The sequence below is a fragment of the Pollicipes pollicipes genome, unplaced genomic scaffold (assembly GCF_011947565.3).
Source record: "Pollicipes pollicipes isolate AB1234 unplaced genomic scaffold, Ppol_2.1 Scaffold_6029;HRSCAF=7151_pilon_pilon_pilon, whole genome shotgun sequence".
Taxonomy (NCBI): domain Eukaryota; kingdom Metazoa; phylum Arthropoda; class Thecostraca; order Pollicipedomorpha; family Pollicipedidae; genus Pollicipes; species Pollicipes pollicipes.
Window position 1 is genome coordinate 1 of NW_023596799.1, and position 51492 is coordinate 51492.

Below are 51492 nucleotides of genomic sequence, written 5' to 3' on the forward strand. Positions count from 1 at the left end.
TGGGTATCTTGCCTATTCGACTCGCCTATGTCATTCAGCAAATAAGGCTATCCAGCTTCCCAAGATTATTCGTCTGTTTCAACATTGTCTTTTCCGGGTAGGCAAAATTCTGCGAGCGGGTAGGCATTTTGGGTCATTGAGGAAGCATCTGTCTCTACAGGATAGATGTCAAAATACGGCATGGACATAGGCTGGTTAGAATTTTTAAAGTGAATCGATGGCTCACAGTGCGTCAGATTTTTCACGCGCCTTCATTTCGCCGATCGCTTTTCAAGAGATGAGACTTGTAGTATTTTAGGCGGAAACATATTTTGAAGCTCCAAATGCCGAAAGCAAGGTGAAAAGCCATAAAACAGGAAACTCTCCTTAAAAACCAAGCTACCGAATAAAGAACCCTCTGTCAGATATTCCTCATCTGGGTATGCCTCATCTCGGCCCTGCTCCCGTCCGCCCTCGGCGGCCAGTGCCCTCGTCCGGCTGTCTCGCGCATGACTGAGTGTGAACTGATCGTAAAGCTGCTTTGTTGCATATTTTTGGACCAGCACTACTAATTTGTGTTGTGTAAAACGTATTTTGGACACCCGCAACTTTTTCCGAATTATTTTCTCTTACACCATACCACCGGAGAAATAAAAAGCCTCCGGGAAGCTGCCTGACTTAGGTATGAAATGGCCCAAGGGACATTTAATTGTTCATCATTCAACGTAGACAACATGATCTGCTTTTTTGTTTAGGCAGGGACGCAACCAGAGCCTTACCAAGGGGGAATTCAAGGTTGATAAGAACCTCTCTTTTGGTGACTCTCCCAAAAAACCTCCGTATATAGCTTACTTTGTTAACAAGGGGAATAGTTTTCCTCGTTTTTTATTTTTTTCCTTGCAACCGAACAGAGGCCAGAAGCTACCGCCAGAATAATTTTGTTTGTATTTTGACGTCAATAAACTGCAGAAATCGGGCGTTGAACGTCCACATGGAATGTGTCGCCGGCGCCCTTAATACAATGGCTTAGTGGACTCCTCCTAGACTTAGAGAATTCAGAAGCTTTGTCTGAAATTTTATGTGGGTTCCACAGACATCAAGGATATCGCGAAGTTCGCTTGCAGATCTATATGTTTGATCGAAATTCGAATATGAAAATTTGCTTGTAGATCGAGTGGTCAACAATGTGTTTTAACATGGCCAAGCTATGTCTGTCTGAAAGTGCTCAACATTCAGTCAGAAACGACTGGTGAGGCCATTTAGGTAACGTGGTCTTTTAACATGCACGCCCGCAAAGCTTAGCAACAAAAACCTCGACACTAGGCGTTGCAGTCTCTATGGTCCGCTGAGCGTTAGCCCAGCGGCTAACTTTTAGCCGCCCCCCCCCCCCCCCCCCCCCCAGTGGCCAAAAATATTAACACTTCTGGATGAATTGCCTTTAAACACTTCAACCGATGAGTAATTCAAGTTATGTGACGTCATTGAGCGTGCGCACTCGCAAATCTTAGCAGCAAAAGCCTCAACGCCTGGCGTTGCAGCCTCCGTATGTCGCGGAGCGTCGGCCCAGCAGCGAATACTGAGCTGTGGCCAATGGGTGGACAAAAATGATGAAGCTTCTGAAAGAAGTATCTTTGAACGCTTGAGGCCATCAAATCTTACATTTGGAACGCAGCCTGGGCACATATTTCACGCGTGCGATTTTAAGCCTGATGATAACGGATTGGCCCTTCAAGTACCGCGAAGTGTTGCTGAAATCTGGTGCTGGAACTGGCAGAGTTAAAGTAGAATTTCTATTTTTTCGTGTTTTGTTAACTATCTATCTGTCCAGAAGACATGTTAACACGATGCCCGCCGTCTGGTGCCACTTGCAGTGGCCGACGCCGTTCGGTTTTACGGAAGCTGCAACCCAAGTCATCGCTGTCCTTGCTCTCGATGTTGCGGGCGGGTATGTTCAAACCTTTTGAGGTAATTTGTTTCACTTACCCATTCCGAAAAAATGAGCGTTCTCAGGTGACATGCGATGACCTTGTTCGTCTTTCTTTTTACTTATTTTAACCTTCTATTCAGCAAGAATCAGACCCCGCTCTGTTGAACTACATCAAGACCCATTTTTCCCCCCGGGCAAGGGGCCCTTTAAGAAGAACACCAGGAACACATTACCGTTTCCGGTCAAAGGCTAAAGGGCCACTCCGTCCCATCGTGAAGTATCTTCTGGCTGTCATTCTGGCGACACGGGGCGGGATCTCCTGGTCGATCCGGAGGTCATTAGGATATATCATATTACATTGTTCCCCTCCTTGACACGGGTGGCCTTCTGACCCACGCAGTTCGCGCCCGATCAGCACAGGAACCCTCAGTGACGCGACAACATCCCTGACCGTCACAGGTGTTCTAAAAATTGTCACATAAACTCCGGTTCGATGTTTTTTTCTGTGTACTTTAGAAATATTGAGGACTCCCTGAAGGTAAATTGTAGATGATCTGGGGTCCCAAATTTGTATTGACATGGCTAATCCATGTTCGTCTTGAAATGTTCAAGATTCAGTCAGAACTGATTAACGATAAAAACCATGCGATATGGTTTTGAACACGTGCGCTCGCAAGTCATAACAATAGCCTTGACGCGCGTTGCAGTCTCCGTAGGCCGCGCTGCGCTGACCCTGTGGCTGTGATACTAAGCGATGCCCAATGCGAGAATGAAGAAGATGATGGGTCTTGAGGTATGTGGTTGGTGAACTAGATGTAGGCATGTATGCTAAATGTAGCGCAAAAGTAAGCTGAACACAACGTTAATCCAAAAAGTGGGGGAGGTAGTTAACACTTCTCCCCCACCTTGAAAAGTGGGGGTCATGGCCCCCCTGCCACGTCCCTCGCCCTGTTCCTACATCCATGTACGCGAGGTAGTGGGAAGTCAGCATTATACAGCACAATGAGAGGATATACTCACACCACAAAGGCAGGGAAAATTGTCAGAATGTGAGGTGAGATAGAAATAAGTCTCAGATTGTAAAATATACCACAACCTGTCACGTAAGTCGCCCAAGTGCCACTAAATAAGCAGCTTAGCAGAACATGAGCTTTTTGACACTTGAGAAACCATCACCAATATGTTAATATTCATAACCAATGCATAGGCAAAGCGCCCCTAAACATGCACGCCTGTCGGTTCGGTGGAGTGAGCTCTGTTCATTTTCATCTAGGAGGTAACTTAGTCATTCTACAGCCAGGTCCATAATATTTCCAACACATGATATGAATGTGGTATTCATGCAATGCACCTCTGGCACGCTTCACAAAATAACAGTAATTTAAGGGGTTCCATGTCAACCACAAAATCAGCGCATTGGCTCTTCCTTGGTGTTCTTTCTTTTTCTCGTCTCCTCACAAATAGTACTTAGCTTAGATGAAACAGTTTCGGTAGAATTTGCGCTGCACAACAAAGTTGATGTCTTGCCTTTTGAATCAAATAAGTGAATGTCACATTGCTTATGTAATAAAACTCTAATAATATCTTAAAATAATTTGTATAGCTTTCCATCATATGTTTTTTATTAAAAAGCTTTTGTTAAATTCTTAAATTGTACCGAGTGCCATTTAGTTCTACCGGCTACTACAACACAACATCTCCAAGTTCTCCGCATTTCTCTCGTGCCCCTTGCACGGTTCAAGCCGGACGTAAAAATTCGTGAAATTTCTTTGGTGCAACAGCATTTTAGTTTGTTTTGTGTGCGTGGATAAGGCGTGCAACATGGCTTCCTGTAATTTAACGCTTGTCCGTCGGCTCAGCACTTCCCCAATTGCCCGGGCAATGGTCAAGACACCTATTCAGGTATCTATCATGCTGTTCGTACTCTTGCCACTTCCGTGTGTGCTTGATTTTTGGGATTTGAGTGCCGGGTGAGCTGTTTGTTTTTGTAGTCCCGCGCAGAATCAGCAGATATGATGAATATATCAGCGACCTCATTGACAGGTATCTGGGTGTAGCGATGGTTTGGCTACAAAATGTCTTAAACTTGAGAGGAAATTGTGTTGAAATTATTGACTGTCCTATGTCTGCAGAGCCATATGTACATATTTTGTTACAGTTATTGACCAACTGGTACAGCCATGAGCTTGAATTAAGTTGTCTTGCTCAGGCATGTAACTTAGAAATGTGCTTGACATGGTTAAACTACATACTATCAGTATATTGTATTCTCCATGCTGTCCTGCTCATCATGCAAACCCTTATTTCCTTAAATATTGCATAACTATGAGAGTGGAATGCACATGCAGCATTGGAGGGTGGCTATGCACCAGACTTTTATACCCTCCAAAACAGAGGGCTGGTAGGCATCAGGATGATGCATTCTCTAGAATGGAGCAAGACTGCACATTGGGCATATTGAGTGATGCATCCCCAAAAATCTCCAGATTGAACAATGTGCTTACAGAAATTATGAAACATTAGAGCTGTGAGTCAATGGAAACAGGTAATATTGGTATGAGATGGTCATTAAATTGTCTGTCCACTCAAAGCAATTTTCTGTATGTCTACAGTGTAGAAAATTGAATGGGGGGGGGGGGGTTACAGTGACCAGGTGGTTAGCTGATCTGGCTCTCATATGGTGAGCCTGGCTATTCCCAGTAGCCATAGGATCCCTGAACAGTGATGTGATTAATATGGGCATCCTTATCCCACAGAATTTCAATGATGACATAAGTAATGGTCATGTCACATCTGTGCAAAGAAAAAAGCTGAAGTCCGTAAAACTGGGCGGTGATGCAGTTTTCTATGTCCTCGAGGACCCCCCTCCTTATTAGTGCTCTTTCAAGAAGAAATGAGACCAAATTTGAGCAGAAACTTGCATGTTGCCATAGGTTTTGGGGGATGCTTTTGTTATTTTCACTTTTCTGCTTCTCCTCAAACTCAATTTCAAATTTCCCCCCTCAAGCATTGAGGTCCTCTATGTCACTTAGGCTCTGCCAATATCAAACAGTCTGCTCAGGGTCTGGTCTCATCTGGGTCTGGGAGCCCATTTCCCAAGCAGAGACAAGGCCAGGACCCATGAGTTACTTACATATGTTTGTGCACCCTGAGTCAATGAGGGGTCTCGATGTCCACCAGGGTGCACAACACCTAACAGGAAGTCCGATGTTGACAAGCACCCCTGAGTCAGTCATGGAGTGTTCATGTGTGCCTGAAGAGGGGCCATGTGCCTTTCAAGACTGGCTATCAACAGCCCAATGGGATGGCTGAATGGCTGTAATTGGAATGGAAGGCTGCAGGTCATCCTGACCCATATGACTATGACCCCAAATGTCAAGCAATATGCCTCTTTCACCAATTGTGGACCTCTGAGACAATATGGGCCCCTATTTCAGCCAGAGACCACTACACTGAATAGTTGACTCTGTGTTATTCTGAGCCCTGGGGCCCCCATTTGTTCTAGCGGTAATGAGGCCAAGGCCTGCAATTTGCATTGGTTGGAGTCCCTACAACAATGAGTGGCCTTTTGAGGGTCAGGCCCCCAGAGTACCCAACAGGTCATCCCATGACAGAAGGAGCCCCGACTTGGCCAGGGGTGATCCGGGGTCCTCGCGGGCCCTTCACCGATTTTCAGCCAGGGGCCCGTTGGCCAAATAAGGTTCTCTGTGCCAGTTATTGGAACACCTGCGGTTATCAGGGATCTTGTTGCCCCAATGAAGGCTCTTGCGCCTGTCCCGAGTTAAATGCTCCGGCCAGAGGCCGCCCGAGGGCCTTCCGTGCCAGGGAGGGCACCAATGTAGGATGTAATCTGTGAGGGCCTCCGGGCCAACCCACCATGCGAAGCCAACTGCCTGTTGACAGAATTGCAGCTGGTAGACACCCCGCGCTGGGACGGAATGATCTTCAAGTGATTGAACGGAGCGGTAGTGTGCATGTGGCTTTTCACTAGTTGATTATGACTTACAGCTTAGCATTACCAGATGAAACAGGTGTGCCTATGTTTATTCAGCTCGCTGGCCTCATTTAGACTTACGGGCAACGTTCACAGGATCTTAAGTATTTCTAGAGTGTGGACTCTTTCGCTTAGGCACAGGAAACTACGCTTCTGACCGATATGAAAAGCCCAGGTTAGAATTTACCGCGTTTAAGAGTGAAGCAAGGAAGTGTCATCATGCCGGTCCGATACACTATAAAGCCGCCCACTGGAGAGTGGCCGTCGTTGGGATTCGCACCCGGGTCTACAGCGTGTGAGACCGGTACACTAACCACCCATCCACCGTGGATCCAGATCCGGTGGACGATAATTTATGATCAGAGAAGAACTGGCTCAGAGTGGGTTGATGGGCTTCGCGATCGTCTCATGCATATAACGCATCGATCCGAGTTTTCGCACGAGGTTCTAAATGTTTGGCCCTGCTTTCCTTTAAGACTGGCAGTCTGCGTACGCTTGGCGCATGCTACCCCTGAAAGCTTTTTGGAGGATGTACTAGCCCAGTGCGTAACCACCCTCCGTTTTGGAGGGTGTATAAGCCCGATGCGTAACCGTCCTCCGTTTTGGAGGGTGTATAAGCCCGATGCGTAACCGTCCTCCGTTTTGGAGGGTGTATAAGCTCGATGCGTAACCGTCCTCTGTTTTGGAGGGTGTATAAGCCCGATGCGTAACCGTCCTCCGTTTTGGATGGTGTATAAGCGTGGTGCGTATCCATCTTCCGTTTTGGAGGGTGTATAAGTGTAGCCTTCTTTTAAGGCATGTAATGCAAGGCTCAAAAGCTGTTATTTTTGTTACAAAAGAGACGTGTTGCAGCTGAAGACTTGGCAAAGTCACAAATGTTCTCAATCTTATAACTTTGTGTATTTTTAAGGGCAGGTCTATTGTTGGTAAATGGATTGTTCTCATTAGACTCAGCTTCCTGAAGATATTAATATGACTAAAACATTACTTTATAGCAAATGTTTGTCAGGTTGTTTGATCTTTTGATTCATGTGGTGTGCAGGTTTTTGCCTGCAATTTGCATCATGTGGCACATGATTTATTTTGTGTGTTTTGTTTAACATGAACCCATTGTTCTGTGAGAAAGGAATACTTAACCATGCCCCAGCACTATGGCAGTGTGTTAGCCCCCACCATTATATGCATTTGGTACAAAAGTAGTAAGCTAGATTGCCAGCATTTGAGTGTTGTCACATTTCTTGGGTGCGACTCATAATTTGTGGCATCAAAAAATTAACCTTTGGTCAACTGAAATCAGGCTGAAAATGACTGCTAGGTGCCATTCCGCTAAAGAAGTACAAGTTACCCATGTTTCAAACAATTATTGCTGTCACTTATGTGATAGCCTTCAACCCCATGTGTCACCCTTCTATCGCATGCAGTTAGGCAGCCTTTACTTCTGCACAGTCAGCTTCACGCCATCATTTCTTGGCAGGTGTATGGCATCGAAGGGCGCTATGCCTCTGCTCTGTACTCGGCTGCCAGCAAGTCCAAGTCACTGGACAAGGTGGAAAAGGACCTGATTGAGGTGCAGGACCTCCTGAAGACCGACACCATGTTCCGCAACTTTGTGCTGAACCCCACCCTGCAGAAGGAAGCCAAGCGACAGGCCATGGAGATGGTGGCCACTAAGAAGAAGACAGCGGACTCAACCAAGAACTTATTGCTGCTGATGGCCGAGAATGGCCGTCTGAACAAGCTGGACAGTGTGGCCACCTCCTTCCGCACGCTGATGGCGGCGCACCGTGGTGAGGTGAGTCCATACCATGTCAGACCACTGAAACAGCACAGCAGCACAAGCACGAAACTAGAAGTGTAGCAGGCCAGAATCATGGACACTCTGTTGCGTTTGTAATGTTCGGTCAGTGGGAACTTTGTATGTTCTTGACTTAAACCGGTGGCCAAGGGATTTCCAGTAGCCGGAGTGACCAGTTCTGTGTTGATTTGGTGTGTAGTGGCTGGTAAAGTAAAGACATACACAAAGAAGTAAAGTAAAGATGTACACAACATGAGTGCTGCATGCCAGAATGTGTGCCTCAAAAACTTATACCTGTTATTTCATGGACTGCAAAATGTTGTGTATTCTTTACTTATACAGGGCATTACTTTTGGTGCAAAACTCATCCATTACATGGGTGCCACATGGCAAAACTTATGCTGCAAAAAACATGTACCTGTCCTTGCCTCTTCAGCAAAGCTTTATACAGTATTTTCTTATGTGCAACAGCAGTTTAACCCCAACATGTAAGTCAGTGCTACACGACTAAATTTGAAATCCAGCCATCAGCCTGCAGCCCTTAAGCCTCACCAAAGTCCCGGAGGTAACGAACACATGGGTGCACGGGGACGAATGAAATCAGATTACGGGTGCCCACTCCATGGTGTTGGCACGTCAACCCTGGTGTAATTATTGTGATGGACAGACCTACGACGGCAATGGCTCGACCTAACATTGCGTCTACTGACAAACGTACGCTGTTGTGCTGCAGTTTGGCAAAATGAGTTTGGGCTCAGCCTGGATGAAGGCCAAATCTGCTCCAAAATGTATGAAATAAGGTGTTTGTTCAGAATGTGACACACATTCCTGTCACACATGAGGGTGGGTGGGGTCCCCGACTGAGTTGGGGTTCCCTTCTGACCTGCGAGTTGTTCCCACACTCCTGCTAGGTGTCCACGCATTTTGCACGCTACAGAAAGTATGTTGGATGATCGGAGATATAGGAGGTGTTCATTATATGTCAAGAATGCACAAGTTCTTGCGGTAAAAGTAATGACAGACATGCAATTTGTAAGCACGAGTTTTGTCTTGTTGCACTCCTGTTGCATGTAAGTCCTTGCAGTGGAAGTAATGTACATAAGCAAGGACTGTACACGATATTGCAGAATATGTAATAATGGGTGTAAGTTTTTGAAGCATAGGCTTTGTGGCGAATTACCTATGTCGCGTATAAGTCTGCGCTGCATGAAATGTCGTGCGTGATGTCTGTAAGTCTGGTTTTATAGGTGTGTTGTGATGTCTGTATAGGTATGGGTTTTGTGGTGTGGTACCAGTGTCGCGTATAAGTCTGCAGTAGATGCAGTTTCGTGTGTAATATGTGCATAAGCTCTTGCAGTGTAAGTGGTGACAGGTATATATTTTTCCTGTTTAAGTTCTATGGTGTAGCACTAATGTCGTGCATAAGTATTGACAGCAGAAGCAATGTCGGAACATACTCCCGTCGGCAGGAGTTTTTGTTGCAGTACTTATCTTGTCGAACCACTGTAGGCCTCCCATAATCTACGTCCCTCGCCCTGCTTGCGGTGTCCACATGTCTTGCTTACCTCTTGCCTAGTGTCATTTCCTCGCCACGGTCCTGGAAGAGCATAGATCTTTGTGCATCCATCATAACGTTTTCCCCGAAGTCATCTGTCTGCTACGATCATGTGGAGTCATCGGCAAATAGCCAACCGCCAATCCTTTTCCGAGATCCGTGTGAGTACGACGCGCACGTCCGAGATCGTGTGCGAACGGCAACGCTGAAAGGCCGAGGCTGGGATGTCGTTCGTAAACGAAGGTTTCGTATGTGCGCAGCAGGTGGCGCCAGTGGCAGCTTCGTTCATCGCCTGCGCGCAGAAGTGTATTCATGAACCTGCGCCGGTCTCGCGCCGTGGCACCACGGTTTTCGGTGTGCCTAGGGTAGTGCGCAAGTGCATCGTTTAGGCACAATTCCTGGACGAGCGTTCGTGTCAGGTATTCTGCAGGGCTGTGGTGTGCTCTGAGCGACTGCATGCTGCGGTGCGGCCGCTGAGGTGCCCTGCCCCTGACCCTGACCGCTCCGCAGGTGGTGTGCTCTGAGGTGCCCCGTCCCTGACCACTGACCGCCCCGCAGGTGGTGTGCTCTGAGGTGCCCCGTCCCTGACCACTGACCGCCCCGCAGGTGGTGTGCTCTGAGGTGCCCCGTCCCTGACCACTGACCGCCCCGCAGGTGGTGTGCTCTGAGGTGCCCCACCCATGACCCTGATCGCTCCGCAGGTGATGTGCTCTGAGGTGCCCCGTCCCTGACCACTGACCGCCCCGCAGGTGGTGTGCTCTGAGGTGCCCCGTCCCTGACCACTGACCGCCCCGCAGGTGGTGTGCTCTGAGGTGCCCCGTCCCTGACCACTGACCGCTCCGCAGGTGGTGTGCTCTGAGGTGCCCCGTCCCTGACCACTGACCGCCCCGCAGGTGGTGTGCTCTGAGGTGCCCCGTCCCTGACCACTGACCGCTCCGCAGGTGGTGTGCTCTGAGGTGCCCCGTCCCTGACCACTGACCGCTCCGCAGGTGGTGTGCTCTGAGGTGCCCCGTCCCTGACCACAGACCGCTCCGCAGGTGGCCGCTGAGATGTCCCGTCCCTGACCTCTGACCGCTCCGCAGGTGGTGTGCGAGGTGACGACAGCCAAGCCGCTAGACGCCGCCGGCCAAAAGGAAGTGGAGGCCACGCTCAAGGCGTTCCTCAAGAAGGGCGAGGTGCTGAAGTACTCCACCAAGGTGGACCCTGCCATCGTGGGTGGCATGGTGGTCACCGTCGGCGACAAGTATGTGGACATGTCGATCGCCTCGAGGATCAAGAAGTACACGGAGGCCATCTCGACGGCCGTTTGAGCGGCTGCCGGCGGCGAGCTAGACGTTCGGGGTGTATGTGCTGGTTATGTGGAAGTGATATGGCCACTTGGTTTGGTGTGTGCCACAGTTCTAATACAGCTGTCAAAACGGACCGACCAAACTTGTGTTTTTTGTCAGGAAGATGTCGTTCTGACGGATAGAGTGAGCTTCAAAGAATGGAGGTTTGAAACAACATTATTAGATATATCGGTGAAAAGAGTGAATAGCTACATTGTTGTCGACGACAGAGCTGAGCAACTTGCCTTAGTGAGGCGCTGGCAGCGTGGGGTGATGTGGGTCATAGCAAACGGAAGTATGATATTCATGGAGATGATACCAGAACATAAGTAAGTGGAACCAGTCGTCTTTAGGGATCCATGCCAATAGATATGAGAATGCACTTGAGGATCCCTCACCGAGGGTACCGCTAGTGTATTTTGGTGCATCTGCGCGCCTGGGGACCAGAGGCACGGGGTTCAATTCCCGTGGCGCCGGCCTTGTGAGAGGCAGGCGATGCCATATAGTCTCATGATCAGAGTGCGTTGTAATGCCCGGATTACGTCACAATGACCCTCGTCAACGTGTGCACGTGAGTGTTTTTTGTTTTTGCTTCTTTTTTGCAAATCTTGTTATCGACGTCATTTGATTTGCCCCATTCGTATGTATCTAACGCTGTAAATCAGCAGACTGACACGGGGGCGTAATGGCCAGGTGGTAAGCACCTGGAACTCACACGAGGTAGCCCAGTTTCTAACCCCGGTTGCCCCGTGAGCCCTGAGCTTTGACATGACGAATACAGTCGCTGACGCTGTATAAAAGGAGCGTGACAACGTGCCTCGCGCTATTAAAAAAGCAGACCAACTTTGGTTGCTTTCCGGTCGATTACTTGCCCTACGGTTTTTGAGGTCCGGTAGTGATTTGTAGATGGTGTTTTCCCCTACTTTTGGTACTTTTTTGTCCGTGCTGTTGCTTAGCACCTCCATCTGATTTAGGCTTTGAGATACATATCAATACTTAAACAACGCCTAAAATTGGGCTTCTTGCTGCCGAAAACCGCCATAAGTTTGCGACCAGTGCCTACAGTGATATTATGTTCCAGAAAGTCACCGGTTTTACGCATTTAAAATAGATACATGAGAGCCTTGGTCAGTGTTGGGATGGGTGCAAGAGCGTTGTTATCAAAGTAAGCGCATCTCGGGCAGGGTGGATGCCTGTTTCTCTCCGTTTTCTCGGCTGCTGTATGTAAGCGACCTTATACCGCGCGTCATTCGTGCGTCTGTCCACCGTGTTCCACGAGCCAGTTGACTCCCGCCGCGGCCGACAGATGGCACGAGTGGAGCGCTCAGGATGTATCGTCGGTAGGGATAGCGGAAAAACATGGCAAACGCGGAGGTGATCTGCGGTGGGGATGCTATGTATTAGGTTTTTAATCTGTGGTTGTGTCCATTCCACAGCCAGTTTGCTGTCCTGTCATTGCTTCGGGTTTATTTCCTGACCACCGAAGGACGTTTTATTTCATGCCGTGAGGCCTTTACTAGTGGTAATATTTGTATCGACCTATGCAATTGTATCTGTGTCTGTTGGAGTTTTTCGGCTCCAGAAATCATGTTCGCGTACGCCAGACGCGAATACGCCAATGGTTGTTCTTGCCTTGGCCCTGGACGCCGCATGGCCAACAAGGTGGCAATGTTTGAAAGACGTGTCTGTAGCGCTATGCATGCTTTGGTGACCTTGAAGTAGTTCCGCAATTTCGTGAATGTCTAGTTCAGAATTCAGATGGTTTTAAGATTGTAATACGGGCAGGGCTGTGAACTGCACCGGAAGATCTTCAAATGGCTACCTCAGTTCGAAACCCAACACAAACATGGAGCACCCTATTTATTCAACGTAGCTAACGTCCAACGTTTGAACACCTGATGGAAGTTGATATAAGCAACGCAGGCTGTGAATTTAGTGTTTCGGTGTGATGAGTTCGGAGTTCTCATGATGAAAATAATCGACGTTCGGTATAGCAGGAGTAAGTGGTTAAACGGCGCTATCAAAAGAGCATTGGCTGTATTGACGAAACTCGCCGTCCCGAAGCTGCGCTATGTTGACGAAACTCGACGTCTCGAAACTGCGCTATATTGATGAAACTCGACGTTCGAAGCTGCGCTATCTTGACGAAACTCGACGTCTCGAAGCTGCGGTCATGGTCAGAGCTCTTCGCGAAGTCTGTCAACAGTGTTCCAATACCAATGTCCACAGCACCTCTTGGACACACCTCACAAAATGTTGATTCCATTCCTCGGCACCGTTTGAGGTACGAGGTGGAAGATACACCGCCGGGCCGCACTTTAAATCGTCCCGTCCCGCAGTTAACTTTAGTCCATCCCGACAGTTCAGCTGGTAAGAGTGCCTCGCCTTCCATTTCACAGACCTGCGGCGCGGTGGGTTCGACTGCCGGGTTCACTGTAGGTCACCGACTGGGACATCCCGCGGCCAGTGACGACGGCCGCTCTGACGGTCAGCTGGCGCCAGAGGGCAGGATGGACTGTGCCGGTCATGTCGGCGCGTTAAGCTTTCGCTGCCAAGTTTTGCCGTTGACTCGGAAGTTTACGATCAGGCCAGGGCTCACCAAACAAGAGCCGCTTAGCGTGGGCTCACATCACAGAAACATATCCTACCAAAAAGTACGAATTAAATGTTTGATTTCAAACCATGACCGCTCTAATTATACTGTATTACAAGTCCGCACACGCCATGGCTTCTAAGAAAGCAGTCCGTATATCACAAATCGGAGAATGGTATATATATATATATATATATATATATATATATATATATATATATACATATTCTAATCCCAAGTTGTGTGAACGTAGTCATGCAAAAGTATCCCTTCTTTTCTGTGAGAAGGACACATCAAGCACTGAGAGGTCTCCAGATTGTGCCGTCAGTTCTTGGTTTATCAATACATCAGGCTTGTAAAAAATCGTAGAAAGAAGAAGTCAGCAGACTGTTAATGGGAAGCTACCGAGCATGCAAGGTGGTCCTGATATGTCAACTCACGTGACAGTTCAGTCAACTCATATCCAGTCAACCCAGCCAGCTGGGTGACAATCAATTGAGTGATAACTTTGACTGTAATGTTAACAGTGACAAGTATATTTCTGCAAGAATGCGGTGACCCTCGAATAACCACTCGATGGCAAAGCGTGATAAATGTATGATTTGTGTCTCGCCCAACGTTGTGGTTTGGTGACGTTGCAACCCCGTGTTGTCATCTGGACCTAGTTGTGCCTATTGTTTTTCGGTGCTCCCGCATTAGGCTCTCATGTTCTGTCTGTGTCTGTCTGTCATTGGGGCTTTACGACGCACCCAGCTACTAAGGCTATATGGCGTCGCCTGCCTCTCACCCTGGAAGGAATGGCTCTCATGGCTCTCATGTTCGACGACCAGTTGGCATGACGTTGCGATGGTTTACAATGCCGTAAGAAACCGGTGCTTGATTTAGCACCGAAAATATTACAGCATAACCGCATAGTGACGCGATCAATGGATCCAAAGATCCGCAAACTCGCTGGTATCAATGCCAATCCGAAGACTGGATCTATGACAGACCCGCAAGGTGGGACCTGGCATCCGCCATATCACATCAGTTTCCTCCTTTTGGAAAATATCAAGCATGTTGATTCGGTGTTGGGAGGAAGCGATAGCACACGATACGCCAGACCGTGGATGCTTCTGTATTTGAAAAACAAAACAAAAAGGAAAACAATCACTTCGCGCGCGGCTTAATCAGCTGTGCGGTTGACATGGCCCCAGTGGACATAGCAGGCGTTAATGTGTGGTCACTGAGTCGTCAACGACGCTTCCGCTCGGCGCACAAGTGGAGCGGGATCGGTGTCTTGGCCGACTACGACACGGGGGCGACTGTCAGCTGTTTGAAAACAAAGCTTTAAAGAAAGTCACCGCTGAGTAAAACCGCAGGGAATCGTGGCAGGGCATAATCTGTAATCCACCAACTACGCTCCTATATATGCTAACAACATGACATGATCATGAAAATGCATTTGAAGACACCGTAACTAATACGTAATACGACAAGGTCGGTAAGACAAATCAAGACCTTTCACATTTAACAAGATGCAACCCATCTCTAGTAACTGCATGACTTACAGCGCCAGACACTGCGAACGGGCGATCCGCTGGTGGCAGCGCATGGGCGGCTATCCTGTGTCCGGCAAATTCAGTGCACATGTATCGCCTTGACGCTACCAACTATCGTTATTGTAGCGTTGACGTTAATCCGGCCAACGACACGAGGTTTTCAAAGCAAACCATTTGCTCGTGTCATGGCGGTGTGGTCCGATGACGCTGACCTCTCACGCGCCGGCTCGCTGTCAACGGCGCCTTTCCATCCACTCACGAGTGTCAGCTGGCACGTGTCACAGGGCTGTTGACGCGGTCCTCCGCACACAAACACGCGCGCGCGCGTTGTCACCACGGGACGGCGCCGACAAGAGATGGTGACACTAGCGGCGCTGTCTCAAAGGAGACCTCCGGGCGACAGAGGGCAGCGGCCACCTCCAGGGCACGCACCGGCGTCGGACCGTGCTTGCCGACTCAGACTCCGACTCCGACTCCAGCTGTGGTCAGTGCGACGTTGTGGTATGGTGGCTCTGACTCTAGCTGTCGTCGGCATGGGCAGTGCGGTGTACGGACCCTGCCTTCTCCAAAGTCATTCAGGTATCGGCGGTCTGTGGCCTTGGTGCGAGCCGTTTCCGCAACAGAGCTGGCGACAAGCTGCCTGATGACTCACTGCGTGGACAGCGGCGTCTGCGGAGCTCTGTCGTCGGCGGGGAACGCTGCCGGTCGGCTGGGGAGTTCTGCCGGTCGGCTAGTGAGTTCTGCCGGTCGGCGGGGAGTTTCACCGATATGCTGCAGGGTTCTGCCGGTCGGCTGGGGAGTTCTACCGGTCAGCTGCGGAGCTCTGCCGATCGGCTGCGAAGCTCTGCCGGTCGGCTGGGGAGTTCTGCCGGTTGGCTGGGGAGTTATGCCGGTCGGCGGGAGCTTCACCGATATGCTGCAGGGTCCTGCCGGTCGGCTGGGGAGTTCTACCGGTCGGCTGGGGAATTCTGTCGGTCGGCTGGGGAGTTCTGCCGGTCGGCTGGGGAGTTTTGCCGGTCAACTGGGGAGTTCTGCCGGTCGGCTGGGGAGCTCTGCTGGTCAACTGCAGAGCTCTGCCGGCAAGCTGGGGAGTTCTGCCGGTCGGCTTGGGAATCCTGCCTGTCGGCTGGGGAGCTCTGCCGGTCGGTTGGAGAGCTCGGGCGCCGTCTCAGACGCCATTGTGGCGCTGCTTCAGTGGCGCGTACGTTCCGTTCAGCATGGCGCCTGTCGAACAGTAGTCAGTGTGAACACCACTCTGGCGCTTAGTACAGGCAATGGACAAGTGACTGAATGACATCCTTGGAGTGAAACATTTTAAAAAGGACGTACTTCATCGTAAGAAGCAGCAGCGACAAGGTAACTCAGTGTCCAAGGAATACCTCCCTGGATTATGTCCATCCCCAAAATGTACACACTCACCACCCCTATGTTCCAGTGTGATGAGCTCCTGTTGCTGTGCTTGATGTGTAATACCAGTTTGAGAACTGGTGTGTGGTTGAAATGGCACATATGGCATGCATGCAAACCTCTTCACGTGAGCTGAGCAGTGATAACTCAAAGTATTTTTGCGGATTTCAGTTTTAATTTTTGGCGTTCCGACTCGGCAACAAGTCTTGCCCGCCGACCCAGAATTTCAGAATAGAAAAAAAAGTACTGTGCCAGTGTTGTAAGGCCCAAAAGGGGGTTGAAAAAGCACCGATCAGTAAGCGAATCAAACATCACATAAGGACGCCAGACCCAGACCCCACTCATAAGGTTTGACATCTTAAAAGTTGATCATGCTTAGCAAGCTGCGGAAAGAATTAGAGCTCCAAATCAAAGTGACCTTCAATGTTTTATACCGCTTTCCTCCCCTCGCCCTCCAACTTTTGGACCACTGACGCCTCGCTGTGCAGCCCCGGGAGCTCCCGCGTCTCCCGGATCGGGTCCAGGACCCGACGTGAGCATCAGGTGGGCTCGGCCGGCACGTGGCGCCACTCACCGCTACTGCTGTACATCTCCCGCTTGTGTCTTCCATAGCTGTGCCGGCGGGGCGGCAGCGTTCGGCAGCAGTAGTAGATGAGCATGTAGAGCACAGAGGAGGCGGCCGCCAGCACTGAGCCGGCGCAGAGCAGCAGGAACCCGGAGGTCAGCGGCAGCAGGTACCGCACCACGCCGGCCCCCAAACCGCGACCTGAGGTCACACGGGTCAGATCAGCGGGTGCTTCACCACGCCAGCCCCAGACCGCGACCAAGGTCACGCGGGTCGGATCAGCGAGTACTGCACCACGCCAGCACCAGACCGCGGCCTAAGGTCACACGGGTCAGATCAGCAGGTACCGTACCGCCCTGGCCCGGGACCGCAACTTGAAGTCACACGGGTCAGATCAGCAGGTACCGTACCGCCCCAGCCCCGGGACCGGACTTGAGGCCACACGAGCCGGGTGAGCACAGCGGGCATCACCCGTCCGCACACAATGCGGGGACCTGTGTTGAAAAGGTTCGGCCAGGTACCAGATCAACGACACCAGACCGGATGGTCTGGTCTGGTGGGTCAGGTCAGCGACGCCAGACCAGACGGCGCCAAGCGGTACCACACCGCGGACGAGCAGAAACCGGATCATCAGGATAATGCCGTTGGTGCGCCAGATGACGTGCCCAACTCGAGCCCACAGCAGTCAGGGTCGCCGCCGGTGATTGACACCCAGAGCAAAACACACAATCATGCACTCCGAGCTCGGCAGAGGGAATGTTTGTCGGAGTTGGGAAGTGGGCGGTTCGCGATCTCGGTAACAAGGATGTTTGGCGGACGTTTCACCACCACAGGCGCCCACACGACCGCGCAGTTGTTTTTATCATGCACCATAAAGATGAGTGCACTCACATCAAGGCACATGTTGACCTTTAGAGGGTTTCGTGCGCACCTCTGCACCCACGGTAAGAACAATGCGCGGGAATGATGGTGTACCTGTCACATGAAGTCATTAAAGAAGCACAAGTACGTGCCGTGCTAATTTTCTCGCATCCGACTTGATGCAAAATTATTCCCCAGCTCTTTTATGTTTCAAAACTAGGTGCGAGAAGCCGCTTCCCGTGAAGAAATCTTGCAAACCGTGTACATTTCCGCAGATGTCATGTGCATGCATGCACATGCTCAAATGATGTAGGCTATGTAAGAATAAACAGTATAACGTGTTTTTGCCACCTATGCCAAACATAACCGAACAATGTAACTCAGTTGTATGTGCGAGAAGGTGCATGATTTGCATCAGATATGTACTTGCAAAATGACGTATGCGAGTTTGTTGCATTGAAGTAATGGGAGGCATTACCAGCACGAAAACGAACCTACACCTATGCGATAATACGCTGGATACAGAGGATAAATATAGCACCAGTTTACTTGAGGATCCAGGTACACGTAGAAGTGATGTATGTCACACAAAAGAAGCGATCCCTTTAAAGCCTTGTGTCACAATAGGTAGAGGTAAGAAACCAGAGGGTATTTTACGGAACCGCAGGAAACGGCAGTCACGGCAACGGTGCAAATGTGCTATTGTTAATATACCGGCCAAGGCCTTGAGTTTGCATCAAGCGAGTAGCACCAGTCGCTTGTCGGGTTGCTATGGGGTCGTGTCCCATAGTGTTAAAAGGGTGTTCTATGTACATCTGTATGGGGGTTTTGACCTGAAATAGCCATCTTCAGTGTAGTTCTCAGCCCTGATCTTAAGACATGAACCCCCTTAGCATCTGAGCTACATCCCCACGAAGATGGGAAGACTATTTCGGGGGGAGTATTTTAGGCCACCGCGGCATACATAACATCATAATAACGTCATTCAAATTCTGCCAGTCCATAAGCCATGCGGCGATCAAGGCCAATAAAAATGCAATGATCGAGTCATTCATATCTGACGTTCGTGCATACGATTTCCAGATATAGCCGCCAATTGGCTCTTCTTCAATGTTGTCCAAGGTACGATGACGTAATCAAACAATTACGTTTCCAGGACCATATGTACTTAGCTATGCAGTTGCTTTGTCCAGAGCATTCTTTTTCGCTTAAAAGTACACCTAAAATTATAAGTGACCTTATTTCATCATGTGTGATGATTACTTTAATATCACCAAATTTGAAGCATTTTTTAAGACAGTTTTCATCTTTCTGAGCACAGGCGTCTGTTTATCTTGTGGTGTTCGCCTTCACTTGCACAGCACAGTTTTACCTGCGGTCATGGAGCTCTTTAATTTGTTAGGTTATTCGTAGGTTTTAAATTTCACTTATCGTAAACCTTCGCATCATTATTGTTAACTCAACCGCTGAGTATTATCGCCTAATAAAGCAGCTGAACCAGAAGAACATCAGGAGTAAACGTAAGTTTTTCACCTTCGATTGAGAGAGCGCTGCTACATATTTCGAGCTCATGGTCATCTCTTTCTAGCGTGATAGATTCTGGCGTAGGACGGTTGGCCCGACAACGATTACCCATGACGATTTCAGGAAATATGTACGTTCCGCAATTTCACAATTCGCGTGCTGTGGTCCTAACGTAGAACGCCAAAACAACAGCATGCACCGGTGAGCATACGCACTGGTACGCGCTGGTAACATAGCGTACGCATATTCATGCATGTGCACATAATGCACATGCGTTCCATCTTGCTGACTTAAAGAAGAAATGATCTCACAAGACGGAGCAATCACATTGGCTGAACAGCGAAGGACTGAGACATGACAGGCAGGCCAGCTGATCCAATGGCCTGACACCCTCCGGGGCGAAGGGCCGCCGTCTCGCGGACAGAGAGCGAACGGTCCGAGCCGTCCGGCCGGTGCCGACTGGCTTGCCGGATCTGCCCCGACCGAGTACCGTTATGGCCCTGCTTATGGCCGTGCTGGGTCGGCGGCCGCGATCAAGGCAGCTTCGGGAGCTGAGCTGCCCCGTAGCGACGAGCCCGCCACAGCAAAGCCGGGCGGCGCCACGTAACTGGGGGCAGAAACCTCGGCAGTTGTGGCGCAGCACGGTTGTGTGCTGCGCCTCACAGCCCAAATTTGGTAAAATGTAGGAAGTTATGCGTGGGGTTTGGGTAACATGTATACAGACAATGAGTCGATGTCATAAAGGCAAAAAATAGCTCAGATCGTTAAATTCTGTAGGCAGAGTTTGATAGGCGGTGATATGCATTAGAGTCTCTAGAGCCGTGCTATAATCCCGACAGACGGCGTCGATGTCTGTCTCATCTGTTTTGTGTCAAGGTGGAAAGAAAATATCCCCTCGAACGCTGATGCAATTCGAATCTATATCATCCGAATTGGTTGCAGATTATGACGAATCGGCTCAAATATAAACCACGGAGGGCAGCCTCGGCATTCCGACACCTTATGTGGAAAGCAAACAAAACGAAAATAATATGACTGCTGTATGTGGGCTGTTATGAGCTCACAGCTTCTGTTTCCCCACCACTGATCGCATATGGTCCCCAGCTGATGGATGTTGTGACCATGACCATGTAGCTGTTGTCGCCGTGAGGATGTCGCTCGAATAGATTTCAGAAATGAGCCTTCCATTTGGAAGACTTATTCCCGGAGTCATGTTGAGGCCAAAATCATATAAAGCCAGCGTTTGCCATACGGTCCACATGACGAATATGACGACAAGAATAAGATATTAGCAGTAAGTTGGCAACGCAAATCTACCATTACTTACCAATGAAAGGGACAAAAGCTATCGGCGTGCTCTAATGGTGGTCAGCACTCACTGGTCATCAAAGGCAGGCATGAATCCATGCACCATATGCGCACGCCCCATTAACATGCGCGTTCAGAAACTGGGGACCTCTTGGGTGGAGTTTGTGAAGTTCGACTTATCAACGGGACTAAAGTACGCGCGTATGCTAGTAACGGAGATATGAGCCTCCGTGGGCATTTTTGTTAGTGAAGCCGGTTCATATAGCTTTGACGCTGCATTCAACCGGTGTTCGACCTGCCCTCGTTGCGAGCAGGTCGGAACGGAGCCGCTTACCAGCAGGTCAAAGCGGAGCCGCTTACCAGCAGGTCAAAGCGGAGCCGCCTACCAGCAGGTCAAAGCGGAGCCGCTTACCAGCAGGTTGGAACGGAACTGCTTACCAGCAGGTCGGAACGGAGCCGTTTACCAGGAGGTTGGAGCGGAGCCGCTTATCAGCAGCCGGGTATCACCAGAGACCACTGCGACCACTCCGGCTTTTGGTTCCAGAGGCCAGAGGCTAAGGCGTCAGCCGGGACTCCATCCCGGGCCTCCAGCTTGGAAGCCGAGCCGGTCCCGACGGAGCTACTTCGCCACTGCATGGCTTTCCCCATCCACTGTCCCATGCCGCAGTGGCAGACGTTGGTTACCATCTGTGGCTGTCTTCTAGCGACATCCCCATTCACCGACCTATGCCTTAGTAGCAGATGGTTATGACCGTCTGTCGTCCTCCAGCGACATCCCTCGTTACTGACATATGCTGCAGCTGCAGACGTTGCTGACCGCCTGCCGTCCTCCAGGGACATCCCCCATCCACTGACCTATGCCGTAGTGGCAGACGGTGATGACGGCTTGTGTGGTGGCCTCGATGGCGGGCGAGCTCTGGCCGGAGGTGAAGAGGACGGCCGCCATCCAGGCCAGGTGCAGTGTGAACATCTCCAGCGACTCCGCCACCAGCGCCAGCCACGGCGCGATGATGTAGGCGTAGCCTGAAGCACGCACCCGCGTACCGTGTAAGGGTCGTCGCTCACGGCCGCCGGAGCCCTGCACGCACACTGACCTCCTGCTCACATTGGTCAGCTTACACTGATGTGTGAAATGCACACGATATGACAACCGGGACGCACGTTGGTACAGGTTCACATGCATGCTAGGGGTGCGATGGCTGTGCTAGGGCTGTGGTGCAACAGTTGGGACAAGCATGCAGCAGAAGATATATCACACCACTGTGACGGACGCAGTGTGCCGTATGTGGGACCACCGCCGGCGGCGCGATGACACGGTCACAGGACCGCGCCACGGTGCAGGCCAGCCAAGGTCAAGGTCACAGGACTGCGACGCAGGCCTGCGCCGCGGTGCAGTGCAAGCCAGCCAGGGTCAGCTCCAGCGCGGCTGCACGGTCGGTGCACGGTGCACACGTGATTCGACGTCCGCCTGGCGTGCACACGTGACTCGACGTTCGTCTACGGAGAGCCCCGAGAGATTGATTCCGTAACCAAACGGCCTCAGCTGCACAAGTCCGCCGTTGCTGGCAGCCAGCCAAGCAGCCTAAGCCTTCATGCACCAAACATGGTCTTCCGACTGCCGCCACGGGAGGTTCGAACACGATTCTTGCAATGGCAAGAGGGGAAAATGGTGTCCGCTGCTAGATACAGCTGTAAAGCAGCAACAAACCCTGGAGTGATATTCATTCCCCAAAAGGTATGTACCTCAAGGTTTGAAGTATATGTATTGCATGTGAATATTTCATGGTTCTTGGATGTCATTGGGGATTTGTGAATCACTCCGCAATTAAGGTCATGTGGCGTCGCCTACGCTGGTAGGAGGGCCGATATCGCAGGAAGTTGAGCCACGCACCTGCGATATGATAAAGTAATGACATAAAAAGACGTTCTAAGATAAAATATTTTTTCAGTTGGGTAATCAGATTACTTCACCAAGGCTATCTGCATTTGCTTGCGTAACGGGACTGTTTTGCAAACCCTTTTCTTTGTGCACACGATTTGCTATGCTGTGCCAGGCGCGATTCATGTGAAGTGCATATAGATATGTGGCATTTTAAAGATTCAGTAATGCAGCTGCCCGGCTCGCTGGGAGCGCTCGCTCCGTCATAAGTGTTCGTTCATTGCACAAACCCTTCGCCTCATTTCATTGCCTCGCCTTGTTTCCATCATTTGAAGTCATGATTCCATTATCCCACCTTTTTCGCTTTTTACTTATTGTTACATCAGACGCGTATGCTTTGATCAGTGATACAGGTTTTCTCGAAAACCGTCTAGATAGCCCATAGTGGCAATTTGAAGTTCCCGACCCTGCGGGAAAAATCTTTGTTGACTTCCTGCTCACTACAGTCCAAGCAACACATCCCATCCGCGTTACTTTTCCCAGTCTGTGTATTCAGTGATGTTTACAAAACACTCATGTGTCAAAGTGTTTGTGCAATAAATGCTACGAAAAAATGCATCCTTCTAAGACAAAAAGATATGCGAAGATGAGACTTTTACCCCCGCGAATTCAACGAAACATTATGCTACGACTTTAATCTCTGTGGCGCCCACCACAGCCGCTGTTTTCGATGCGCACTTCGGCTTCGGGAACGTAAGTATGACATATCCATGTCGCGCACTGGCTTAATCTGCAACCAACCAACTAATCGGTAACATGGTCTTACCCGCTGGGCCAATCAGAAAGTCTTTTATTCGCACCAGTGCTCACGGTGGCTGGCATGACGACAGCAGTTGCGACCGCAGGGAAGAAACGTAGCGCCGTTACAAGGCGTTGACAGTGTAATTTGGACTCATCAATCGTGAAAATTGATCGCCCTATTATGTCTCGACTGTCCTGCAGTGGCACTACCCAGCGCGATCATTAGGCGTGTCTTTATTGTTATAGCCGTAAGGTGTCATAATGCTTCACTAGGGTATGTTTTGAAACGTTCCTCTAAAGGTGAGACGCCCGCTAAAGTCGCAATCACATAATATTGACGGTGAATGCTTTTTTGAGCCTGTCATGCTCTGAGTTTGGTCATGGTCCTGACACCGAACGTACGGCGTGGTCACGGCAATGATGCTAGAACGGTCGTGAAATTACGGTCCGAGTGGCCGTGTCTTGTGAATCACTTCCCAAATTGACCGTAATATGTTATTCGCGTCCAAATTGGTCATCTCCGGTGGCACACATTCCGCTCGTCATTCGTTATTTCCACGCCTCCCGACCCCGATCCGTTTTTTTCTGCTTCAGCTGCATGTGGCACGTCCCTCTCTCGTTAGTAATCCTGGGCATGTGTTTGTGGTAGGGGTGACACTGGACAATGCTGCAGGACTCCGAGGTCTCGAGGCCTTCACCGACACGCGACACCCTCAGCCGCAGCCGAGCCGTGCCGTCCTACACCAGCATCAATCTTGTGTTGGCAAAAAGTCGCACTGTAACTCTATTAGGCCGTCCGGGGTCCTGGGACAAAAACGGCTCGCGTGCGCCAGAAAACGGCGTGCTGTTGACGTGATCGAGTGACGTCTGTTGGTGACTCGATCACTGGCTGTGATTTTATGCCCTGACTCCTCTCCACAAAAGGAGGCAAAACATGGGCGGTCTACCGAAGAACTTCTGGATACGCTAGAGCAAGCAGAACAGCAAGATTCTAAAAAGGTGGCTTTCTAGCCGCAGCAAATTTCAAAAGGAAGAAATAAAACGAATCGAACTTCCTGGTAGCTGAAACCTAGACCAAATTCAATATTGCCAACGACGTTTTGCCTCCAACAGTAAAGGAAGGCACATGGGATAAAACATTAACGCGCTGGAGCAGGCACGCGGCCAGAGCCTCGGTTAGGGGAGAGGGACACAGGCTTGATAAAGGGCCCCTGATGGTAAGAGCTTCAAAGTTGTAGAAAAGATGCGCCCAGCCTTATCTTTAAAGGGCACAAATCAATTTTAGAATACATTCAAAACCATTTTACAACGGTTGTTCTTACTTGCACAGCCCCCCCCCCCCCCCACACACACACACTAAAAACTAGCCGAACATGGTCTAGTTGTTAATGAAGGAACTCTGCCTCTCATATTTTCATTTTTACCTTCTATGACTAGAATAAAAGCCAGAAGCTACCGCAAGATCAACTCTGCCTGAATTCATAATTAATAAACATGCATTAAACGACTGCGTGAAATAAATCACTGGCACTGTTCATTTTGCAATGATCCAGTTGACTCTTTCTAAACCGATAGAACTAAGAAACCTCTTTCAAATTGGTTTACATGGGCTGTACAGAGATATGACCCCTGCGCATGTAGATCAAAACAAATAACAAATTTGACACCAACGCTGCCAAGCCATGTTTGTCTGAAAATGCTCAACATTCAGTCAGAATTGATGCATGATGCAACTTATGTAACGTAGTTGCCCGTTTGCAAATCTTAGCAAGCAAACACTCGATGTCAGACGTTGTAGTCTCCATAGGCCGCGCAGCGTTGGTCCCTCGGCTGACACTGAGCCGGGGTCAACGGGAGAACGAAAGTGAAAATGCATTCGAAGGAATGTGTAGGATTACTTTGTAAGATAATCAAATTGCACATTTCGGAGGAATTCCGGGGGTGTACTTCACCTGTGCAATTTTCAGATTGACGATGAGAACGGATTGGCCATTACGGCAGCGCAAAGTAGAATTGAACCGAAAATCTGAAACATAGTAATAGTTCTCTCTTCTTCGTGTTGTTTTAACTGTTTATCTGTCCCAAGGACAATCTCAAAGCAGTAGAAAAGATGCACCCAGCCTCATCTTTGAATGCCTTCTATGAATTTTAAAAGGCATTCGAAACCATTTTTACGACGGTCGGTCTTACACGCACAGCACCCACCATCTGGCATTACTTGCAGTGGCCAACGCCGTTCGGTTCTGCGGACACTACAACCCGGGCCATTGCTGTGCATGCTCTCGAGATGCTGAATTTGCTGGTACGCATGCTGAAACCTTTTATGTAATTTGTTTCACCAGTCGATTCTGCAAAGGAAGAAACGCTCTTAGGAAAACATGCGATAGCCTGGTTCGTTTTTTTACGGATTTCGACCCACTCTATTCAACACTAATGAGCCCCATTACTTTTTTCTGCGAAAGGGAAAATGTGAAACACTGTGTTGTGTAAAACACTGGTGGGCACCTTATTGTTCCTGGGAGAGAGCTGAAGGTCGGTCTGTCCTACCACGGGGTGTCTTCCGGCTGCCATTCATGCCCCCGCCCCCCGCCGCCCCTGTTCGGAAACTTGCTTCTCCCCAAAGTCCCCGCTCCCCTTCCCGCGAGCCCCGGAGGACCCAACCAGGAGGACCCTACCCCACGGGAGGAAGATCCCCACCAGAGAGGACCCCTGACGAGCGGGGAGGGGACACGGGCGCCCGGCCCGGGGAGATGCCCGTTCTATGCCCATATCAGGTAGGTCATGTTACCCTGCACAGGCAAAAAGTTTTAATAACTCACGCAAACTAAAACGACGTTCCATTTTGCACTTCATTTGTTTGAGGCGTTTTGTCCTTATAAGCCTGCGGAAATAGGTCTATATATGTTTGCGTCGCTGTCAAAATTTAGTTCACTCAATGATAATATGCTTTACCGGAAGGGGATGATCGCCCGGCTGACACTGGGGGATGAGGGGGGGGGGGGGTGGGAGACTGACGTAAGTATGTGGGACAATGTGTGAGTGTAATGTGTCCTATTCGTAATTGGACCGAAATTCGGGGAATGTTTCCACCAGGGAATGACTCAACCGGGGGATGGGCGCAGGGAATGGGCGCGTGGGATGGGCGTGCCCAGCCCGCCCGATCGGGTATGGACGCGCTCGGGCCGGGCGCCAGGCGCGCCCGGGCGAGTCTTGAAAGGAGTATTTCACATTTATATGCTCTTTTAAACTGAACTAGCCATCTTGAACACCTTTCGGTGCTATTCCCAATCCCGCCATTCTTAAAACGCAAGCCCCTCTAGTTTCTGAGCTACACACCCGCGAAAATGAGGAAAGCTATATGAGAGTGAGCATTCCAAAGTATCCGTGGCATTTCAGAGGCAAAGCCATCTGTGGCATTCATTGACGTTCATGACGTCATGATAAAGTCATTCAAATCCCGCCATTCCATAACCCATGTGGCAACCAAGGTTGAGAAAAATCGTAACTGACGAGACATTCACATCTAGCATTCGTGAGCGCCATTTCCAGATCCAACGGCCGTCAATTGTCTCTCAATCAATGTCGTGCAAGGTACGATGACGTAATCAAACCTTGACGTATTGAGGGGCATATTTGTTAAACAGAGAACTGTGCTGTCTGAAGCAGTCTTTTCCACTAAGAAACATAGCAGCAACTATAAGTGAGCTTGTTTCATCACATCTGATGCTTGCTTCAATATCTTCAAATGTGAAGCATTCTCTTTAAGTGGTGTGTACAAGCACTTCAGGTACGTGTCGACGACTACCTACGGCTTGCCGAAAGGGCACGCTGTTCGCTATACACATTGGAAACGTTGGATGGTGGTGCCCGACCTACATATAGGACCAGTTAGACTCAGGGGTCCCCGATCGGCGTAAAGGCCCTCTGACTATTATTTGAGGGCCCGTCCCCGCAGCCCGTGCCCTTGGATAAGACCAAGAGACTGGCGCGCGTGGCCCAGCCCTTCGTGTCCCTAGACCCTCAGAATCGGACACCTGGTCGTCGGGTTCAATGGGCCCTCTAGGCTCTCTGGGCCCCCTCGAACCCTGCCTCTGACCAGCTCAGGGCCTCTTGCCAACAAAGGTAAGTCGCCGGCCCCAGTTTCACTATTGCCAGGGAAATGGACCCACCGGCACCATTTTGCAGGCAGGCGAATGTGTGTAACTGGTGGCGCTTACCCAATATAAAGGCCATTATCGGCTCAGGGGGCCCCTGACCAGCGCGCAGGGCTCTTCTGGCTGGCATTGGAGTGCCCGGCCCCTAAATGTGACCTCCGGCCTTTCGGGCTCTTCGGGCTATCAAATCGGGCCCTGAAGCGTAGATTCTGACCTCCGGGCTTCTTGAAAGGACCCCTCGGAACCTAATGGGGTAGAGGCGCGTGCCCCTGTGCCACCTGCGCCTGCACTGCTGTACTGGAAGTGCCTCGAACGCTTGGTTGCCCCATGGCTGAGGCTTGTGGAATTATTACAAGGTAAAGAGAAAAAACTGCCGCCAAAAGGAGAAAAAGAAGAGATACCAAATGATCAGGAGCGTATATCGCTACTTTTTACTCATTTCAGGCATACACGAATTGCTGGTGGGTTAAAGCCTGTGATTTGATACACTGCTGTAATGATAGCTGCACTCTTTTGCTACGCATATGCCACTAAGACAGCACGAGGAGCCTCAACACAAGAACTTGATCACCGCGGAAAACACTGCCGAAGCCTCGTCTGGCATCAAAACGTTTGTGCGCGGCTTATGCGTCGCCTATGGCACAAAGACTGTTGTTGGTGAGTTGCTCAGCTTGCTATTCTGGGACGACGGCGGTCGTGGGGCCTGATGGCGGCCGTCCAGGGAGCGTCAGTCCTCGAACAGTGGTGTGAACACGAACACTACATACTTCACATAACCATGCGCTTCCTGATAAACACTCAAGGCTTGGGACGGACCCAGCATCCATGTCTGAAAAGCCGTACTCCATCACGCGCCGAGCGGGGCCGCGCGTCGGCGATCCTTTGCTTGTCGACGCTCAGTCGGACTTCACCAGCTGGGAAGGACCACAAGCGGACTTATGCCGGCTGGGCAGGACCATCGACGGACATATACCGACTAGGCATGACCACGGATGGACTTATGCCGACTGGGCAGGACCACCGACGGACCTATACCGGCTGGACAGGACCACGGACGGACTTATACCGGCTGGGCAGGACCACGGACAGACTTATACCAGCTAGGCAGGACCACGGACGGACTTATACCGGCTGGGCGAGACCACGGACGGACTTATACCGGCTGGGCGGGACCACGGACGGACTTATACCGGCTGGACAGGACCACGGACAGACTTATACCAGCTAGGCAGGACCACGGACGGACTTATACCGGCTGGGCGGGACCACGGACGGACTTATACCGGCTGGGCGGGACCACGGACGGACTTATACCGGCTGGACAGGACCACGGACGGACTTATACCAGCTGGGCGGGACCACGGACGGGCCTATACCGGCTGGGCGGGACCGCGGACGGGCCTATACCGGCTGGGTAGGACCACAGACGGACTGAGCAGGACGGCGTTCGGTCTGTGTGCACAAACGGCAGCGCCAAGGCGTTCGCCAATTGAATAATCACAGCAGGCTCATTTGAATGCTTGTGACGGCCTCACCGACGTGAGAAAATAAAGCGAAAACGAATCGCCGGAGTTTGTTTGCTGAGACTGTTTGCTGGGACTGTTTTACTGTTTGCTGTGCGACATGGTGCAGCTGCACACCTCGGTCACACGCTGTGCGACGTGGCGCAGTTGCACATCTAGGTCACACGCTGTGCGACATGGCGCAGTTGCACACCCCAGACACACAGTCCTGCTGCCAGATGAGCCTCTGGACGCATGGCCTGAACACGGCGGCCCAACAGCACGCCTACCAGGACAAACAAACAGCGGCGTGCAGTCAGGCAACTCTCCTTACAGCGCCGTTTGGCAGCACTGCTTGCTTACAAGGAACAATGGCGAGGGAGTACGGTCGGCGCTGAGTCAGGACTGGCATCTGGTACTGAACACGCGACCCGTGCCATACCCACGAGGGGTATGTAGGCACGGCTCGCTCGTTTCCTCTGTTGCTTTGGTAAGAGAGATTGTGGTAGCAGGACGTTGGTTGGCTATGCTCTAGCTTATCTATCTTTCTGATAAACTCGCCGCAGAAAATTAGGTTGTTCGTCATGGGGAGGTAGAACGCGGATGCGCGACAATTAGGCTTGACCACGTAGTTTGGAGTAAGTTTGGAGTAAGACATCGTGCAGTTAGTCGACATTAGTGGTGACTATAAGACATTGAATTTTACTTTGTCAGCTTTGTTTTATCCAATTTACTCAAAAGTAAATATCCCATCTATCTAGCCCTAAAACGTTAGAATTTGCGCACGTTAAGTAAAATCTCAATACGCAGCTGGGGGGGGGGGGGGGGGGGGGTCCTTGCTGTGTGATTACAGAATGGTGGTAATGTGGCAAGGAAAATTTGTTTTCCGTCGTCCCAAAACTCTTACATATTGCGCACAGTCCAGCTGTCATTGACCATCCTAAGGTGACCGCAATCATGGTATCTGTGCTCAAGAATACTGACGACTAGAACATGGTGTCAGGTTCATGTGAAGATGCTCGATGCCCTGCTTCAGACAGTCTACTGTGCGCTGCTCTGCTGCTGATTGACACCTTGTGATTGGTCGACGGAAGATGGTACCCGGTCAGCTTCGAAGTAGATTGTGGGGCGGTTTAAAGCAATCCCTCAGGTCTACTGGGTGAAGCACAGTCCCGCACTTAAAGCTAAGATTTTTGAAACGGAGATGAAAAGTGTTAACCTTACACCGCCTGTATATCTATGCACACAAGTGTCATGCTTTTAGGAGCATTACGACGCGGCAGTTTTAGGCTGTCGTACATTTTGCGCTTGAGTTATTGTTCTACGATTCCGCACACCTGCTCCAGAGTCCCATGTCAGGCTATAATGAGAAACCACCCTAGTGTATCTGCTACTTATGAAGCCGACGTTTCCTAGCCCTGCTTTCTCATACCGGCGATACAGCCTTTATTGGGACCATCCGCTCCTAATAAAGGCACTGTTCCTTGGTCCTGTCCCATCTCAATAGGCACACTGTCCCAGCCTGGGACGTGCTGTCCCATCATTGTCCCGTCTATCAGTGAAGTCCATCTTTCAAGGACCCACCTGTTTTAGCGGAGTTTCTGATACCTGATACTGTCTATTTACGGCGAAATTCCCGTTCCCTGATCCCACTACCTCCGACTGACACGCTGTTCCCCATTCCGTCCTTTCCCACTGAAGTCCCTATCTTCCGGCCCCGTTCACTCCCAGGGGAGTTTCTGCTCCCTGATATTGTGTGCCCTCAGTAGAGGCTATATGCCTTGTTCACGCCTGTTCATGCAGTAGGGCACTGTTCTCCAGTTCAGTCTAATCGCTGTGCTTTGGTCATTAGTCCGGTCTGCTTTCATTGGCACGTCTTCCTATAAATGTCATTGCACCGGTCAGTTTTTCTCGTTTCCTCGTCACTTTACCACTGAATCTGATAGCACATTTTCAGCCCCTTCCATCGACTTCCCGGTCAAGTGTGACCTTGACCTATGTCAGTGGACGTCCCGCTCCCTGATTCGCCGAGTTGCGGGTTTTACCTTCCATGGCCCCAGTGCAGTGCTAGCTTCACTTTCCATGGTCCCGAGTTCCGGTGACAAAAGTCCTTGTGCCCCGTGTGACTACCGGGTTGTGTTGCTGGGTTCTAGGATTCATGGCTGATCCTCTCCTCTAACGATCGGTTTCGTGGATATTGTCGTTTTTCGTCAATGCACGTGCTCGGCGATCCGAGAGCCTCCACGACGCCGGCGACTTTCACAATTACTGGGTCGTGTGTAACCCCGGACAGCTACCTTAGTCGGCGCCAAAAGTACACACTCTGCGTGGTCGGATGTCGAGCCCAGTCTGTCGATACGACACTCGGGCGAAGGCGTCACGTTAGCAATCTACACAGCGCTACCAATATATAATCCTCCTTCCCTCCTAATGAGCCATGATTTGCGGGCTGTGCGTGCTCTAGCGGGTCACAATAGCCTGGCTCTACGGCATGGAATGAGCCGGCGACCATGCGGAACGGGCCGGCGGTGACAGCGCCTCCACGCCCCGGGCTTATCGTCAGCCGAACTATGCAAATGACGCCTTGTCCCGGGCGTGCTGACAAGCGTGGGCAAATGAAACGCTACTGCAGAATGCGCACTTGCCTGGTTTCTGACATAGGTGTGCAGGTCAGTGAAAATGACTGCCGTACAGGGAGCAATGCACCAGCTAATTACAGGCGACCTGGGCGTCTGTCGTGTTGCTTTGCCGAGATTGAAGGAAGGGTTTCATGCACTTAACTCATCTGTGCCCATGCTGTCTGTCCGACGCAATGCATCTCTAATTGGATCGCATTCACAGTTAGGCAAGGGGCATACAAAAGAGCACAAAAAAGGACATCAATCATTGTCGTGCCGAAAGGCGCTTAGACAAGTTGAACAGATTTGTAGGACGCGCTGGAAGTATGCACTTTCCCCAGCCGGTTGTTTGTGGGTAGGCGGAATACCACCGGGCTCAGATCCAAAGCTCGTTAACTGAGCGTGGGCGTGCCACACAGAGAGCAGCACAGTCGTGTAAGCACCACGCCCAACACAACCGCATTCCATAAACGGGTGGGGGAGGCGGAGCAGCCGATGGGCTGAGAGCGGGCTCAGGAGTCACACGACGGAAGTACTCACTGACGTAGCGGACGATGTAGAGGATGAAGGCGATGATGAAAATGTGGTGGTGTCCGCAGTAGTTTATGAGCGGCTCGGCCTTCAGCAGGAAGGGCACCAGCAGCAGGGCGCCGGCCACCAGGCTCAGGCCGTTCTGCAGTTGGGTGCCGCCCAGGCTCTGCAGGTGGGCGTACAGGAACGCCTCGAGAAAGCCCCAGAGCGAGCCGAGCAGCAGCAGCACGCACAGCACGCTGAAGAACTCCAAGTTGCCGAGACTCTTGGCGAGCAGGCGTGAGTAGGAGCGGCCGCCCGGCGTCGGCGGCGGCTGCACTGGCAACACTGACGCAAGAATCACGCAGATCAACATCAGCGCGCAGAAGACGTAAAAGCTGGGCCGGAAGTCCAGGTAGTGGAAGAGCTTTCCGTGTACGTCGATCAGATAGCCGCAGAATGGCGCGAACGTCATGAGACCGAGCAGCCCCCAGACGAACTCCCAGCCGAAGTCGGAGTCGTGTCGTCGGCGCAGCAGCAGCACGGTGGCGTTGATCAACACCAGCGCCAGCGGCAGGCACAGCTCGGTCAGCGCGCGCAGGCCGAAGTACAGCCAGAAGGTGAGCCGTCGGTCGCCGAGGTCCTCCGCGCACCGCTCTCCGGTGAAGAGCAGGTCCTGGGCGGTGAGCTGTCGCGGCTGGCAGCGCACGCCGCAGCCGGGCGGGCTGCGGCAGGCGAGGCCACGGTACCGCTCGCCGCGCGACATCAGGTCCACCAGCGGATACCAGCACTGGCGCAGCTCGGGCCGCGGCAGGACGCGCGGCAGCGACGCGTTCACCACCAGGCCGTCGCCGACGTCGGCCACTACCTCGCAGAAGGTGCTGTTGTCGGCCTCGAGGCAGAGGTGCGGCAGACCGGACGGCAGCGTCACCCCCGGCTCGCACTCGAACGAGCACCGCTCCAGGTAGTAGACGCGGAGCACATCGTCGCCCGGCTGGCAGGCGGCGCCGCACCACTCGCTAGCCACCGCGCTGCCCTCGTCGTTGCAGTGGAAGGAGAGCGTCGGGCTGGGTCGCGACGCCGGCTCCCGCACGGCCGGCACCAGCATCAGGCAGGGGTAGGCGGCGGCGCAGACCAGCAGCGACGCCACCAGCAGCGGCCGGTAGCTGCCCCAGCGGTCGGCCAGCGCGCCGCCCAGCAGTGGGCCAGCGCAGCCGACGAACGGCAGCACGAACTGCAGCCAGCTCAGCTCGTCGGCCGTCAGGCCCAGCGTCGACATGTGGAGCGTGACGAACGGCAGCACGCAGCTGATGCCTGCCGGCACAGCCGGGAGGCACGGTCACGAAGGGCGCCTGGTGGCGCTGTCAGGCTGGAGGCAGTTTGTGGCGGCATAGCGGGGGCAGGGGTCACGGGGTGAGGCTCGGAAATCTGTCCAAAGTTAATAGCATGACGCGGAAACTTTGAATAGACCCGAGACTTTTCAGGCTTAATCCAAACCTTTCGAATGGACGGATTTCTGGTATCAGAGCTCATGTTAAGCAGTGCTTGTTGCGCGAGCCCTGATCCCTACCACCCGATCGAGCAATTCCAGGTCAATGGCAGAGTTTGATGGCGAAATTTGAAGGTGCCGCAATGCTTGGCACACGCCCGTCCTGCCCACAGACGTCACACGATCTTTAGTGCGGCCGCTGCCACCCGCCATAAGCCATATATGTGAACACAAATAACGAGAGCCTAAAGCGACTCGAACCCAACCCGCCATGGGTGGCTCGGAAGGCACCCACTGAGTCATGGGGACGGACTTCAATTGAACACGGATATTTCAACTGGGCACAAGCTTCAAGAACACCCCGGGGTCTACCAACACAACCATTCAACTGGGGAGTTCGATCGCACACTGGGTTTCCGGCCACGTGGAATAGCAAATACGTGGGCACTCGAGACTTGATAGAGGAATGTGCGTGTGTGTATGCGTGCCGACGAATGGCATCCCTTTCATTCATGCTAGCGTGCGTGTGCCTACGACCGTATTACGTGCACGCGCCGGCGTGTGCGTGGCGCGTAACATGGCTGTGGTTGCGTCGTCGGCGTTTCAGGGCGGGTAATTTTCCCATCGGAGCTCGTTGTGTTGATGGTGACTTATTGACAGCGGAGGCTGTCAGCTGATGAGGCTCGACTGGGCGCCCCGGCTCGCCGGCACGCCGCCCCTCACCTCCGTAGAGTAAGGCCCGACTGGACGCCCCGGCTCGCCGGCGCGCCGCCCCTCACCTCCATAGAATGAGGTCCGACTGGGCGCCCGGCTCGCCGGCACGCCGCCCCTCACCTCCGTAGAATGAGGCCTAACTGGGCGCCCGGCTCGCCAGCACGCCGCCCCTCACCTCCGTAGAATGAGGCCTAACTGGGCGCCCGGCTCGCCGGCACGCCGTCCCTCACCTCCGTAGAATAAGGCCCGATTGGGCGCCCGGCTTGCCGGCACGCCGTCCCTCACCTTCGTAGAATGAGGCCCGACTGGGCGCCCGGCTCGCCGGCACGCCTTCCCTTACCTCCGTAGAATGAGAAGAGCATCACCCGTAGCGGCAGCAGTGCTGTCCTGCAGATGGCCATGCTGAACTGTCCCGGGGCCGGGGTGGCGGCCGCGTGGCGAGCTGCCCCCTCTGGTCAGCGCCGGCCCCCGGGAGCGGCCAGCGTCGGTGGGCAGGTCACTGGCGAACTCGACACCTGTCCAGCAGCCGTCACTGGTGCTCACGCTCCGCGGTGTTCTTTCCCACGAGCGGTGCACTGAAGCCAAAGGACAGACAGTGCGTGAGCTAATCACAAACAGCTGTAGTGAGAAACAAGCCATCAGCAACACATAAACGGAGCATTTGTCAACGTGTGATAAGATAACGTCGTCATGCTAAATGTAATGGACTGACACAAAGCGTCAATAGCTCTTTGTGCCAGGTGCCAAGGTCATTAGAGTGACCATTCCGGTCTAAAAGAAAAGCGTGCGTCGTAATTCTAGGCGCGTTCCGGATTTTTCCCTCGGATAAGATGGAAAAGTTTTAAGCATTCTATACATCCTAGCGCTGCACATTCGGTTTCATTTCGACACTCAAATCTGCGGTAACATACATTCGAATTTTCTACATGATTGCTGGTAATTTTTACGTGTGATGCTTCATACGTATGCATACCGAGCAAGGGGTCGACAACTTTTCAGTGGTGTTGCAGGTTGAGAGATACTGGGTCAAATATAAATAAAATTGCTGAAGGTGAGCACATGAACTCCGTCATTTTCTCAAAACAGGTATAAAATCCCAGTATGTGGACAGGAACCTACCGCATTTCATTCAAAATCTCAATAACTATTTTATGCTGCAAGACCTTTGATCTCAACGCTGCAATGCTCCTACGTGTTGCTGCCAAACATACCAAGGGAACCCGGACATTAAATGGAGTATCCCGCATTTGAATATATCGAAGTAAGCATCAGATATGATGAAATAAGCTCACTTATAAACTATTGGTATCCTTTTAAGTGGAGCATGCTGCTCAAGACAACACAATTTCCCTGTGTAGTAAATAAGCTCGTCAATACCTTGCTCAACATTGATTGCGATCCAATGGGCGGCCGTGATATCTGGAAGTCGTACTCACGAAAGCCAGATATGAATAAATTGGCAGGATTTCAATGACGTTATTATGACGTCATGGATGCCTTAGTGACCTTGAAATAGTCTATACTTATCAGCGGCCGTGTAGCTCAGAAACTAGAAGGGTTCAGGTTTTAAGGAGGGCAGGGTTGTGAACTGCACCGGATGGTCCTTAAGATGGTTATTTCAGTTCAAAACCCAATAGAAATGTGAAACACTTTCTTTAATGGTGCACTGGCATTGCGGTACAATGCCTTCTCTCTGGGACTTGAACGCGACTTCAGTAGGCCTTAAGCACCCCATCTTTTTCCTACGATTACAGGGAAGATCTAATTTAAATAGAAAATTAGATAATAGTATGATACAAAATTCCTAGCAGAACAAAAACTCATCATTGAGTACCTTGGTAACTGTTTTGTACTTTTCAATAGATACTCGACATGTCATGAGCGCTTTATGCTGATTTCGGTATTTCAATATCTACCGGATGAAAATTTTTGGTCACACATTCAAATGTTTGCATCAGAATGCTCAGCTCCATCCACTTAGTCCCCTAGATCAGTAGTCCCCGAGCTCGACCAACGTCTTGTTTACAACACCGATCTTCTTCACAGAATTCAAATGCTCGGTGAAATGCTCGAATCTTGTTCAAGATCTGTATGCTCAGTTATATGTAATGTATACCAACGTTTCGTTTGCGGTACTTTGACGAGGCTTGAGAGTGAACAAATATTCGAGACGTGCGCGATGCTAAACTGTCATTCGGAGGCAAAAATCGGGAGAAAATGCGAGCAGATTTTTTATTAATTTATCAGTACAGACGCGTAAGTGCGCTGGGATTGGGCGGAGAGAGCATAAATTAAAGTATGATGTAGATGCATCGCATTAAATGTAACTGCAGTTGCCCGGTGACTTAGACTTAGATAGACTAGAGCCCCGTCGCTGAGCAGTTTGACCCTATGGTTTGCTACATAATACCAAAAATATCACAGATATGCCAGCTACGAAAAATTTATTCCACATGTTTCATTCAGTTAGATTCAGCTCAAAAAGCTTTTGCTTCACAAATGAAAGTACTGAAGCAAGCATAAAATATAATGAAATGAGCCCAACGGGCATATTTTTTTCGAAAACGCTATTCTAGATGACACAAATTTTTGTTTGATAAACGTGCTCCTGAATACGTCATTGTTTGATTTCGCCATTGTACCTTGCATCACATCAATTAAGAGCCAGTTGACGGCCATTTCATTTGGAAATCGTGCTCACGAGCGCCAGATAAGAACGGCTTAGCAAATATATGTTTCGTGGCCTTGTTCGTCGCATGCCCAATAAACTGGGAGGATTTGAATGACGTTATTATAACTCATGGGCAGATGGGTGATCTTGAATAAGTCTCCCCGAAATAGTTTTCACATATTCGCGTGCAAATAGCTCAGAAGTTAGAAGCGTTTAGGTCTTAAGAAGGGCAGGGCTGTAAACTACACCGAATGGTCTTCAAGATGACTACTTAAGTTTAAAAGTCCATATAAGTGTGGAACACTCCCTCTAAGCATTCATTCATTTTTACCTTGTGCAAGTGCTGTGCGTGAAATATCGGTGTTTCGGCGAGGAGGAAGGGTGTAACATAGCAGAGGTGCCACCGGGCAAACCAACTAGAGCGGAATGTGCCTAATTTTATCCTTTTGCCACTGAAAGGTGCTCGTTCCGACGGCTTTGGCACATCAACTTTTCTCGTCATTCGGCACCCATGTGCGTATACCTGCATCGTCACTACAACTAATTGACCAATTTTTGCATTTGAGCTGAGAAAAATGTCAGAGTTTATTGAATAATACGGTTCATTCAATATTTTTCACCCAAGCGCGAACACAAAAAGTACTTACACTGCACCACGCAAGATAATACTTTTTTCACGACGCGTCATTATTACTGCGGCCGACGTCCATAGGCATCGTTCAGTGCCTGAGTCAAACAGCAGCATTCTAGACATGTGACAGAAACCGTCGGCGCAACTCCGGCAGCGCAGCGTGGGCCGCTTAGTCGGTTACACCCAGTGCTGCTAGGCGTGCTGACAGCCAAGTGCACGATGATGGGGCATTAACGCGACGAACCATCTCTTCCCACTCATTACGAACGCCGACCGGTGTAATACACAAACCGCCGACCGCCCTTCGGCGGAGTAAACCCGCTCAGCGTTGCCCGAGTTTGCCATGTTGTCGCTCCATCTGAGAGCGGGTGTAATATCAAACGCAGTCAAACGTCCAGCCGGGACGTAATTTAGCCAGGGGGGCATTATCATGTGGCTACGAAGGGTCGGTGTAATGATAATATACGGCCGACACGAGTGAGACGATTGGTGCTAAGTGACTTGGCCTGAATTCTAGGCCAGGCAGGCGTCGTCCACGCGTCATGCGATGGTGATAACCCGGTGTCCACATCAAAGACATGCCACCAACCCGGCAAGGAGGCGGTGGCGTCAACTGAGAATTTGAAGGGTCTTGTACGCATCGCGCATCTGCCGATTATCATAAAGAGAGACGACTGGAACCAGAGTTTACAACATATTTTTTGTAGAAAGATTGGATAATTAGACATCAACCCCACGGCGGGTGGGCTGCTAGTCCCCTCCCCCCCCCCCCCAGCTTTTTTGAGACCAATGAAAGCCGGTAAACGTCAGCATTGTGAAATTTGGCTGCGGTAAAGACATATATCTTGCGCACGTTTTGTGCAAAATGTTCCCACGGCGGGCCAATGTGGGTGATTCGTGCTGTGACAACAAAAAGCAGCTTTGCACACGAAACCAGTGCTGAATGATAGGGTGGTTCACTGAAAAGTCATAATACTAAGAGATTTCTTCCATATTATTCAGACACAATTCAGCAAAATGATGCGCTATGTTACCAATGTGTGGATGCCTGTGCAGCTTAAAATCAAGACCGAGATGCACAAGCGCTAGACATCACTTCAGCGTAATCCTCTCCACCTCTGTGCAAGATACCCTGAGCCCGCGGTACGTCGCTCCTTTCCAAATGAACGCTTTTAATCGTTGCGTTTCCCGTCGCGTATGTGTTTCGAAGAACGCGTCATAAAAAATTATTCGTTTGACAAGTGCCGATGAAACCAAACAACGTCCGCGAATCATTATTACCCAAAACTTCTTACTGCTTACGGCGGTTACGACGGCCTCGTGACACCTCACATGTAGCTGCATGGTCTCATCAACGAGTGGCAGATATCACGTAAGATCAGCTTTAAAGTCCGGCTTTCCAAATCCTAAAGCATCCAAGCGATGGTTATTCCATCAAGCACACTTTACGCTCTGAGCTTTTGGTAAGAGCTTGGTAAGCTTTTGGCAAGTTTGGTAAGCTTTTGGTGCTTTGGAAATAAACTGAACGGAAGATATTTCGCCTGACATGCGTCTCGTCTCCATCCTGCCTCACACAGCGACTGAACTCTTAATTAAAAGAAGCGTCAGAAACCCCCCCCCCCCCCAAATAAGGGCCAAATGGAGTATTTATTATCTGCTGTAAACACCGGCACACCGAGCTACGCCTTTTGCAAGGAGACGTATAATACCGTGCCGGCGTGTGCGTGTGTGACTGGCGTGACTATGGACGCTGGCGGGCGTCGCGAGGAGCCGACAATGGCGGCGGCGCGGGGGCGTGACTGCCGTGACTGCACACCTGGTGCGGCCACTCCTTCCCGCTGCACGGCAATGACGCAAGATCGAGCCGCGGTCCGCTCACAGCACCGGACGGTGTCCACACCGTCTGGACGAGCAGGTGCCGGACGGCGTCGCCCGCTGCACCGCGCGCGGAGCGAAAGGACTTCGTTGTCCGAGCTCAGCTGGGACTCCACCGTCCGGGCTCAGCTGGGGTTCCGCCGTCCGAGCTCGGTTGGGGCACCACCGTCCGAGCTCAGCTGGGGCCCCACCGTCTGAGCTCGGCTGGAACTCCAACGTCCGAGCTCGGTTGGAACTTCACCCTCCATCCAAAATACCTGAGCCATATCGTAGTCACCACGGCTGAGGACATAACAAGCTGTAGTCGGCGCCGCTCCAATACCCCTAACCCGTCGTCATTAGCTCTGGTCGGTGGTGCTCCATTATACCTACCCATACTGCCGTCATCGGGGTTGAGGACATAAACATCAAAACAGGAGATGTGTGATTAAACTGGAGATGTTAGACGTCCTAGTAAGGAGTCTGCGCGAAACCGAAGAGCAATAGCTAATAAGTACTTTTCATCGAATCAAACTATCTCGGGCGTTGTGACAAGGGTAAAACCCGTCCGGTGGTCCGGTTGACATACAGTTTGGAAAACGTCTGGAAGGAACAGTGGGAGGCGACAAGATTACAAAACTGAATCAAACCCATGGGCCAGCTGACCAGGTCTTACTTTCCACGATCATAAGAAGTTTTGGGAAAGGAAAAATTCCAGCCAGCATGGTGTAACGTCATACGTTTGACACAAGCAAACACATGGTTTGGCGGGCATTTGCGGAAATCATGGATCTTACGTTCTTAGTATTTCGGTAAAATACATGAAAAATCGCCTGCATGCACCGACTGTTTTTACGCAGAACCCCACCACAATCCGCGTAAATCACACCGAGAATTTCCTCTGCACCATAGGGGCTCTGAAGACGCTGCTAGCCATTGTTGCGGCTAGCGATCCAGGCAACTGATACCTGGATCAGCCTGAAGTGATCCCGCTCAGGGGCGAATGCAGCATGGGACCTTGGAAGGGACCAAAGGCCGTCTGGAGAGCAAGCTTCCAAAAAAGGTGTCAAGTGCGTTAAGATCAAGAAAAAGCGGTGCCTACACATTAACGCATTTCCCACGGTCCTGGGAGGTCTGTTTCGCACGGTCCGTTGTCGTTTATGAGCACACTGTAGGCTGATTGCAGCCAACCAGCGTGATGCGACCACGTCAATTAGTCCCTGCCAAAGAATTCGCGTGACACATATATGCGCTATGAATTATATTTTCCATATTTGCACGCATAAAAATATGTTCACTTCCATCCGAACATCGTTTTGTGGACCTTTTGACAAACCGGCCTCACTTTCGGACAGGCTACAAAACAATGTCTCTGAGAGATAGTTAGCCAACACTAGCCAACATCGCCAAAAAACAACTAAAATGATCAATCCTCCCTTGACACCAAATTTGATGCCCCTGGAGTCCACAAGTATCATTACATATTTTGTTCACACGCAGAAGTTTCCGAAATGATTGACAAGTCTTTCAAGTGCATCACATATCCGTCTCTACGGCAAGTGCATGGCATATCCGTCTCTACTTCAAGTGCATCGCGTGTCCGTCTCTACTTCAAGTGCATCGCGTGTCCGTCTCTACTTCAAGTGCATCGCGTGTCCGTCTCTACTTCAAGTGCACCGCATATCCAACTCTACTTCAAGTGCATCGCGTGTCCGTCTCTAATTCAAGTGCATCGCGTGTCCGTCTCTACTTCAAGTGCATCGCATATCCGTCTCTACTCCAAGTGCATCGCATATCCGTCTCTACTTCAAGTGCATCGCATATCCGTCTCTACTTCAAGTGCATCGCGTGTCCGTCTCTACTTCAAGTGCATCGCGTATCCGTCTCTACTTCAAGTGCATCGCGTATCCGTCACTGCCAGCCGAACCGAATGAGTCAAAAGGTATAGACAACAAGTAATGAACACGACAAATCACCCTGTCCTGGGCATCAAAATGCCGTTGAAGGCGGTTGGCAGCTACTGATACAAGTAGCAGACTTCGTGGCGAAACAGGTTGTACGCCATTGTACGATGGTGCGTGTGACGGCGCCAGAACAAGGCCCGGGAAAACCGCTGGACGTCTGAGCTCCCTGACCTCCGGTCCTCCAGTCCGGCAGGTCTTGTCACCATTCGCGGTCGATGTGTACTCACGCCGAAACACCAGCCATCGCTGCACGGACTTGATCGACTTAGCTGACAGGCAGATGTCAGCTTGCGCGACCAAGCTGGCAGCCAGCTTACTGAGCCTGGTGGGCGGCCGGACAGCGGATCGATGACCTCTGATCCCCTGAACAGGACTGCATGAGCTGCTGCGCCGCGGAACAGGTCTCTTCTCAGACGGCAGGGATTTGCCATTACATGAAATATATTATATGATATGTTGCTGCATGATGTGCACTAATATCGAAGTGAGTGAGCTATTGACTTAGGGACAGTAGCGGACAGTTATGCTGTATTTTTGCCCACTACTACTTTTTTGTCTTATACCCAGCAATATTTCGTTACTTTTACCCCTACGTAGGTAGCTTGACGGTTTGTCTTTATGGTTGTTGTCATTATGCGTTATGCGTGATGTAATTATTATGATCACTGAGTTAGTTTTGAGGTTATCACTTTTTAGTTTTGAGGTCGCGTCAACTGCACCGTTTTTGTGCCAATATTACTACTATACTTATTTCTGAGGCTTCATTATGCCTGCTACTGGGTAACATCGAGGCAGGGACACTCCTGGTCGCATGTTGCTGGCTGGCGGCCAGAAAAGGGTTTTGGTCTGGTGGGCGTTAGGTGTGAAGGCTCCTCGGCAGAGAAATACAACTGCCAACAGGCGATAGCCTCTATCAGCAGGTGAGATGGACTGCTGTTGGAAGCCCTAACGGGCTGGCTAGGTCCGCAGGTATCCCGCCGGATTGGGCGGCGCATTGAGCTGGGCATTATGTTCGGAAAATTACGATTGGTATTGGTAAAAATTCGGGTGTGGGCAAGACGTCTACGAAACGTAGGGCTGATATTTTAAAAAGGTTTCACAATGTTACTGCTCGCACTTGTTTGAGTGATTGATAGAATAGCTTCAATTGCACATCTTGTGCAGTCATCGCCATAAGAGTAAGCTTGGGTGCAAGCGGGAAAAATTAACAACGGCTGGATGAAGGGTGGGAACAACTCATAAGGGTTAGCACGTATGTATTGTCACTGCCCCATGAGCAGAGGAAGGATTGGATCAGGTGAATGTAACCCGTGAAGGCCTCTGGACTACGTGTAGGTTAATTTTCCGCGCACGGTTTCAACAATGGGATGTGGTGCTCTTTATAGCTGGAAGCTGTCATGCAAAACTGTTGTGTTCGCAAACCTTACCAACGGTATTTTGCTACACCAAAGCACCATTTTAACTGTTAAAAAATGTTGGAAGTCGAAAACAAACAGTCGGGGGAGCATATTGGACGCGGCACTAACGCCGATCTTTGCAAGACCAACCGGTGCTATGCCACGAGGTGATAAACAAAGCAAACCTCGTGGCAAGCGCACCCACGAGCGAGCTCCCTCACTGAAGTGTTGGAACGGGGAGCGAACTCCAGCCTGTGCGCGTGGACTGGCAAGCAGGCCATTTCACGCCCAATGCTCAATTTCAGCGACGCTTGCGCGTATGACGCTCCCCTTTTCACTTGCTTCACCACTTTACTTACCCCAGGCCGGGAAGCTGGGCGAGCACGTCGCGCTGTCTTTCCCCGTGGACTGGCAGGCGGCGTGGGGCGCACTGCTCACTCGCACGTGCCACCTGGCACGTCACTGCGCCGCTCACAGCTCGTGTGTCCAGCGCGCCGCTCGCCTGTCGGAGCGAGGCCTGGCCGGGCGGCTGTCTCCCATCGTCCGCCTCCCGGCCGGCCGCTACCACCGGCAGACTAGCAGTCGGCCCGTACGCCGGCCGAGCCCGGACGCCAGCCGCACGGGCGGAGCCAGCAACCGCCGTCGTGGCGCACGCTGGGCACGCCCCTGGCGCAGCTCAGCCGGACCGGACCGCCGCGCGCCGCCATTGGGCGGTGGCGCGCGGCGGCCCGGGCTGTGTCGGCGGCGCCCCCCAGGTGTGCTGCCTGGCGGCGCGCCTGGCCTGGCCGGAGCCCGCCGGCCAGGTGCTGATGGCGGGCGGAAAGCGGGCCCGATCCGGAGCCGGACGGGGCCGCGGGCGGCGCCACGGCCGGCCGGCCATACCGCGTGCTCGAGTTCCGCTCCGCTGGCGCCCGCGGCCGCCGCCGCGTCTCTATCGGAAGCGAGGCGCCAGGCTCGTGCCCGAACAGTGACCGCCTCGCCACAGTGAGCTTGGTTCGGAGGCCTGGCCCGTTTCAAGGCCCATATTATTACTAAACCTGGACGCAACAGCCTCATCAGAATCCGCTAGTGGACAACGCCCTAGCGTTACCGGATTTCGAGGGGAGGTCCGTCGACGGGGTATGGGAGCAGATGGCCGGCGGGCGCGCTGTCCGTCCAGCTCCCTGAGCCGTCGGCCGTCAGCTTAGCTCAGCGGTGGGATCGCAGGCAGCTGCTCCGGAGCTCAGAGCCCCGCCTGGCGTCCTGCGGGCTGTTGGACGCCTGGTCCTCCGGTCCGCCGCCAGCCGCCGGGGCTGTTGGACGCCTGGTCCTTCGGTCCGCCGCCAGCCGCCGGGGCTGTTGTCCGCCCGTCAGCTCTTCCGGCCGGGTGTCGGTGACGACGAGCTCGGTGCCGTGTCACGCCGTCAAACGCCTTTGCCCCACCACAACCTGCCACACGCACGTCTGTGCGTCGGCGTTGGTGGTGCACCAGGTGTTTTGACCATTCTAAGCTCACTTGTATTGTAGGAAGGCTCACAACACACGCTGCAACTGGCTGCAGCTTGGTGGACTGTTTTTCACTCGAGATGTCACGAGGGCGGGCTTCCCTTAGATGGCGCTGGTACCGGCATCTGGTTGTGAATAATATGCCAATAGTTGACACTGATTGAGCGTGTGAATACGACCGGGAATTAACCAGCGACGATGACAATGATCTCGGGCATCTCGACTAGACATGCTGTCATACTGAACACCAGTGCCGAAGGTTTATCTTAAGAGCAGATGTCCAGGACCTTCTTGAGTCCCGGTTATCTAGTGTGCGCCTTGGGCGTGATTTTAACCTTATCATGCTTTGGTTGTCCTGAGCTGACCTCACAAACCTACCGCTGTGCCACAGTCCGCAGTCACGCACAGCGCGCTCGAGCGAACAATCACAGCTGAGGGCGGAACAGCTGAGCTGCTGAAACAGCAGGCCGGTGCTGCTCCCCAAGCGGCCCGGGCTGGCCCCCTGACGCCCTGACTGCTGCACTATCTGGCTGTCCAGCGGTGCCCTCGCCGAGGTCAGGTGAGTCACGTCTCTGATCGCGCCCCCTCGGCGGCTGGGTAACGCGTGCCCCCGGCGTGCCCTGGCACCTCGAGGTCCGGCCCCGCTGCAGCTCGGCGACCCGGCCGGCCACGGCCGTCAGCTCGGACGACACGCTGTCAGCTCTCCTTCGAAACGTTTGAGAATGCGATCGAACCAAGAGATGGAGCGAAGCTATCTGCTCCTGCCTGGTACTGTTCACATATCCGTGGCCATGTCGTGTGTAATGGCGTTTCCTATTGGGGATTTGCTGAGCAAGTGCATCGCGCGCTCAGCCCGGCAGACTGGCGTTGCATACACTCAACGTTCCAACATGCTTGAAGGCAGATTGCGGGTGGTGTTTACAAGCTGCAGGTGCCGAGCGCCTTTGTCGCCCGAAACATTGAAAACGCCCGGTGTCCGGCGACCCCTGCCGCTGCTGGCATGGCTCCAGCAAGCCCCAGCCGGACTCTGCAGACAAACCGGTCCGGTGACTTCATCGGCCGGGCGGCTGGCTGTACCATCCGTCCGGCGGCGCTGTCCGACGACGCGGACGCGACACCCACCCGCATGGAACGGTGGCACCGCTGTCCGCGCCGGCGCCGGACGCAGCGGCTCGGTTCACGCCGCCCGTACGCGCACGCCCCGAGGCCGGTCAGCTGTGAATGGTGTTTTGGGTGCAGTTGTCGACTCTTTGTGACGCAACATCCATGAATGTTGGTCTGCTGTAACTTGGTCCGCTAAGTCAGCGGATTGTATTGAGCCAAGGAACACGGAGGGCTTTGCTTGCCATAGCGGAAGCCACATATACCTTGGAGTTACTGTGCACCGGTGCTCGCACGATCCGCCTTCCACGATGTAGCCGTCTCTGCCCGTGACGTGTGAGCCGTGAATGCCGCTCTGACGGATTATTTTGGCCGCGGTATGTGGCGCTTCGGTCACGCATCAAGCCTTGGCGTGGTCCGTCGCGTTGTGGTGGCGCGGCCACCGGGAACTGTACCAGAAGCATGAAACTCGAAGCGCGTTTGGGAGGTTTTGCATTTTGAAATATTGCATGTGTTGATCTCAACGGAGACCAGGTTCAAGATATTCTTCAGAGCGCAAAATAGCTGTACATAACACATCGGACGAGCAGGTGGAATGACGTGATATCCTTGGCGTTCGCGAACAGAAACTACAAGGCCATCGAGCATATTATCATAAATGTGGTGTGTTTACTTCCCATGTGGCGTGCTTCAGTTATGTTCCACTGCAGGGTGCTCCAAATATGGTGGCTCGGCAACCAAACATGAATATGTATCGAGCATTGTGGCCGACAGGGCCACGCTTAACGTTTAGTATACTGACCGTACGTGTGCCGCGCGGCTCCTGCCGTGTGCCATTGCGGTTGGAGTGGTTTTGCTGTTGGCCGCGGGTGTGACCGGACGGGTCGCAAATCGGGCCCGGCCGCTGATGTCCCAGAGCCGTCCTGATGTGCCTGCCGCTGGGCTGGCTGACTTGACCGAGGTCAATCGTGGTCATCGGCGCATCCGATGACCGGCGGCCGAGGCAACGCCTCCCTTGCTCACCGCCGCAGCTGAAGTCACTGTCTCCTAAACTCACCGCTGCAGCTGACGTGTCACGGCCTTCCTCGCTCACCGCCTCCCTCGCTCACCGCTGCAGCTAACGTCACAGCCTCCCGTGCTCACCGCTGCAGCTGGCGTCACTGCCTCCCTCGCTCACCGCTGCAGCTGACGTGTCACCGCCTCCCTCGCTCACCGCTGCAGCTGACCTCACAGCCTCCTGCGCTCACCGCTGCAGCTGGCGTCTCACAAGTCACCGGATCCCGCAGTTAAGGTCAAGTGATCCCGGTCCCGTCAGTCCGTCTTGGGAAAGGACATTCTGGCGACAGCTTACCTACTCACAACACTTGTAATCACTTGGAAAAGGTCCCCTCAAATATTCGCCGCAATGACAGTATGAATTACGTCTTGGAATTGCTGGAGTTTGAAGGAATTGCGAGTCTTGGAATTGTCGCAATGACAGCATGAATTACGTCTTGGAAGTCCAGGGAGATGTTCCGTGTCATGATCCTTTTTATGTTTGACTGTTCGACATCATCAATTATTCAGGACTCAATAACACCTGAATACGACCAGAAAAACTAACTGAACTTACCGAACGAAAGATTATGCACCTGCTAAAGTGCCTGTTGAGGACGATAGCCCGGAATATTGATTATGTAACTACATTATTGTTGAGGCCCTGATGATTAGTACATCAGTGATGCTATTGAGTCGCCTCAGTTCTTGCATAAAACCATTCATTTTACACCGTTCTACGCCCTGATTTTTGTTCTGATTTTGGCTGCTTGCATTTAATATAATCAGCGAAGGTGTGATGTCATAAGTAGGGTCATAGAGTACAAACCAATGCTTAAAAGAAAAAAGACCGAACACTCTCGCAGCGTTTGTGGCTTTCCGCTCTGCCTTTGTGCCATGGCTCGTTGGTATTGCTGATGTCAAAATAGTCAATGAGTTAAATACGGCTGATGCAAATGCGCCATCTGCTGATGTCAGAATAGTCAATGAGCTAAATACGGCTGATGCAAATGCGCCAGATGGTTGCAGCATACGTCAATTCATCTATCAAATGTTGGCGACATCTGGTGAGTGGCTAGCGCAGATAGTTGTTTCATTACAATAGCAATGACTATGACTAACTGTGACTATGACTAAACCCCATCCTTTTCTATACAACATGATGGCGGCGACTTACAAATTTATAGTCCCTATGCTCTCGATACTTTCAGTGGAAATATTCCCCGTTCACAGACTATGACTATGACTAAAACATATCCCATCTAGGCAAAATAATGGTGGCAATTTACACACTTATAATGCGTGTGCTCTCGATACCTTCAGTGGAAATGATAGGCAATCCTTCTTTAAATTTGAACACCGGACCTATGGTAATGCATGACGATGATAGTAATGCATGATACCCATGACTTCATCATTTCCAAACTTACTTTTGGGCATAGGCGTACGAACGTTTTAAAAAGTGGGGGGCAAGCTCGGGATGCACTTCAGGAACTTTTTTTCTGGAAGGCGGGCCAGATGACCGGGAAGGGAGGGGGTAGGGATGATGATTGTTATCGCTCTTTATTCAAATGTCATGGCTGCTATGCTAGCTATGCATCTAGGGTGGTGCATAATCTTGTCTATTGTCTATGTCTATGTCTATGTCTATGTCTATGTCAAATGTCAACACACTGGTGCACAATCTTGCCTATTCGACTCATCTGTCATTTGGCAAATAAGGCTATCCAGCTTCCCTAGATTATTCCTCCATTTTAGCATTGTCTTTCCTGGGGAGACGAAATTCCACGAGCGGGTAGGTATTTTGGGTCGTTAGGTAAACATTTGCCTCCACAGTGTAGATGCCAAATTGTGGCATGGATATAGGCTGGTGAGAATTTTGGAAGTGGGTCGATGGCTCACAGTGCGCCAGGTTTTCATGCGCCTTCAGTTCGCTAGCTGCTTTTCAAGAAGTAAGACTTGTCGCAGCATTTTAGGCGGAAACAAATTCGGGAGCTTGAAAGTGCTAGAAACAATGTTAGAAAATCCATAAAACTAGAGGTTCTCTGTTAAGAATCAAGCCACATAATAAGGCCCATCTGTCACATGTTCCTTATCTGGGCCCTGCTCCTGTCCGCCGTCGGTGGTCACTGCCCTGGCCTGGATGTTTCCCGCATGACTGACTGCGAGCTGATCGTGTGGCTACTTTGTTGCATACTTTCGGATCAGCGTTACTTCTACATGGTGTATGAAGCATGTGTTAGACACCTGCAACAGTATTTTCCCCGAATTATCTTCCCTTATATCAGATCTCATCTGATTCATCAGATCAATTATCTTCCCTTATATCATATCCCACCGCAGAAAAAACCTCCAGGAAGCTGTCTGCTTTAAGTATGGATTGGCCCAACGGACATTTCCTTGCCCACGTACGCGACTTGATCTGCTTTTGTGTGTAGGCAGGGGCGTAGCCAGAGCCTTGCCAAGGGGAACACAGGGTTGACAAAAGCCCATCTTATGGTGCCCCCCCCCCCCAAAAAAAAAGTCCCCGGGTATGGCTTACTTGTTAACAAGTGACACGATTTTCCCCGTTTTATTGTTATTTTTAACTGGTAACTAGAACAGAAACGAGGAGCTACCGTGAGCTCAATTCTGTTTGCATTTTTAGGTCAGTAAGCTGTAGAAATCAGGCGTTGAACGACTGCATGGAAGAAATCACCGGCGCTCTTAATTTACAATGGTTAACTGACTCTTTCTAAACCGGTAGAATTCAAAAGCTTTTCCAATTCTTTATCTGGGTTCTGCAGACATTGAGGATATCGTGAAGATAGATTGTAGATCGATATGCTTTATCCAAATTTGAAGACGAAAATTTGATTGCAAACCGAATGGTTAACAATGTGTATTAACGTGGCCAAGCCATGTTTGTACGAAAATGTTCACCATTCAGTCAGAACCGATAAGCGATGCAACTCATGTGACGTGTTTTTAACATGCTCGCTTGTAAATCTTAGCAACAAAACCTAGACACCAGGCGTTGCAGTCTCCGTAGTCGGCTTAGCGTTAGCCCAGTAGCTAACATTTAGTTGTGGTCCACCGGTGGACAAAAATGATTACACTTCTAAAATGATAACCTTTAAACGCTTAAATCAACTAGTTATACAAGTCATGTGGCGAAACTCCGAGCATGCCCACTCGAAAAATTCAGAAACACAACCCTCGACCGCAGGCGTTGCAGTCTCCGTAGGCCGCCCAGCGTTGGCCTAGCAAGCTAATATTAAGTTGCGGCCAACGGATGGACGAAAATGGCGACGCTTCTGAAAAAGTATCCTTGGATGCTTCATGACATCAGATCTTGTGTTTAGAAGGCAATCTGAGGGCATATTTCACGTGTGAAATTATTAGATTGATGAAAAAAACGGATTGGCCGCTAAACCACCGCGATGTGGGGCTGGAATTTGGCGGTTGAACTGGAAGAGTGAAGGTAAAATCTCTGTTTTTCGTGTTTCCGCAGCTATTTATCTGTCCAGAAGACAGATTAAGACAGCGCCCGCCGTCTGGTGGCACTTGCAGAGGCCGAAGCTTTTCAGTTTTACGGAAGCTGCAACCCAGACCCATCCTTGTCCTTGCTCTCGAGGTTGCGGGCGGATATGTTCAAGCCTTTTGATGTAATTTGTTTCAATAAGACATTCTGAAAGAAATGAACGCTTGCAGGTAAGCATGGCATGACCTTACTCATTTCTTTCAAATTCATTTCGACCCGTGCTTTTCAACAATAATGAGAACCCACTCCACTCAACAATAATAAGACCCCTTATTCCCTTCCGGGCAAGGGGCCTCTTGAGTAGAACACCAGGGGTACATTACAGTTTCCGGTCAAGGGCTGAATGGCCATTCTGTCCCATCGCGAAGTGTCTTCTGGCTATCATTCTGGTGGCACGGGGCGGGGTCTCCTGGTCGATTCGGAGGTCATTAAAAGGACATATCATATCACATTGTTCCCATCCCTGACACGGGAGGCCTTCTGATCCGCGCAGTTAGCTCCGGATCAGCACAGGGACCCTCATTGACGCAACAACATCCCTGATCACCGCAGGCGGCCCGATAATTTTTACATAGACTCCAGTTCCATGTTTTTTTCTGTGTTCTCCAGGGATATTGAGTTTTCCCTGACTGTAGATTGCAGATGAAATGGGATTCATAATTTGTATTAAGATGGCTAGTCCATTTTCGTCCTATCACGCTTTAGATCCTATCAGAGCTGATAACTGATAAGAGAACTACATAATATGGTGTTGAACATGCGTGCTTGCAAGTCATAGCAATAATGGCCTCGACGACCGGCGTTGCAGTCTCCGGGCCGTGCGGCGTCGGCCTTGCGGCTGTAACACTAGGTGATTGCCAATGAGCAAACGAAAAAGATGACGCATCTTAAGGGAGATAGCTGGTGAACTAGGCCAGTCGACACGCATGTTTAATGCAATGCAAAGTAAGCCAAATGCAACCTCACTCTGAAAAGTGTATGTGGGGGGGGGGGGGGCAGTTAACATTGCTGCCCACCTTGAAAAGTGGGGGGGGAGGGCATGGCCCCCCCCGGTACCCCCTGTTCCTAGGCCCATGCTTTTGAGGCCCTTCAATCGTTTTTGGGAGTGGCACCGTTTCTGGTGTACCGATAATCGGCATTAAATTTGAGATCACAACACAACACCGGTGCTTGCTCCGATATCATAAAGTTGAAAGTTGATAAGCAATCATTGCCGACATCACTTAAACGTTACCGATGCCAAGGCGCTTTCCACACAGATGCAGATTGGAGGCGAGCCCGTTTCCCTCCTTCGTTCACGGCTAAGACTTAATCTGAACGGCCACCTTGGGAAGACCATTACCACAGATGAGTTGTGGCCTCCGAACCATCCATAATGCAAAGAATCTTTTTACGAGATATCTGAACCATCGATCATACGCGAACGGCCAGAGAACACCCTGTACCTGGGTCTTTTTTTCCAGGGCCAGAATTAGTTTCTTGCCGCGGAACATTGACGGTTCTGATGCCGCTGTGTGTGTGAGCCCAAAACATCTATTCGATCGTACGTCGTACAGGAGGGTCCGTGCTGGTTGAGAAAGCCAACCTGGCCAGTATGGCTGGGAAGGTTGCCCCAGCGTGGTGCCCGATAATTGCTGGCCGATCCCCTGAGCTAAGCGACGTCTCCAGACCCGTGGCAGCTAACAAATTTCAGGCTGGCTTTTTGATTAATTTTTATTGGAAAACTTGTCATCACTGACCAGCGCGGCTAATATTTAGAAGCCGGAAACTATGGTATGAACGAGGAG

At 51.2% G+C, this 51492-nt stretch overlaps 2 protein-coding genes across 2 annotated transcripts; one reads left to right on the forward strand and one right to left on the reverse strand.

The window, feature by feature from the left end:
• The first annotated feature begins 3615 nt into the window (after nt 1–3615).
• LOC119104169 (ATP synthase subunit O, mitochondrial-like) lies at nt 3616–10681 on the forward strand. The gene is made up of 3 exons (XM_037227848.1): nt 3616–3808; nt 7375–7692; nt 10333–10681. Exons 1-3 carry the CDS (start codon nt 3728–3730, stop codon nt 10558–10560), a joined length of 627 nt encoding a protein of 208 aa, XP_037083743.1. The 5' UTR covers nt 3616–3727; the 3' UTR covers nt 10561–10681.
• Nucleotides 10682–14270: 3589 nt separating this feature from the next.
• Nucleotides 14271–43117, reverse strand: LOC119104172 (uncharacterized). The gene is made up of 6 exons (XM_037227850.1): nt 42921–43117; nt 34385–34619; nt 31872–33155; nt 21233–21400; nt 16694–16885; nt 14271–15936 (listed from the first exon to the last, which is right to left on the reverse strand). Exons 2-6 carry the CDS (start codon nt 34443–34445, stop codon nt 15881–15883), a joined length of 1761 nt encoding a protein of 586 aa, XP_037083745.1. The 5' UTR covers nt 34446–34619; nt 42921–43117; the 3' UTR covers nt 14271–15880.
• Between the last annotated feature and the right edge of the window lie 8375 nt (nt 43118–51492).

Bases quoted from the DNA above. Each gene is read 5' to 3' on its own strand.
- LOC119104169 (XM_037227848.1), top strand. From the start codon at position 3,728: ATGGCTTCCTGTAATTTAACGCTTGTCCGTCGGCTCAGCACTTCCCCA. The intron at 3,809-7,374 runs GTATCTATCATG...ATTTCTTGGCAG, and splicing joins TGGTCAAGACACCTATTCAG to GTGTATGGCATCGAAGGGCG. The intron at 7,693-10,332 runs GTGAGTCCATAC...ACCGCTCCGCAG, and splicing joins TGGCGGCGCACCGTGGTGAG to GTGGTGTGCGAGGTGACGAC.
- LOC119104172 (XM_037227850.1), bottom strand. From the start codon at position 34,445: ATGGCCATCTGCAGGACAGCACTGCTGCCGCTACGGGTGATGCTCTTC. The intron at 33,156-34,384 runs GTAAGGGAAGGC...CTGTGCCGGCAG, and splicing joins GCTCTTCTCATTCTACGGAG to GCATCAGCTGCGTGCTGCCG. The intron at 16,886-21,232 runs GTCAGTGGATGG...GTGTGACCTCAG, and splicing joins CGTCTGCCACTACGGCATAG to GTCGCGGTTTGGGGGCCGGC.